The 69,346-nt window shown below is 45.0% G+C and overlaps 7 protein-coding genes and 1 long non-coding RNA gene across 10 annotated transcripts in view; 4 read left to right on the forward strand and 4 right to left on the reverse strand.

The window, feature by feature from the left end:
- Positions 1-1,245, reverse strand: part of idh3a (isocitrate dehydrogenase (NAD(+)) 3 catalytic subunit alpha) — a 4,321-nt gene extending 3,076 nt beyond the window's left edge. Inside the window, exons 1-3 of the mRNA XM_060062001.1 lie at positions 1,111-1,245; positions 550-609; positions 128-175 (exon numbers count right to left, since the gene is read on the reverse strand). Coding sequence (XP_059917984.1) covers positions 128-175; positions 550-609; positions 1,111-1,137 — 135 coding nt within the window. The 5' untranslated portion in view covers positions 1,138-1,245. The remainder of the gene's footprint in view (positions 1-127; positions 176-549; positions 610-1,110) is intronic.
- A 175-nt stretch (positions 1,246-1,420) lies between these two features.
- Positions 1,421-5,538, reverse strand: lrrc61 (leucine rich repeat containing 61). The gene is given in 9 exon segments (XM_060062032.1): positions 1,421-2,064; positions 2,224-2,349; positions 2,665-2,733; positions 2,807-2,872; positions 2,977-3,062; positions 3,183-3,243; positions 3,766-3,912; positions 3,993-4,088; positions 5,238-5,538. Coding segments are annotated over 9 exon segments (789 nt in total). The 5' UTR covers positions 5,269-5,538; the 3' UTR covers positions 1,421-1,957.
- Positions 5,539-5,827: 289 nt separating this feature from the next.
- On the forward strand, positions 5,828-11,846 carry cib2 (calcium and integrin binding family member 2). The gene is made up of 6 exons (XM_060062049.1): positions 5,828-6,321; positions 7,904-7,938; positions 9,491-9,602; positions 10,301-10,448; positions 10,650-10,845; positions 11,173-11,846. Exons 1-6 carry the CDS (start codon positions 6,271-6,273, stop codon positions 11,192-11,194), a joined length of 564 nt encoding a protein of 187 aa, XP_059918032.1. The 5' UTR covers positions 5,828-6,270; the 3' UTR covers positions 11,195-11,846.
- Positions 11,847-16,854: 5,008 nt separating this feature from the next.
- On the reverse strand, positions 16,855-21,239 carry sh2d7 (SH2 domain containing 7). Of its 2 annotated transcripts, none has more exons than XM_060061956.1 (8): positions 21,125-21,239; positions 20,781-20,890; positions 20,048-20,214; positions 18,957-19,046; positions 18,698-18,863; positions 18,267-18,383; positions 17,291-18,142; positions 16,855-17,127 (listed from the first exon to the last, which is right to left on the reverse strand). In XM_060061956.1, the coding sequence occupies exons 1-8, from the start codon at positions 21,198-21,200 to the stop codon at positions 17,086-17,088; spliced, it is 1,620 nt and encodes a 539-aa protein (XP_059917939.1). In that variant the 5' UTR covers positions 21,201-21,239; the 3' UTR covers positions 16,855-17,085. The 2 variants fall into 2 exon arrangements, with proteins under 2 accessions (XP_059917939.1, XP_059917940.1); XM_060061957.1 differs by lacking the exon at positions 21,125-21,239 and adding an exon at positions 20,983-21,119.
- Positions 21,240-23,044: 1,805 nt separating this feature from the next.
- Positions 23,045-35,156, forward strand: tbc1d2b (TBC1 domain family, member 2B). Its single transcript, XM_060061874.1, has 13 exons — positions 23,045-23,460; positions 24,296-24,446; positions 25,569-25,755; positions 26,454-26,623; positions 26,908-27,131; positions 28,559-29,032; positions 29,193-29,303; positions 30,712-30,908; positions 31,021-31,515; positions 32,020-32,137; positions 32,223-32,408; positions 32,847-32,968; positions 33,257-35,156. The coding sequence occupies exons 1-13, from the start codon at positions 23,083-23,085 to the stop codon at positions 33,450-33,452; spliced, it is 3,009 nt and encodes a 1,002-aa protein (XP_059917857.1). The 5' UTR covers positions 23,045-23,082; the 3' UTR covers positions 33,453-35,156.
- Positions 35,157-35,344: 188 nt separating this feature from the next.
- Positions 35,345-51,732, forward strand: dapk2b (death-associated protein kinase 2b). Its single transcript, XM_060062011.1, has 12 exons — positions 35,345-35,504; positions 36,047-36,236; positions 43,217-43,438; positions 45,187-45,325; positions 46,249-46,378; positions 46,514-46,562; positions 46,647-46,673; positions 46,918-47,070; positions 47,894-47,939; positions 50,434-50,523; positions 50,651-50,734; positions 50,900-51,732. The coding sequence occupies exons 2-12, from the start codon at positions 36,160-36,162 to the stop codon at positions 50,975-50,977; spliced, it is 1,095 nt and encodes a 364-aa protein (XP_059917994.1). The 5' UTR covers positions 35,345-35,504; positions 36,047-36,159; the 3' UTR covers positions 50,978-51,732.
- Positions 51,733-60,495: 8,763 nt separating this feature from the next.
- Positions 60,496-65,692, reverse strand: LOC132465189 (circadian-associated transcriptional repressor). 2 transcript variants are annotated; one of them, XM_060062000.1, is made up of 5 exons: positions 65,369-65,692; positions 64,733-64,808; positions 63,781-63,859; positions 62,677-62,803; positions 60,496-61,445 (listed from the first exon to the last, which is right to left on the reverse strand). In XM_060062000.1, the coding sequence occupies exons 1-5, from the start codon at positions 65,690-65,692 to the stop codon at positions 60,969-60,971; spliced, it is 1,083 nt and encodes a 360-aa protein (XP_059917983.1). In that variant the 3' UTR covers positions 60,496-60,968. The 2 variants fall into 2 exon arrangements, with proteins under 2 accessions (XP_059917983.1, XP_059917982.1); XM_060061999.1 differs by having other exon boundaries at positions 63,781-63,922.
- Positions 65,693-65,732: 40 nt separating this feature from the next.
- LOC132465236 (uncharacterized) overlaps positions 65,733-69,346 on the forward strand; it is a 6,825-nt gene continuing 3,211 nt past the window's right edge. The window contains exon 1 of the long non-coding RNA XR_009527479.1: positions 65,733-66,853. This is a non-coding gene — a long non-coding RNA (uncharacterized LOC132465236). The remainder of the gene's footprint in view (positions 66,854-69,346) is intronic.

Below are 69,346 nucleotides of genomic sequence, written 5' to 3' on the forward strand. Positions count from 1 at the left end.
AAATAAAAAGTATGCCTTGTGTTCTTTCTTAGATAAGAACTATGACGACTCATAGAAAACATGACAAATGTATAATTTATATGCCAATCATAAAATAATGAAGCTCATTGGCTGATGCCAGACGTACTCCATAGTCGCTGGCCCGAGGACGCTGCTGTCTAGGGGCTTGTGGCACCTGTAGGGTTAATAGGAGGGAAGTATGATAGGATGCATACATAATATGTACGCTCAGATGCTTTCTACGAAACAAGTCGCATAAGAACTAATGATAAAGTTGTCTAAACGTCAAAATAGTGAAGTGGTGGTCCAATAACTAATACGATTTGTATAAAGCAAGCTGAAATACCGCACAAAGAGCATTCATGATGAAATGTTTTTGGTATATTAATCAGTTGTATCAAATACACATAGTGAAGACCCCCATTTAAAGTAGTTGGTTTCAATGAGTATTATAGGGGAATCTATAGAATCAGAAAACAATTGCAAAAAAAATAACGATTTCTGATTTAGCATAAAAAAAATACCAATGTGTGTGATGTGTGTGTTTACTTGGTCAGCAGTGAAAGCCTTGGTGTCCTTCAGGCCCCACCTCCTCAGAAGGTTGAAGACCTGCAGATGAAATAAGTAAACCACCTGCTTACACCTTTTTAAGTCACTATTAAAATATACATCGTTAAATAATGTAAGGCTAACTAGTAAGTCAAATATCTATACAGTAATGGGACGTACGCTACCTAGCAGCACATACCTTAGGCTAGCATGATATCGATGTGACATTGACAAAGGTTATAACAACGCCTTGATAAAAACATGATCACAGTAATTAAACAATCATTGGTGATTAAATGTTAATTTGTGACTAATGCTCTGCGCTACAGCTGTCATATCAAAGTGAAGCTACTCAGAAGAAGGCAGGGATCACCAAACTGGTGATGAGCGAGCAATGAGCATCCAGGTAACCGGGTTGCTATAGCTACAGCAAACAGGTAGCCTGCTTCGCGACCCCAACATGGAGGACACCGCAGCCTCTTCGACCTTACAGATAATCGACATTACCACTACTACATTACGTTATAACACAACGATACACATGTCAGTGCAGAGACTCACTGCAGTCCTCCAGGTGCTTCCTGCCATGGCAGCAGTTGGTATAGCTACTAGCGTGATAAGAGGCAGACGTCAACCACGGTTCAGTTCATTTCAATGGAAGGACCCCACGTGATCCAACCATGTACTATGCAGTGTGCCCGACCACCACTAAATGGCGCTAGATATATTGGTTTTAGATTTTTTGGTATCTCCCGTTTATGAACAAGTAACTTTCTGTCTATAAATATTGGTTACATGATCTACCTATAACGATATTAAGACCTGTTTAGCTCATGTGGGAAATTAACAAGCAGGTTGTACACAGGAAAAGTAAGGGATAACGTTTTAATCATTACAGAAAGACGGGAGCATTGTAGAAATGATTAGGACCAGTTGACGGCAAATGTATTGTTACATTGTCAATGTAACATGGGTAAACATAGAAAATACAAAACAAGTAAAAAAGCTAAAACAATCTTTCAGTCGCTCTTTGCAAAAGTTAGTTTCAAAGCAAGCACAATAGGACACTATCCCAAAATGATCTAGCGATGTAAAATCAAGCAGCTTTACCAAAAAACTACAAGTTTTAAAGCAGCCTTCCCTTGCCAAAGTTAGCGTTAATGCAAGGTGCATGAACGAACATTATGCTAGTAAACAAATATTCACAGAAGCCTGAGGGTATTAAATATGACTTTAGTTTAAACCTCTCAACTGCATCTCTTAAAACACACATTTTCCGAATAACATTAATTGCAATAGTATGTAGGCAACAATGCTGTATGCATTAGGATAATAGTTTTTAGGAAAAATACAGTACAAGTCATGAACACTTCATATGAATACAACCAATGGTAGGATAACAGCATGTTTATACAGTATACTGCTTTGGCTGCTTCTTCAGGCTCATTGATCGTTCAGTTTGTGAAATCATGTGCGTGGCTCTGCTGTTCAGGAGTCTGCATTCATGAAGCACATCTGGTGAGGTCACACAGAAAAATATCATATTATATTATATCCTATTATACATAGAGAAACCGTTTTGGATGAAATCATACTCAAAGGACAATATTGACACAAATGTAAACACTGACAACATATCACCAGAGCGGTATTGTCCTTAAATACAAACTTTACCGTTGAACTGCTTGTAGGCTTCTTCAACGATGGCATTGTTCGATCTCTTTATTTCCCAATAGTTATCTTCCACCCATGGTTTGTAATCCAGATGTTCGGACAGTTGTCCGTTTTTGTATGTTCCAGCTAGACGTTGGCAGAGAAAAACAGCACAGTAAACCCACCACTTACCCATCTTTATTCTGTTGAGCTAAAAGAAAGATTAATTTCTTGTAAGGTAAGTCCTATCGTGTTTATTATTGATTCTCATGCTCCCCCTGACCAATCTCCTGCTTGGTCGTTTTTCTTTATTCCATATAATCCTTTGTTTAACTTTGAAACCCAGCATCTGTGCTGTTTGAGTCCTGTTTATTTGACCCCCTCTATACCCTAGGCCAGGGGGTCGTAACCAACTCTTATGAGATGATTACAATGAAATGGAATGAGTGATTAATGAATGACCTTTTATGGTGTCATCAATGTCTTTGCATAGTTGATACAGGTCACTTCCACGTCCCACAACTCGTTCACCTACAAAGCAAGACACACTTTACAACCCAATACACACACGGCTAGTTGAAGGGTCACACATTATTAATCTTACCATCTAGGACCTTGATGTTGGCAAACATCTCAAGAAGAATGGTTCGCTACAATGAGTTCCTGCATACTAAAAGAAACGAAGGTTTACATTATATTGCACATTATATCACAGCTTTCATTCATTCATGGGATCATTTCATTTGGCTGACCATGACTTTTCATTTAACTCACCCGGGTTGGTATAATTATAAGTGTTGTCTTTTAGTCGTATACTTTCAAGCTTTCTCAAAGACTGAAGGCATTGGAGTGTCTCGATGCTGACAGAAGAAAGGTTTCATGGTAATTACAATAATAAGCTATTTCACATGAGTCACGTATCAATTACATAACTGAATAATCGTTTTTGAATAATTTAGCCAAACAACAATCATTATTACCTTGATATGACATTACCAGCCACATTCAAACTCTGTAAACTGTCGCAACTAGAAAGGGGTTCTGGAAAGGATGGAAGCAATACAAGACAAATGGTCAGAAGTGCATCGCTACTTCAGCATCGGAAATCCCACGTAATTTAAAGATGCAGTGTTTAGGACTTTGTGGCATCGAGCAGTAAGGTTGAAGATTGAAACCACCTGAATGTCCGGTGATTACTTCCCTTGATAGATTAATAACTTGTAGTTATTTAGTCTGTACAACTATAGGTCATTGCTTACAAGAAGGATAGTGATTATGATCGTCAAATTCAAAACTTGTCATCTCTAGAGCCGTCTGTCAGTTCTGGGCTACTGTGGTAACACTGTGGGGCATCATGGCAGGCTCCATGTAAGAGATACGCTATATAGGTATAAAGGGATAATACCAACCGAAACAAAAGACCATTCTCATTTTCATGGGATTATCCGTAACATATTTAAAAAAAAATATTTAGGATGATTATTTTCCAATACTGCCAAGTCTGTTCCGCTAGACAACGCTGAATACTACACACTGCACCTTTAAGCATGAACTCATTCTTACCCAAATTGGAAATGCGGTTGGCTGAGACGTTAAGTACGACCAAAATCCTCAGGGAGGCGAGAGGAGCTAGATTGGTTATGTTATTTCCAGAAAGGTCCAATCTCTCCAAGCTTGTGCACTCCCCAATACATCCGAGATCGTGTATTCCTGCAGCACCAACACATAGTCAATGCACGAAATACAACACATAAGACATAGATCTGTTAATCTTATTGGAATTGTCTTACCAAGTCCTCTGAACTTGAGAAACAAAATCGATTCAAGATCGAATTCGCCTGTGCGGGACTTCAGCAGCACTGCAGTTATTTTCTCAAATTCTGCATCTGAAAGAGTGACGGAAGACTGCGGTAGAGACAAGGCGAACACACACTGTACATAGCATTATATAAACACAACAAGCAAACACTCGTGGGCGTGAGTCATTTGGCTGCAGGACATGAGTGGGAGAGACTAGGGTTGTCTGTTCTGTGTCCTAAAGGAAGAGACAGACAACAGCTTCTATAAATAGAAGCTTAACATACAAACCACACAGCCCACAGATTTGGCGGTCTAGAGACAGTGATTAAGATGTAGGTTGAAATGTGTTCCTTTCCTCTTTGCTTGTAGGGTTTGAGTTCACTATTTTCATCCCACTTTTCAGAATATCTGACTTAAACAGTACCCTACACAGAAATAATAATGTGATAAATTATTTGGATAATCATTGGTCATTGATATAGGGGTATGAAAATGTAGGAGGGTTAATAAAATAAATTAAAATAAAATAATTTATTTATAATTTTCAGCAACAATTGTCCTGGGTTCGCTCCCAAACGTATGCAGTCTACCTCCAGGCATCCTAGAGCAAAACATAACCCCTGACTACTCATGGACTCTTAACAGTCAGTGCTGTTGTTAAGATTATTCTGTTCCAATAGGTGGGGATGAGTGCAATCTGACAGTTGATGGGGTGAACATAATTAATGCAATGGCTAAACCTGAAATGGGATCAGCGGACATATAGCATAGGCTAGGAGAGACCAGCTGCAGGGGGACGTCAGGCTAGGAGAGACAAACTGCAGGGGGATGTTAGGCTCTGAGAGACAAGCTTGCAGGGGGGTGTTAGTAGAGACAAGCTGCAAGGGAATCTAAAGCCAGGAGAGACGAGCTGCAGGGGGACTTCAGGATAGGAGAGACAAGCTGCAGGGGGACGTCAGGATAGGTGAGACGAGCTGCAGGGGGACGCTAGCCCGTATGGCTATAAGCCAGTAGCAGGATGCTCGGCTAACGATGGGACTTGGCCATGATGATGGTTCGATTAACCGGATTGGTGGTTAAGTTTATGAGGTGAAATTGTTGTGGTTTCTCGGTACTTGCAGCAGTGAATTAACCGCACGTTGTTTAACTGTTAAACGGCAGGCTAGCCTGTTCAGGGTACGCCGTTTGTTTGCTAGCAACAGCGTCATAGCAACAAGCTATCCACCACAACTTACCTCCATGGTCTTTTTCCCGCTTCGAGTCCATCCTTAAAACGTTCGCTACCTCCTCTTTGCTTTTGAACTATAATTCAACAGTGTGTCCTGTGGGGAAGTGCAGTCGTGTGGAAGTGTGGAGTCGTCATTGGTGCGGACTCTGAGTACACTGACAGCGGCGCGCAGGTGGCATCACCTCAGCAGCCCAGCAGGATGCACCGCGACGTCATCACCTCAGCAGCCCAGCAGGGTGCACCGTTACGTCATCACCTCAGCAGTCAAGCAGGGTGCACCGTTACGTCATCACCTCAGCAGCCCAGCAGGGTGCACCGTGACGTCATCACCTCAGCAGCCCAGCAGGGTGCACCGTGACGTCACGTTCAGTGTTGAGCGCATCCTATCAACCCAGAGAGCCTATTCGCCGCAGAGCAACAGGTCACCTATGTTAATTAAATTAGAACAATATAATACCAAAAAACAACCACAATTTGAATGACCATAAACTATATGATTTGCCAACCAAAATAACTGAAAGAATGCGTGTTTGTCTGGGAGTGCATTTCAAGTCCAGAGGAACACGTTCTACTTTCTTTCTATAATCCTGAATACCGTCTTGTGCACTGAGGTAGAATTAAGCAAATTATCCATCCCTTAAATAATTAATAATGTCTAAACGGACGTTAACCACAGACCACCCTGACATCGCGCACCGCCCTCCCATATAACGTCCCTAGCGGCGTGCAGCTCTGCCTGCAGGGTAGTTGTTTCTTCCCGCCGCTCAGTGGACAGCAGCCGGTGCTGGAAAACAGCAGGAGCGTTTCCACGGAGCTTCGATGGAACTTCCCTATCCTTGTCGTTTTTGGTGCTCTCGGTCGTGTCTATGATTGATTTTGAATCGATACTGGAATTTACTCCCAAAAATAACAACTTGCAGGGGTTTTGTAGAGGACATGTATTTGGAGTCCTTCACTTCTACCTAAATGCCTGTGTTTGAGCAAACACATGAGACTTTCAATGTTATGAATGTGACCCAGAAAAGTATTACTCGATTAAGATGGGTAATAAGCAAACAATATTTACCGATGAACAACTCGATGCATATCAGGTAAGCGTGCATTAATGTTTACATGTTTGTCTCATCTCATTTTCGTCCGCTTATCCGGGGTCGGGTCGCGGGGGGAGCAGCTCAAGCATGTTTGTGTCAGTCTTAAATACTGTTACTTGAGTGAGGCTGACTAGTTTGCAATATAACTTTGCTGTTTAACGATACTACTCAATGGAATTGTGTTGGTTATTTATCCATCATATTAACATTATAGCCTATTCATAGGACTATTATAATACTGAGTATTTTAAGTGGCACAGAGATAATCTATCATGACTGTATATTTTGATAAACATTTATAGCATCTTAGTCCCTAAGGTTTTAAGTGATCTGACCCAATGCTGAACGCTTGGTTCAAAAAGGTAAAATAGGAGAGCCTTTTGATTGGTTGGCTAATGGGCTTTGTTGCTCCTACGTCCCAATACTGAGGTCCTCTCTATTGCAACATAAAACACATATCGTCTAAAAAATAAGCATGTTCAAACACAAAACATGTGAAACTTGTTTTAAACATAAAGCCTCATCGTTCATTCACACGGGATTCATGTGTGCCGCTGCGTGGTTTAATAATGTATGTAAAGACCCGGGGATAACGTGTCTTGAAATTCTACTCCCCGGAGATCACTCAGTGCTGGGCAGCTCCTATGGTTTTTCCTTGCTCATCGCAGACCTCGTGAGACGCGCGCTGATATCTATTTCTCCGCCGAAGGATTTGTGACACTGGAGAAACTATTGTTTGGCTGAAGGAATGTCGTCAAATATGCGATCACTTTACATGTTAATTAATTAAACAACTCGTTTGAGAATATTTCTGTTTAGAAATAGAATCTATGTCCAAGACGTTATACTCCACAGATTGTTTTTTAATGCTTGAACTTCAAAACATGATGAATTTAGTTAATATCAGAATTATATAATTTTATTACACGGCTCTTCTCAATAACGTGGAACGCTCCATTCACTTGCATGGGCCCTTCACAACTTCCGGCGGTGAATTATATTTGATAATAATTCAAGTATAATTGACCGCTGTCAAGGAAAATTGATTTTTTTGCCGTCTTTCGTAGTACTCCGCAAGTAGTCCGATAACTTATCAACCCCAGCGTACTCAGGAAAATAAGCCCCTTCAGGGCGAAGCAAACAACTCCTCTTGCATCTGTTCTTATTTACCCGATAATGATCGGTGTTCTATCCATCCCTTAGGCCTACATATTAAATTCATCCATCAGCTATTAGCAGAAAGGATAATTGATCACTTATTTGATATGTATGTTGTCGATGTTTCCTCTGTTGTTTACATCACAACAAATAAGAATATCCTACATTTTAATGAAACACTATTCATAGCAATGTAGAGGGTGTACAGTGATTATATAATGTGAATTGTGAAGACAGCTTCAGCTAACAGACTGACAATTTCCCTTTCTCAGCATCTCTTCGCTTGGTGAAGTTAGAGACCCCTAATTATTCTATATGATGATCTGAGGGTCCCTCTGTGTCTCTTCTTTCTTCAGGGAGGTGTTACATAAGATGTGTAAAGAATAATCATTCTTCAAACTTGATGTCTCTTTTCTCTTCACAGGACTGCACATTTTTCACTCGCAAGGAAATTCTTCGGTAAGTAAATGTTTTTTTTATTAATCCCGACCCAAAGCTCTGAACGAAGTTTGGAAGCTTGGAAGGGAAAGCAAATCATCTACAAACAATGATGGAACATTTACTTTTATGATGCAAAATCATATCCTTTTAGTCTTTGAACAGAGGTTCAAGTCTACTTTAACCATTGTCACTCTATTACCTTGTGCATTCGAATAACTTCTTTCTCATCAGTGTCATCTTCCACTTATTCTGACCAAAAATGTATCATTCAGTGCAGTGCCAAGAGACGGTCCGCATTATGACGGTAAAGCGGGTGTAAAATGATATCAGGGAGGGCTAAGATCCCCTCTTTCTGCCACCTTCTCCATCAAATCCTCATCAATTAAACACATTTCTTGCCTCCTTATCTAATTGGATTGATGCAGCGGTCTCATGTTTCAGGTCTGCCGTTAACGTGGTTGAGGTTCGAAGATTGAATGACTGCTTTAGGAAATTAAAAGCAGTTACTGGCAAAATGTTGCCCTCTTCTAGAATATCACCCCACAGAGTAACTTAGTGAAGGCATCTGGGTCCCTTAAGGAAGGGATTTGATTTGAAATCTCATTACTCTGCAGTGATGGAATGTATTGTGTTTTTCATAACTTCCATTTTTAGGGTGAAATATAGTCGGTCTATAATATGAACAAAGCCTTCACAGTGAGACAGTAACGTTAACCTTTGAATTACTTACTTGTTTAAAAAAAACAAAAAGCTGCCTGGTATGTTGATACAGTAGAACAAGAAAAGCATTCGAATGGGCATGCCAATATGCATTTTGCAGAATATTCCACATCTATGTAAGGATTGTTTAATGCTTTAGTGGTGGTATACCTATCCCACACTAAGTGTTTGAATTATTCAATTGTATGGACTTAATAGAATTGTATGATTCAATAACACCCATATCTACCCAATTCCCAGTTCTTTAGCGTTAGCCTTATCCATTGAGCTATTTCCCCTGGAGAACATTGAAGGGGCTCTGATTGCAAGGCCAGCACAACGGCGGAGGCTGAATCAAGTGTCAGCAGGAGCATAATGGAGTGCTGCACTTTATGACCTTCATAAACCACTTCTAGCTTCTGTCTCCTGCTGCACACATTATGACATAATTATGCCCGGTCCACCGTAAAGATAGTCATGGCTGACTGTGGGCCCACGCACTGAGCTTCAGAGGTCTCCATCTGCAGGAGTGGTTGACGTAGATAATATACTAGTGACATAGATAGATGATGCATCAAAATGATTTACTATTTCTTACGTCTCTAGTGTGGATATTGAGCACAAAAATAAAAAACAAATGTCATTTAATTGTATATTTTTAATGCTGGGTTTCTAAGGTAGACATGCACCTGCATAGAAAGTGACAAAGTCACTTTCTATGCAGGCATTTATGTATGCCTCTGTTTTTATTGCTATTGATGGCATTATTTATTTTTGAACAGGTTGTCATTGCAGCAGAATTAAAAGGGGATATTACAGTTGATGATGGGTTGTCGTTGTGGGTGCTGACCTACCTCTCTTCTGTGCTCAGGTTGCATGGCAGGTATCATGAGCTGGCACCACATCTCGTGCCTATGGACTACACCAAAGAGCCGGACTGTAAACTGCCCTTAGCGCTAATAGTGGCCATGCCAGAACTCAACGTAAGATGAACACACTGGTCGAGGCTGTTATTCTATTATTTTACAATGTCGATAATGACATGTTGTTAGCTAATGTGTAAAGGGGGAATGTAAGTCTCTCAGTCTCACACAAGGCCTACGATGTGTTTGGCTCTCATATTTCAGCAAAAGTGGTTTGCATTATAATGTTTTCACCACTGGTGGGGGGGAAATAACCAGTATGGCTGGGCATGGATCACTGGTGGTTTGGTTCCTGTTTGGAATCCAACATTCAATTGATTCCACCAGCCAACACACCCACTCAAAAACTATTTTTCTTTCATGGTATTTTCTTAGTCATCTGACATTTAATGAGATGGTTCACTCTGTTGACATCATTGGCTGTTTTTCTGAGATAGGACATATCCAGCAGAAGTTACCGGGGACATTTAATGGGATAAGAACCAACCCCTCAGACCAGACAATAGAAAGAGTCAGCGATCATGTACACCCTGGTCAGCAGAACACATGTTTATTAGCCCGCTGTTTATCTGTGTAGCAGACCAGTGCCTGTGTACACAGTGTGGCTTTGATGAAACTGTAAAGGCTCATTCAACCTCTGTCTAAATATTTTATTTATTTATACATGCATTCAGGATGTTTGTATACTTATATAAGCTCACCATGGAGCCCTTTATCAAGTGACACATGGATTTGAATATTGGTCCTTTTTTGTGCAGGAAAACCCGTTCCGGAACAGGATAGTGGAGTCCTTCTCAGAAGACGGCTTGGGGAACCAAAGCTTCAATGACTTTGTGGACATGTTTTCTGTCCTCAGTGAAATGGCCCCCAGAGAGCTGAAGGCCATCTTTGCCTTCAAGATATATGGTAAACAAAAGAAATGACACACTCAAGTGCGTTGACATTTCTAAGATGACGTGAACAATTATATCTATTCTTTGTGTGTGTGTGTGTGTGTGTGTGTGTGTGTGTGTGTGTGTGTGTGTGTGTGTGTGTGTGTGTGTGTGTGTGTGTGTGTGTGTGTGTGTGTGTGTGTGTGTGTGTGTGTGTGTGTGTGTGTGTTGCCAGATTTCAATGTGGATAATTTCCTTTGTAAGGAGGACTTAGAGCAGACCCTGAACCGGCTGACCAAGGAGGAGCTGACGGAGGAGGAGGTGCAGCTGGTGTGTGAGAAGGCCATCGAGGAGGCCGACCTGGACGGGGACCACAAGCTGTCCTTCGCTGACTTTGAGAACATGATCACCAGGGCTCCGGACTTTCTCAGGTATTCTGACGCTCACACACGCCGCTTTTGTCTCGTCGTTATACACGGTTGAAGAGTAGACATAGTGGTGATTACAAATGAACTACTAGTCAGGATCGTTAGCTAACACTGTGTCCTTTTAATACCATTATGAGCCATAACCTGGTTTATTCATTTATATCTAAACCAGCTTTGCTGCTGGCTATCCAATAGGAATCCTCCATGCATTGTTGATATATTTTATAAAGGTACAGATTTATGTAGACCTTAATCTTAATGCACAATAACTTTTTTAATGCTGGTCTCTAAAATTGCTTATTTGTGATGTTTTCGTTTGTGTGGATCCAGCACCTTCCACATACGAATCTAGGAGGGCTCAATGGAAGACAAGACAGCTGGTTGACGGAGACCCACTCCATGTCCTGAGCAGAGTGCAGAACCTCCCTCACCCTGCCTGGGAAGTCAACCCAGAACTCCTGGTCTTCCAGTCTTCTGAGTTATCGTGAAACACACATGTTTCCTCACATTTAAAGGGTCTCATGTAACAGGGCTCAACCAATCTCGGTCACATGTTGAAGAATCTTTTTCTAGGTATTTGATTGAAAGGCAGAATAATTGCTGCCAAATAATCCTGTTTACTGTCATTTTATCGAACTAAAGTCTGGAGTGAAAGACCATTTTCACAGGTATGGCAAGTGGAGTTATTGTATACGTTACAGCCCCATTGAACCCCACCTTAACAACAACATAAATTCAATGATTAAAACATTTTAAGAATTGAAAGTAACTAAAGCACAAAACTCAAATAGACACCATAGAAGGGATTTCCACTCATGTATAATCTATGCAAATTTAATTTTCTGCGATTTTTGGAGGATTTTGTATATCTAGGTTTGGTCCTAGGAGCATGATGACAATCATATCGTGGTGTATTCTCTGTTGAATGAAGGGCTCTGTATGGTCTCCATTACCTCTGCCATTTGTGGAATTTGCTGAACTTAAATAAAGTAGAAATAACAACATTTCCTTTGGGTCCTGATATTAATTATCTATATGAAATTTGTTTCATTGTGACATATTTAGTATGTAACATATAAGATACATTTGCGATTATTAGTGACAGATATATATATATATAATTATTATATAAAATATATAATCGTTATTCTGTGCCTCTCAACCAATGATTTCAATAGGTTGCATGGGTGGTTGTAAGATCCGTTCAGTGCAGGGATGTATGTGCAAACCACATCCATAATGAGGAACCTGCAGGAGCCCATTAGGCATTAGCCTGCACAGCACCCCCCACTACATCACATCCTGCCCTCCTGCCCACTCACAGCTGGCCTCACTGGCCCAGCCCTCCTTCAGGAACACAAGGGATGCCTTTAGGTTATACAGGTTATATATATATGTTATGTATATGTTTTATATAAATACAAAACATTTTTACGTAACCACATCATATATAAATATTTATATTTATATATGTAAAATATGTTATATACATACATTTATAATACATTTATATTGCCCCTTCAGGGCTTGTTTTCCCGATAATAACCGGAGTTCTACATTCTCCCTTACATAGATATAACACTTATACCATACATACCAAATACAATACATAAATATATCCGCAAGCGGTGATTAACGTGGTCCGAGCAAAATGAAAAGTCAAGAACACACTAATGGAAGATATATAAATATAACATATAATTATGAAGGAAAGAGGTTGATGTTCCCCTAAATGCCATACTGCCTTTGCTTTCAGGTGAATGGGCTGCAGTGCAACGGCTGAATGGCATGTTCAGCATGTTCCTAAATGTCTAAACTATGGATCACCAGTACAAGGCATTATCCAATTGAGCCACAGACAAACCTGAAATGTAGCCTCATTCACATGCTCAAAATGTCTATTGATGAGCACACAACATCCAGAAAAATCCAAGCAAACATTTCTCAAATGAATTAAGGGCTTTCTTAAAAGAAAATACCTGAACAATCTTTGAAATTCTGGGGAAATTAAACATTGGTTGTCAAGAACACTAACAGAAGAAATATTCATTATGACGTAAAAATGGTTTACGAAGAAGTTCCCCTTAATGCCATCCTACGTCTTGGTAGTCAGACTCAGATTCTTGGAAAGTAATGAGCCGGAATGTTGATTGCCTGATGAATTTCAAATACTGTTCAATGTTGTTTCTTAATTGAGTGGCAATGACAGAATGTCATGTTCAGCTGGAACATAATGCACTATTCGGGATTCAAACACTCAACCAATGGATCACCAGTACACGGCATTATCCCATTGTGCCACTGACATTCCTGAACCGCAAGAAGCCTCATTCACATTGTGAAAATGTCTATTGATAAGCACACAACATCAAGAAAAACTCCAGCACACATTTCACAAGAGAATTAAGGTTTTTCTTAAAAGAGTATAGATCTGGAAATTTGCAATGTTAATGGTATCCACCTAATGATAGCCGTATACAGTAACAAAATGGTCATATAGGCAAAATGGGTTGAGACTGTGGACTTTAGGCCTTTCTATGAAATCGTGGGAAAAGTAAATAAAAATTGGAGCAGAAGACCAGGGTGAAAAAGATGCATCTGATTTTAGAGATTAATATGTAATTTTGAGTCCAGGACAATCTGGTGAGGAGAAATAAGGCAAGTTCATATTTTTTTTAAATAGCACCACCTTTGGGTGCAGTACCACAATTTGGGTTTGAGGGTAGTGGGGGGTATTGGTATCCACCTAATAATAGTCATATATTTTTTAATACAATAACAAAATGGTCATAAGAAAAATGGGCTAACTGCTCCAATTTTATTGGCCAATATTTCTCAAATGGAACTAAATAAAACAAAATTCTGTTTGACTTTTGTGAGGCTTGGTCTAAAGATTTTATGTGGCGATTTTGTTGAATTTTTTGATTATTTTTGTAGCTTGTGAATCTTTTTATCATGTTTGGCTCTAATATGAAATTGTGGGAAAAGTAAACATTTTTAGGGTTTTATAGATGCATCTTATTCTAGAGATTAATATTATGAAAGAATTTTGAGTCCAGGTCAATCTGGTGAAGAGAAATAAGCCTAATTCATGATTTTTTACAATAGCGCCACCTTTGGGTGCAGTTCCACAAATTTGGGTTAATGGGTAGTGGGGGTTATTGGTAACCATACCTGAACATTTCAAGAGTTTTCGACTTACAGAATAGGCTGCAGTATGACTTTTACAGACAATAGGGGACCAACCAGCTTCGCTGCTCGGACCCCCTAATATGTATATATCTCTATATATATATATATATATATGCGTGTATATATTATGTAGATTTATTATAACCCTAACCCTATATATGACGGGTCCTACAGTATGATGGTGGCCTGATGAATACATGACAATAAACATTACTTGATGTCATTCCATGTCTCAGAGATTGGATGGTTGAGGTTGGACTTCACCCAGAGACCCAAAGGCCCTGAGGCTGAGTTAATACTACATGGACATGTCGACTTCCACAGGCAGATTAGACTATATTTTGAGAAATAGAAGTATTCTGTGCGTGGAAGTATTGTAAGATTGGTAGGTATGGTAAAATGGGATTGGGATGCCTTTGAAAAATGGTGTACCAGAAGTAAGCATATCAAAACATTCACCAACCATGTTTCTAAAGGATACCTCTGTCAAAACCCACTGTCAAAAGAGACACTTGTAGAGAAAAAATAACGAAATTACTTGTGTACCGCTTTAAGGCCCAGCCTGCGTTGGAGAGAGGCCGCGGTTCAGAAAGGTCACTACAATCCAATGCATACTTTTTTTTTCAGCCATATTTTTCAGCCAGTAGCCATATGTGGCAGCAGAGGCTACATTATACCCGTTATATTACATATAGGCCTACCTGTAATGTACGCATCGGAGATGTGCATATATTTCATTTTAAAATGTATATCTCTGCCTTTGGTCTTGTTGCTATGAATTGCAAGAAGTCTTATATTAATGTTAATGCAATATTTTGGGGGGAATTCACTTGAACTTAGTCATTTCATTTTACATAATGTAGGATACCCACCTCCGTTCAGTAGGACGCCCTCTTCACTTCTCCAGAAAGGAACGTATCCCGCGCAAAGAGTATGGCAGGCGTATGGAGGTAGATTTGTATCTTTATTATGCAATCAAACAGAATAGGTTTCAGAGCAAAACTTTCCATACTGAAATCAAAAAATATATTTGAGAGCAAAACTATCGAGACTGCAATCAAAAAATGTTTTATTGCAAGTAAAATAAATGTGATAAAAAAATTATTAATGGGAATCCAAAGGTTTTGTTTGCAAATCCAAGTTTTGTTTGCGAATCCAAAAGTTTTGTTTGCGAATCCAAAAGTTTTGCTTGCGAATCCAAAAGTTTTGCTTGCTGTTGAGCTGAATCTCGTGGGTGGGACCTACGCCGAAAGATGTAAGACACGTCTCTATTGGCCAGTCTCGATCGGAGTGACAGCTTGGCAACATCCACAGTTAGTAACGAGAGAGGGAGTTTTGAAGTCCATGATGAGACAGAGCGGGACTCGGGAGCTGAGACGACAGAAAATCAATGCGCAGGTATGTCTTCCGTCATAGTAATAGCAAGAACGTCATGTTTGAACTGGGATGGAACACAAAGCGGCCTCACACAAAACCTAACATTATCAAACTTCTTCGCAAATTATTTTAGTTTTCTTTGCAAAAAAAATGATCATTTAAATCCACAAACAACATATGTGTAATCCAGGCCATATAAAGACTGGGACCAGAAAATAATGACTTTCACTCCATTGAAACCCATTCATATTTTTCGATCTCATAGGTCCCATGGGCTCTACCGGAAGGGGCGTGACTTCGCCACTCTTTCAAGACCAAATGGTCTGAACCTTGAAAGTTGTTCATGAAGAATGGTGCTGCATATTCCAAGTTTGCTTTCCTAGAGGAAATGACAGCCTGTTGAGTATGTCGCACTTCATCCCAAGCTCATTCTACGTGCCTGTCAATTCATACAACTTTAGAAGGTCAGGAAAAAAAACTTTCAGCTGAATAAAGCAAAACATGAAGATCAATAAAAAAAATATATTTTATTGAATAACTCTTTCCTCCTCCCCCCTCTCAGAAAGACTGCATCTCACAAAAACACTGCTGTAAAACTTGTTCCCAACATGGCCGCTAATGATATTATGCCACTCCTGTCCCCATTTCCCAGCAGGCCCCTTGCTGGTCTCCAGGTACTGATGCTTGGGAGCTCTGCTCAGTGTCGTTGGGGGAGGGCTGCATCTGCTTCTCCTCAAAAGGCCTTTAGGGATACTTATATCCACAGTATTGGTTTTCCTTCCAGTTATCGCTGCCGCGCTCAACACTACTTCTGGAGTGAACGTAGGTTCCGGGAGGGTACTGTCCTGTGATAAACATATAGTTGTAAGGGTAGACGTTGCCATAAGAGCTGCTGGGCATGGAGGCTTCTGGTTCAGGTGGGCTGTTGATGACCTCAGCGACCTCATCGCCATAAGGTTGACGTAATACCACAACACTACAAGTACATGTAGACAGCCGAGGCTACGTGGTTTTGAACAAATCTTATACCTGTTTAAACATCAGAGATATGTTTATATTTCCCTTCAAAATGTACAGTGTAACTCTGCCGTCTTTGGCCTTATTGCTATACATTTTGTAAAGTTGTTCTTCAAGACGTATTGTGCATGTGTAACAAGTTTCATGCATATTGCACTTACCTAGTGGTAATAGATAGATAGATAGAGAGATAAATACTTTAATAATCCCAGAGGGAAATTATTTAAATACTTTAATAATCCCAGAGGGAAATTATTTATACATGTATTGATGCAATGCGACTTGTTGAAATGTTGAACTTCAATGCCTTATTATAGCGCCACCTATGGGTTATTCTATCCCATCCTTTGATTCTCTTTCTCATTTTACCAGTTCTACAAGCCTGCCGATTTTTGCCTGCCAAAAAAGTCACGATAAAACAATAAATACAAAAGGGTTCCTACGTTTTTCGTAGGACCCCTAAATATTTATTGAAATGTACATGGAAGAGAAAATACAATGCAATCAACTTTTATCATAATAATGACTTGAAAAAATAACATGCTGCGTTTGACACTTTTATCAAATCATTTAAAGTATGTATCAAAAGTTGCATCAAAAGGAGTGGATGATGAGCCATAGTGTTGGACTGCAGCAGAAGCTGTGGGCGTCTCTGCGTCACTTCCGCTTCAACTCTGGAAACCATTTCCACCTTTCATCCTGAATGCAATTAAAAAAATAAGTCATTCATTAAAATATCATTTCAATAGATTGCTGTCCACGCATTGTGAAATGTAACCAAAACGTGTGTAGGCACCAGCATGAGGATATGGCTCATGCTCATATTGCTTCAGTAGTCATCGTTGGAACAGAGATGACTCACCTTGGCGCCAGCCGACGGGCCCACAGGTTTCACTCGGATGTCCTCCAGGGACTCATAGGTGTGGGAGTCCCGTCTGGGCTCCCCCCGTGCCAACGGCCGGCCGTCTGCACCGGGTAACATCTCGTACGCGTCGTCGTCAAACAAGCCGGAAGCATAGTCCTTGTTTGGTGGCGTTGACCTCTGCTCGCCGTCGACCGGCCCCTGGCCTGCCATGGCCAGGTGGTACACAGGGCTGGAGCTGAGGTAGTCCAAACTGTGGCTGCTGACCGGTCTGCTGTGGCCTCCACCTCTGGCCCCACCACCACCTCTAGCCCCACCAGCACCACCAGCACCACCAGCACCACCGTGCTTCTTCCCCCTCTGCTGGCCCCGGGCCCCAGCGCCTGCGCCCCCCGTGGGGGAGGACCTGGGGGAGGACCGGGGGGAGGACCGGGGGGAGGGTCTAGGGGGGGGTGGGCTGAGCCGGGGCGGCGCCTCTCTCTCGGAGGGGGCGTCCAGCAGCAGGGGGAGGGACGCGCTCTTGGCCTCCAGCGGTTGGAGCAGGGAGTAGACGGTGCGCGGCGGCTCGGAGGTGGAGGTGATGGTGGGGGGGCCGGCCAGGAGGAGCTGGTGAGGAGGAGGAGGACGAGGGGGTCTGCTCCTGGGGATCTCGGGCTCCAGCCAGGCGGCCCTCCCTGGGGTGCTCTCGGCCAGGACTCTGCCCCCCTCCCGGCTGCTGCTGCTGCTGCTGCTGCTGCTGCTGGGCTTCCCCGGCCGGGCCAGTGACGCCTCCCCGCCACAGGGGGAGCCCCGCCCGTCGCTCACACAGCCGTCCACCTGCGCTCTCCTCCGCCTGGGCAGCGGTGGCATTTCCTGTGGTGGACGACGATAACAAAAACATTTAATCACCCAGGTCACAAATATTAATTCATATAAATGTATAGATAATAGGATCTGATGAGGTCTTGAACGCGATGCGTATGACGACTGTGCTTGCCTCGGGTTTCTGATGGCTCTGTGGTGCCACGGTAACGGGCATCCTGGCTCTGGTGTTAACTGGAGGCTTTTCATGATGGCTGACCTGGATCATGTCATACAGCTCCTCAGCACACTCCTGCAAACAACCAAACACCTGTTATACCTGTGCTTAGACAACATTATTTCATAGTGTATATATAAACACACATATGCACACACACACACACATACACACACACACACACACACACACACACATGGACACACACACACACGCACGCACGCACGCACACACACACACACACACACACACACACACACACACACACACACACACACACACACACACACACACACACACACACACACACACACACACACACACACACACACACACACACACACACACACACACACACACACACACACGTGTTGACAGTGTGGTCTTACCTCTAAGCAGGAGTAGGTCAGATATTCCCCAAAGGGCTCAATAGGGCTCTTCTTGTAGTACTCGATGAGTTCCGTGAGGGAGGGGTGTTCTCGCGTGTCCCCGGCGACGATGAACTGACCCGTTTTGCTCTGGCTCATCATGAAGTGGCGACAGCGCCCGTTGCCTCTGTGACCAAGAGAAAAGCACGAGGTGTGAGTGCCTCACCGAGCATGCCTCCTGGCCTGGTGTACAGTTTGCGTTGAGCACAGCATGACTCACTTGTAGGAGAGGATGTAGCCAGTGGCCTTGTCACTGAGACGAATCAGGAAGCTGCCCAGCTCTTTCTCATGAAGGATCTTTTCTGCATCCCTGTGAATAGATATCAATTAACATTATGGATTAAAGGATTACAAAGAATAGGTAACACTTCACAATAAGGGGTACATTTATTGACCAATAATTAACATTGGTAGATAGCATTAAGAAGAAGTTGATAAACAGTTAGCTAATGTTCTAATAATCAAATTTACTAATGGTGCTCAGGTTAACTACAGGGTTAGCCTTAACTCTAACAAATTTAACCCTAAACCCTATGCTAATGACATGTAATAATACTTTTAACTGCAACAACTATTTTGATTGAATGTTTAATAAATGTACCCTTATTGTAATGTGTTATATACCAAAGTATATATATATATATATATATATATATATATATATATATATATATATATATATATATATTTTTTTTTTTTTTAATATATATGAATATACATTTTTATTATTATTATTTTATTATATGATATATATATATATGTTCCACAGCAAAGACAGACAAGGGAACATATCTTAAAAGAACATACACTCATTATATAATTCTCCTTGGTTAATAACAATAACCCCCCATTGGATGCTGCTTTCCCTTGAGATGTTGAACCCAAAACTAGGTCAGATACAGGAGATAAGGCTGAGCAAGTTAGTCTCATCAGAGTCACAAATAATGTTAACATGTTTATTCATAAACCTATACGGCTGAACAATAATTAAATTAAATGAATTATTGAGCAGAGGGGGAAAAAGGATAAACGTATTGCCATAACTCTACGTGATTTAGGAATTAATTAAATATTTAGGGCTATGCCCTTAAAATTATAAATGAGGGAGGTTTGTTTAAGCCTGATTTAATCAATTTATTATACATAAAAATATGTACTATTAAACATTACAACATATATTTTCCTTTGATTACTCTGATGATACATTTTTCCATGCATCAGGATTTTATGTAGGCTATCTCCAGCCTTGATATTGTTAACTCTGTCCACGGAACTGACAACTGCTCTAGCCCTGGAACACAGAACACTCACTTTCTGGTGATGAAACCCTGGAACCAACTGGGGAATATTCCGTTCCGCAGGATGAGCGGGGCCTGGGTGTCCATGAACCACCTGACAGACAGCTCCCTGAGCCGGCCCTCTCGGTCCTCAGCCCCGGTGGCAGTGAATTTATCCATGGGCTCCGTAGCTGTGCGCTCCTGCGGCCCGAATAAATACAGAAGTCAGCCCAGCTGCGTACGAACAGCTTTCACTTCCCGGCGCGGAGGCACATGCTCTGCTGGGGTCATTTGCCTATCCCAGTGCGTTAAGCACAGCTCGGTACCGAGTTTGTTCTGCACAGAACTCTACAGATATGTTAGATGGAGATGTGCGCATTTGTTGTCAACCTGCAGGTTATATATATTTTTGAATAATAGTCTGTTCTAATATTCTCTTTTTTTTTTTAAATGTCATGATTCATGACGAAAATGTGAAGTTGCGGTCTGATGGTTTCACTGTTCTGCTTCGTTGGCTTCCCAGAGACGAGGTGTTTCCAGCTCACATTATGACGATAGGGCTGATATCTGAAGAATAAATATCTCCGATATTTATTCTTCAGATATCAGCACACTTTATATCTGATATCTTAAAAAACTATAGTAAGCTATTTTATCCAATATTAGCTCTTTATATACAAGTGTCAATGTTATGATGTTTCACTAAATGGAGATTGAAAATACAAAGTGAAACAAAATCAAATGTCTCATCATAACAGGTCGTTTACCTTCTGCCGAAACAGCCAGCAGGTCGTGAATGCGTTGCCCTTGTGATGTTCCTGGTGCATCTTCTTGTCAGACAGTGGTTTTACCTGCCTGGTCTGTCCCCTGGACGACTCTGCAACGAAACCCCCAAATTAGAATGAATTCTTGACACCGATTTTCGGTTCAGGGTCAGAGTGTGTGTGACTTAAGGTTAAGCACACATACCAGCTGCCAAGGAGATAGGCATAGTTGGGTTTGACTTTACTCTCACTCTAGCAACCATTATGATGTTCTGATCAGCCACTTCTAAACCAAGAGATGCACAGTGAAGCCAAGATAAAGATAGATGGCATTTAAAGTTACACACCTCTTTTTCCAAGGGTCGGGTGAATCCTAAGATCTGTGTGTGTAATGGCACAAAGGCTCATAGAGCTCATTTGCATTGAAGACACAGACAGGGGTGTTTTCAGCGAGCATGCGTTTCCTGGGGAGCTATGGAAAGCATGATACAAAATGTGTGGTTTTGTTGCACAAGCTGATTGGCTGCAGAGTGTTTACTCAGACACAGTCTGATTCCGTCAGACAAGGGAAACCAACTGCATCAACCGTTGTGTTTACTCTGAGTTTTGATGGCCATTTGGGCATGTAAAGTCAATCGACTGTCAGCAGCTACAATGAAAAATACGTAGAGATCTATACAATCATAAATATACAATTTAAATACATTTTGTGTTTTCGGTTCTGGAATCTGAAAAGCACATTTTGGATTCTAATTCCTCTTATTGCAGGGGCACATGACACCGATAAGCTTTGGTAATTCAGACTCTAGTCATCATCAGCAGCTGTCTGCTTTTCCTGTGTGGGTAGGCTCATGCATGTTGCTTTAAAGTTTACAGGATGGGATGATGTCATTGCAGATATCATTTTGCTCAATCAACAAATTATATCTGAATCACAGTCTAATGTTAGTTATGTTATTATTATATATGTTTGTATGTGTGTGTGTGTGTGTGTGTGTGTGTGTGTGTGTGTGTGTGTGTGTGTGTGTGTGTGTGTGTGTGTGTGTGTGTGTGTGTGTATTCAAATTAATATGTGTGTTTGTCTGTGTGAGTGTCAGAGAGAGAGAGAGAGAGAGAGAGAGAGAGAGAGAGAGAGAGAGAGAGAGAGAGAGAGAGAGAGAGAGAGCCAGAGACAGAGAGACAGAGAGGGACAGAGAGAGAGAGACAGAGAGACAGAGACAGAGAGACAGAGAGAGACAGAGAGAGAGAGAGAGAGAGAGAGAGAGAGAGAGAGAGAGAGAGAGAGTGCGTGTGGCCGTGGTGTGCCGAGCTCAATGAAAGGTGTGTGTGTGTGTGTGTGTGTGTGTGTGTGTGTGTGTGTGTGTGTGTGTGTGTGTGTGTGTGTGTGTGTGTGTGTGCGTATCTGTGTGTGTAAGTGTGTCTGAGTGTGTGCATGTTTGTGAATTCAAACAAATATGTGCGTGTGTGAGAGAGAGAGAGAGAGCGTGCGAGCGAGAGAGAGAGAGAGAGAGAGGGAGAGAGAGAGAGAGAGAGAGAGAGAGAGAGTGCAATGGAGAGTGTGTGTTTGTGTGTGTCTGTGTGTGTGTGTGTGTGTGTGTGTGTTTAAACCTTTGTTTAAAAGTATCATCTATTTGAATAAATAAGCTGTACGTAAGCGATACATATCTTTCTGTTGTGACTCAACCTTGCTCCTCCGGATAATCTGAGCACTTTTTGTCACAGCGATGTTGTCACAATTTCCATAGGCCCACTAACAGATGGATTTCCTAACAGTAACTTGCCAGGCTTTTTAATCTCAGCCCTTGGTTACACAATTAAATGTTTGAGTTATAGGAAACAAAATTATAAAAAGATATGGGGGCTGTTGGTGATGTGTTGGATGCTGGGAAGTTAAAAAGATTGTCATCGGAATCTGAAGATCAGCGGCTGAATATGTTTGCATCTTGAATCTTCATCTGAATATGCATCATCTTGAGGCAGCTAGGTCTCTTAAATAATGTTTCTTATTTGTATGTAGGCCCCTAAATCATGTCATCATTAGACGTCTCTTTTTTTGTCTGTTAAAGTAAGGTGTTGCCTCTTAAAAAAAAAATGTAGTCACTCACACTCAATGAAAATATACAAGGCCGTTGATATGACATTCAAAATGCTGTGAGTATTTATGGTTACTAAAACGCGACCAGAATCTTGTCCCATGTCGCCCCCTAGCGGTACAAACGCATCAACCCTAGTGTCGATTTGGAAACTACAATGACCACAATGCATTTTCACGAAAGCCAGCAGTCATGCGGATGGAAACAGTCGTATGCATCCGCTGTGGTGCAAGAAGAAAGTTCGAGGAAAGATGCACGAAGAGGATGGCAGCGAAGCAAATTCCCCAACAGCTTCGCGAATTGTGGCATCCAAATCCCTGGACGTGGCCGAAGTCGAGGGACCCAAGGACCAGCCCGCAAAACTATGCGGCCACTTGACCAAACTGGCTGGCAAGGGGCCACTGAGGGGCTACAAGCCGAGGTGGTTTGTTTATGATCCGAGGAAATGTTACTTGTATTACTTCAAGACTCCTCAGGACGCTCTGCCGCTGGGCTACATGGAGATAGGCGATGCGTGCTTCAGCTATGATGTGGAAGGAGACGAGGGCCTGTTCGAGATCCACACCACAGGGAAGGAGTTCCTTCTGAAGGTAGAAGAATCACAGGCATGGCTGTGATTCACTCCTCGTCCATGTGTTTCCTTATTTAGAGATATTGAGCTGTTGTACCATTTTCTGGAAAAGGAGTCACACCCATTCTCACAGGCCTTTACTGTAAAACTTGTATCAGAACATTCTGTGACTCCCAACCTTCTATCAGGGGACATCTGATATTAAAGGATACAATTATAATTTGACTTATAACAGTTCACCGGCTGTCAGTTGATACATAGATTGGATAATTAAGTCATAATTTCTTTTTATATTTTTTAGGCAGTTGATTTAAACAGATGTAATTGTCAGTTGGTCCGTTTTTTTTTTTAGGATTGGTGCAATCTGTTAAACGAAAGTGTACTTCTGCAAACTTTGTAAACAAATCGCTCAAAGCACCTTGCTGCCATATGTCCACAGCATTCGGCCAAAGACGACTCCGAAACAGTTTCATAACCTCTCTTACCCTTACAACTCGTCGTTTCCTAACACCTATTGGACCAGATGGTGTTAGGTCCGCTGTTTTGACAGACATGCGTGGTGGCCTAGGCATGGAACTGAGATTGAAACAAGCATTTCGATTGTTCTTATTATTGAAATTCTTATTTATAGATGTTAACATGTGTACTGATATGGCTCAAGATATCAAAGGATCAAGAATGTATTCTGTGTGTATTACTACAGAGATGTAACACCTACGCAACCATATTTGACATATCCGCTTTTTAAGGTGTTTTATTTTGAAGTTGAGCTGTTGTTGTTCTACTGAAATTGTGAATAATGAGATGTGTGTGTTCACATAGCATATGCTCAGTGTGTCTGTGTCTTCCTATAGGCCCCAAACAGACAGATCATGCATTACTGGCTGCAGCAGCTCCAGCAGAAGCGCTGGGAGTACAGCAACACGCGCGGCTCCGGGCAGAGAGACAGCTGGAGCTCGCCAACACAGGCTTTCCCTCACACCGGTCTCGTTGCCGGAGACAACGGTCAGCAAAGCCCACGCACACTGTGTGAAATTGTCATAAATCTTAGAGTCATAAAACAAAGCTACTGTAGATTAACCTGTGCTGCAATTCCTTATATTGTTATATTTCTCTTATAGTGGGGTAACAATGTAACATCAAGATTACTAATCAGAACACCTAAATACCTCTGTTACAGTTCATCACATTATTATCTACATTCCGTCCCAATCTCTTTTGTTCGTAGAAGGGTCAATATTTACATTTGTTTCGAATAATGAAATAATCTGTTTATAAGAGTAGGGCTCGACCAAACTAGGGATGTGGCTCACAACTTTTGGTTTGTTAACTTTTGTGAAAGACTACTCTAGAGAGATAAAGTCTAGAAGTCAAAATGTAGCACATTACAACGAAGGCTAAACATGGTTGAAATAAGCTTATGTGTGTATTCTAATTGCGCATCCACCTGACCTGATCACAGTTACTGGGCAGGGAGATCACGGCTGACAATTGGGAACCAGATTAAAATTCCAAATTCAATTATTTGATTGATGATTGAGAAACTACACATTGTTTTACTTGAAATAATTATATTATCAAAAGCATAGTTTAATTCTCTATGCATACTTCTGTCAACACTTCCTGACCTGCTAAGTGATTCATAACTCGGCAGAAATGCCGAGTTATGAATAAAAACTACCGTTGTTTTGGGCAAAATGAGGAATTATGTATCAGCGGACCCCAGTCTAAGAGTAAATTAAAACATAGAATGACAGAGGCTGTCAGAGGCTAATAAAGACAATTGATCAACTGAGACATTTATAGCTGTCTATCATGACCTTTCAACTCCTTCTGGCGTCACAGTCACCAGAGATCTGGACTGTTCCCCTCTCTACTGAACTGTAGAAGTGTGCCCCTCTCTCTGTTGAACATTAGAAGTGTTCCCCTCTCTCTGCTGAACATTAGAAGTGTTCCCCTCTCTCTGCTGAACTATAGAAGTGTTCCCCTCTCTCTGCTGAACTGTAGAAGTGTTCCCCTCTCTCTTTTGAACTGTAAAAGTGTTCCCCTCTCTCTGCTGAACTGTAGAAGTGTTCCCCTCTCTCTTTTGAACTGTAAAAGTGTTCCCCTCTCTCTGCTGAACTGTAGAAGTGTTCTCCATTGAGAAGTCAAACGAGAACATGGAGAAGGTGCGCAGCGACTTCGCCCTGGAGACCGAGACCCACTGCGGCAGCATCGGAGACCCGCCGGGCCTCACGTCCGCCAGGGGGCCCGGCGGCGGATCCTCCACCAACCACCTCAACTTCTCCCTACGCAACTGGGGCACCGAAATCAGGTACAGGCTCCCAGGGGCGTCCAGTGGAGTTCCATTGAAGTGATGGATGGACAGTTGAGAAGACCACGGGCATGTATCGAAAGTGACGCCTCTACTTTGTGATCGTTACTTTTTAGGACTGCTAATGCTGCTTATCTTGTGATACAACTGTTGGTACTCTTTGTCTTTAGGGAACTCTGCACCCCCGCTAATAGGAAGTGATTTCAGCTGAATGTGTTGCTAGTCATTAAGGCAGCGCTGCTTAAAGTATGCTAGCACTTACAATGACCCTCGTCCCTCTGGAGCCCCTGAGCAGCTAAAGACAGGCAGAACAGTGGGGTGGAGCAGAAACGTAGTGGTATCCACGGCGACACAATGGGACGGTTGTGAGTTGAATGGCCTCTATGGTGGGGCCCCTGCTGACTCATGGGAAGGAGAAGACAGGCAGCCTACAGATAATAGCATGTCAGACTTGCTATTTGCAGCGTGTCGCTGCTCCATGGACTAACCACATGGTCACACAGTTATTCATATTTGACTTTGCACGGCGTGTCGCGACTCACAAGACTGACCCCTAGCACCGATGACTCTGATTCACAAGGCCGCTACTCGCCTGGCCTTCATCCGCGGCGTCGGTTGAGCAGCGCTTGAGTCCCATCGTTGAATCCAGGGTGATGAAGGGTCCGCTGCCGTGTTGTTCCCCCCCCCCCCCCCCCCAGGAACTCCATGTCTCACCTGCGGGTCGGGAGAGGAGGGGAGCACCGCCGCAGCGTCCTCAACGCCCCCGGCGCCGCCAACGCCTCCGCGGCCGCGTCGGAGGACTGGGAGCTGGTGGAGCCCCCGCCCAAAGAGGGCCCCGAGCAGAGGGGCGCTCCCCCGGCACACAGACGTAGGTCCCCCGTCCCCCAAACCGCTCTGGGACCCTGTATAATAATTAGGCCCCTCATTGCACGTTAATATCATGGATGTTTCTCCAGGAAATACCTGTGCTCTATAAGTTGCTTAAACGTCTGCATTGTGAGGCCTGTCACTCGTGTGTTTTTGATGAACTTGTGAAATGACTTTTATAGGATTATGTTATAATAATAGAAAGAGGGTGTCGGAGGTGAGAACCCGAAGCGAGGGCTCAAGTACACGGCTCTGAGGACGGAGCTCTGTCTCGTCCCTCCTCAGACTCCATCGCCTTGCCCTTCGAGTTCGGGCGGAGTTCCCTGCGTCCCAGGAGGCCCTTCCTCCGAGACATTAAGGGCTCCGTGAAGTCCGGGCGCAGCGCCGACAGTGCGTCCCCCGTGGAGCCCCCCGTGGAGACCCAGCTGCGCCTGCAGACCCAGCAGGAGGAGCTGGGCCGCCTGCAGCAGGAGCAGGAGAAGCTCCGCGAGGAGCTGGCCAGCCAGAAGGTAGAGCAGCGCCTAGCCTCGCAGTTTGTTGTCCAGAGAAGGTGGTGTATTTGTTGTGTATTTATTGTCCAGAGGAGTTGGTGTATCTGTTGTGTATTTGTTGTCCAGAGAAGGTGGTGTTTTTATTGTCCAGAGGACCTGGTGTAATTGTTGTCCAGAGAAGGTGGCGTATTTGTTGTCCAGAGAAGGAGGTGTATTTTTTTATCCAGAGAAGGTGATGTTTTTGTTGTGTATTTGTTGTCCAGAGAAGGTGGTGTTTCTGTTGTCGAGAGAAGGTGGCGTATTTGTTCTCCAGAGAAGGTGGTTAATTTGTTGTCCAGAGAATGTAGTGTATTTGTTGTCCAGAGAAGGTGGTGTATTTGTTTGCAGAATTTTTGCAGTGTCTTGAATCAGTAGTCGTTTCTACACCGTTAAATATGCCCGTCTTATACCCGCCTTTTTCCCGGCAGGGTCTGAACGTTTCCACTGAAAGAGGTAATATACAGGCTTGATTTCGTACCCCAATTTCCCCCCTCGAACCCCGCACATATTGGAGGCATCCTTTTCAAGTAAATGCGATTAGACAGATTTGCGGCACCAGGGGCGGGACTTGTAGAGGTGTCGCTGCATTGTCTCTGCAACAGAGACAACGCAGCGACATAGACAAGAGTAGTTCTAAATGGAGAGACGGTAAAATCCGCAACCTGCTGGCCATCATGGGAAAGAAGATGATGCAGTAGCATTTAAGAAAGATGCGGAAAGATTGTGTGATTTACGTGAAAGACGCGGAGGAAAGATGCTTAAGAGGCTTTTGTTAGGATAAAAAACATGTGGACAGCATAATAAAGAATATGTTGGCGTTTTTGAACTTTTAAATAGTTAATCACGTTTGTAGCCTACACTCAGATGTCTTCTACTCATTCTTGCATGCAAGTGGCTTGAATAAAATAAAAAAGAAACATTAAGAGTATGCAAATTATAATAGAATTTTGATTACCATTATACTTTTTACATAATCACAGTTTAGGTTCCATGTCCGCCTCGTTTTCACTTGGTCTCATTGATTTACGCTGAGGGGGGAGTGCGAGGACGTGCAGGCAGTTTTGCCAGATTGGGCGATTCTTCCCGCCCATATTGAGTACTTTTAATCATGTTAGGCTGGGAAAAATTACATTTTCTAGTTCCAAATAGTTAACTTTGTTTACCTTTATCTGGAATACACTGCTGTGCTGCCCATTGTTTCCACTGATCGGTACTTCACACCTTAACCTAAATAGTTTTTTATAATCATCTTGAAACAGACAAGCGACACCTCTACAGACGACCAAAGAAAACCACAAATCATTTTCAACCTCTGAAGTGATTCCCTTACAGACGGATGGGTTTGTAGTGTGTTCAGTAAGACAAGACCTCCATTCATTCCCTCTGGTCTCTTTCCCTTTCACCAGGAGCTGGTGAGACTCTTACAGCAGACTCTCAGGACGTCCCAACGTGGCTGGTCACCGGCCGGCCCCCACTCCCCGCTCCTCGCCCCGGTCCTGATCCCGGAGTCACTTTCAGCCCCGGGCCCGAGCCCAGCTCCCGAGGAGGCCCTCCACGCGGAGACGGCGCTCCAGGAGAGGGACGGGCAGCTGCAGGAGAGGGACGGGCAGCTGCAGGAGAGGGACAGACAGCTGCAGGAGCTGTGCGGCCACATGGAGCGCCTGGCGCTGGAGAAGGAGAGCCTGCAGCACGAGCTGAAGGGCCTGAAGATCAAGGTGGGCGACATGAACGAGCAGCTGGGCATGATGATGGAGACCATCCAGGCCAAGGACGAGATCATCATGAATTTGTCCCAGCAGAGCGCCGAGGCCGGTGGCCACGGCAACTGTGGCAGTCCACCGCCCTACAGCAAGGACCTGCAGGAGATGGACAACCTCAAGGTAGCGAAAACTAGTCGTGAATAATTGTTTCATTCAAAAATATGCTTCGTATGTTTCTCAAAGTGGGAAGAGAATATATGGATAACAAGTGAAACATATTGCCGGCAGGCTAGTTGAATCAATGAAGGACTTGATATGAAACATTTTATTTTCATTCCAGGAAACACTTCAGGGCTACAAAACTCAGAACAAGTTCCTGAACAAAGAGATCCTGGAGCTAACCGTGTTACGAAGAAATGCGGAAAGCAGAGAGAAGGCTGTTGATGCAAAGGTAACGTGTTTGCTTTTACTCAGAAACAGGAAGTGTGTGTGTGTGTGTGTGTGTGTGTGTGTGTGTGTGTGTGTGTGTGTGTGTGTGTGTGTGTGTGTGTGTGTGTGTGTGTGTGTGTGTGTGTGTGTGTGTGTGTGTGTGTGTGTGTGTGTGTGTGTGTGAGAACCCTGAGAATCGCCTGCTCCAGCTTCACCCAGTCATAAGTAGTTTCAAAGTCTTTGCCGTAGCTGCATTTCCTTTTTATTTGAGCTTTCATAATTTTCCAACTAAATCTGCATCATCTTTGACTTTGTGGTGACTTGCAATTTCCCAGGCAGCAGTGTGCAATTTGCAATTTGTTAACCGGTTAACCAGAGCTTGACCCGCATGTTTGTAGTATGACGGCCATCAAACACAGACCTGTGATGACAGCCTTACCTGCTTGTTTCACAGGATATGTATAAGCGCCGGATTTGAGCTTAATATCCGTCGTGCGGTGGTTTGACTTTGGAACTCGACAGCCAATCAAAATGCAGGATATTGCCTCAATAAGTGGGAGGCAGGATATTGGATTATAATGTTGTGCATTGTGAATAGAGTGGGCCACTTGATCACAGTACATATGTTGTATGATGAAGCTTTGGTACAGAAAAAGGAAGTGAAGCAGTCAAGCGGGCAACACAGACAGCTTGTGTAAGTGTGAGGGCGTGGCCGTGGCTGAGATGACATGGGTTAAATATAGCAGTTTACATCTGACCACGAGCCACCTGCCTGTCTTCAGTCAGGCAGGAAGCTGTGTCCTTCTGATCCCTCAGAAGGACAGGGAGGCAAAGGGTCGTCGCACTCTAATGAGAAGCACATCTAACTCATTTGAGGACCACCATTCCCTCCTGGTTGTCTTCTGTGTTCTGAGTCCCCTGCAGCTCATAACACGGTTGCCTGGGTTCAAACCTGCCACGCAGGGAGGGGCAGTTTCTGTTTTGCTATGTTCAACTATGGGGCTTATAATATGCACCACATGTATCTAACATACTCCAAAAACTTGAGGTATTCGGGAAATTTGGCTTGGCCTTTTAAATGCTTTTTATTACAGATATAGTTCTGCACTGGTTTATTTATTATTTTATCCTTCCTATACTTGTTTTAATGACTAGCCTTTGATTGGTTGTTCCTTTTAAGTGTTTTGAAACATCCTGCCAATAAGACGAGTTGTTTGGTTGTCTGAATGACCGAGCGTTTCCTCCCTCCTCCCTCCCTCCTCCTCCCTCCACCCTCCTCCACCCTATTCCTCCACCCTCCTCCTCCACCCTCCTCCCTCCTCCTCCACCCTCCTCCCTCCACCCTCCTCCTCCCCCCTCCTCCCTCCATCCTTCTTCCTCCTCCCTCCACCCTCCTCCTCCACCCTCCTCTTCCACCCTCCTCCCTCCAGTGCACCTCCCTGGAGGCCAAGCTGTGCCAGGTGGAGAGCAAGTACCTGGTGCTGCTGCAGGAGGTGAAGACCCCCGTCTGCTCGTCCTCGGAGCAGAGCGCCACCCGCGACGTCATCTCCCAGCTGCTGGAGGACGCGCTGCAGGTGGAGTCCTCGGACCCCCAGGACCACCCCGTCTTCAGGCCCAGCACCGTCAGGTAGGTGGCTCTTTAAGGTCCATCTTCCATCGTCCATCAATCGCGTGTATAGAAACGCAACACAACCCTCCGCCGTGCATACCCTGACCTCTGACCCCCCCCCTGCCCCCAGCGAGTACGACGCGTACGGCTTCAAGACGGTGCCTGAGGAGGAGGAGGAGGAGGAGAAGCTGGACGCCAAGATGCGCGCGCTGGAGCTCAAGTCCCTGTCCATGACGGACCAGGAGGTGTCGGTGGGCGTCAAGTGGGAGAACTTCCTGGCGGGCACCATGAACCGCGACCTGGTCCCCTCGCCCGAGCTGAAGGCGCTGGTGCGCAGCGGCGTGCCGCACACGCACCGCCACAAGGTGTGGCGCTGGTGCGTCAACCTCCACGTGCGCAAGCTGCGCGAGCACCTGCCGCCGGACTACTACGAGACGCTGCTGAGCGCGGCGCGGGACATGCCCAACCCGGCCTCCAAGCAGATCGAGCTGGACCTGCTGCGCACGCTGCCCAACAACAAGCACTACGCGTCGCCCGGCGCCCCCGGGGTCCCCGCGCTGCGCAACGTGCTGATGGCCTTCAGCTGGAGGAACCCCGACATCGGCTACTGCCAGGGGCTCAACAGGTAGGCACGCACGCACACACAAGGAGACACACACACACACACACACACACACACGTTTGTCCGTTTTTTTTTGTTTGCATATAGAATAAGGTGTTATTGTTGATGAAGTTTAAGTTGAGACTACTGTTTTTTCATGAATAAAGCTGTATTTTTCTATAGCCCAAAGACAGTAACTTAGTAAGTAACTGAGTTGGTTACGTTTTTAGTCAGTTACGATGTGATGCCAAAGTTGATTTTGTTTTATGAGGTTATTGTTTACTCGCAAGCCTCGAATGTAAATGAACATATGGGCTTTAAACCGTGACGGCCTAAGGAAGTTCATGTCACTCGAAGAGCATCACTGAAAACCTCACAGATGACCTTCTTTGAAGCTTGTGTGTTCATCGACCTGTAACCGCTCCGCAAAATAAGCCTCAGCGACAGCTCCGGTTTGTAACATCGGGAATAATACGGTTATCCCTGAGGTCATCTTCTCATCCCCCCCCCCCCCCCCCCCCCCCCAAGGCTGGTGGCCATCGCCTTGCTCTACCTGGACCAGGAGGAGGCCTTCTGGTGCCTCATAGCCATAGTGGAGGTCTTCATGCCCAGAGACTACTACACCAAGACTCTGCTCGGATCACAGGTACACAAGCACAACTGTGATGTGTGACATTCGGGACTTGCCAAACAACCCCTTCTTTTTTAAACGTACCTTGACCCCATTGCAGGTGGACCAGCGTGTCTTCAAGGACCTGATGAGTGAGAAGCTGCCCCGTCTCCACGCCCACTTTGAGCAGCACAAGGTGGACTTCTCCCTCATCACCTTCAACTGGTTCCTGGTGGTCTTCGTCGACAGCGTGGTCAGCGAGATCCTCCTCAAAATCTGGGACGCATTCCTGTACGAGGGCCCCAAGGTAAGGCAGAGAGGGAACACGGGGAGGAATCGGATTCTAGCCCCTGTCTGTCACAGGCCTGTACCAAACGACAGTCCGTTGGCGAGCTCTGGTGTGCAGAGATGAGGGCCGCCGGCCCTGGGAAACAATCTAAGTGAACCAATATTGGAGATAAGCTCCAGCTTTGAGTGTAAACATGAGCCACGGCCCACGCAGCGGTGCAGCTATCTGCCAGGGCCGCATTATGGATTGTCCCCGGCGCTCTAATTGCTCTCCAGTACAGGGATTAATGAACTGCATTTAAATATCATTTCCTTTGTTTTTAAATGGCCTGGGATTTCTGCAAGGATATTTCTCCCCTTGACTTCGAACCAGTCAAAGAAAATGTGCCGTTGATATGATGGTTAGGTCTTGATTCATGTATTGATGATTCAGTTCTGTGTTTTATATTTTCTGCAGATCATATTCCGCTTCGCCCTCGCCCTCTTCAAGTACAAAGAGGAGGAGTTCCTCAAGCTGCAGGACTCCACCGCCATCTTCAAGTACCTCAGACACTTCACACGCACCATTCTGGACTCCAGGTTCGGCCTGTTACTTTTTCTTTGTCCTGTTACTCAATGACCATTTGTTTATGTCCTAAGCAGCATTTTGTCCTTCTAAAGGAGGGTAGTTCTTCAGTGAGTACAATGCCAGTATTGACCTTCACTACCGTCCTTAGTTCTATTAATATTTTTTTCTTACAGTGCCTTAAGTTTCATGCCTTTTGTGAGCACAATTGTAATCCATCATTTTGCTCACTGAGACCTCGGACCGCCCGCCATGTCGTGACACTAACTCTGTGTTTGTAACCCCGCCGACGTGGCCCTCAGGAAGCTGTCGAGCGTGGCCTTCGTGGACATGAACCCGTTCCCCATGCGGCTGATCCAGAACCGGCGAGCGTTCCACCTGGAGAAGGTGAGGCTGGAGCTGACGGAGCTGGAGGCCATCCGCCAGACCTTCCTCCGGGAGCGGGAGGACCGCCAGGACCGCCACACCTTCGTCAGCGACGACGAGGAGGACAACTGAGCCCCGGGGTGTTGGTTGGGGTGGAGGGGGGGGCGTGTTGGGGGCTCACCACCGCTGGATCAGAGGAGACGCGGTCCCCGCTGGATCGTCTGCGGCCCAGCGGTGGAAACCAGTCCCCCCCCCCCCCTTGGCTGTTACGTTTCCACAGACCCAAACTCCAGTGGCTCAAAGGCTGTCCTATCAGTATTCTTGCCATTCTTTGTTTGGTTGACGTTGGTTTTTTGTTTGAATGACTTTTTGCTGTGAGCAGATGTGTCGTATCAAACAGTGTTTTAAAATGAATGCAATTTAGTTGTATTGCTGTATTGAATGATTGACAAGTGATTTCGTTTTTGGGATATTAGTGCTTTTGTCTTACAATCATTTGCTTAAACCACTTTTCTTAACATTTGTAAGATGTACAATTATTCTCACATCTTACAAAAGTGGCCCAGTGATGATCAATATCAGGCTGATTTAGCCTTCCATCCGTTTGATGTATGCAAAATCTTCCATGGTGTTTCGAGCATTGTATTTGCATCAAAGTAACGCCTTACAAGGTGTGTTGTATTAGTGAAGACCGTTGGTTCTTCTTGGGGCATTGTTGTATACGGCTGGAAGGATTTAATCCCAAGCCTCTTCTGTGGCTCTATTTCTATGTTCAAAATGTCCTATCCTGTGTACCCCGTCCTCTCCTGTACAGCTGTCCTCCACAAGGGGGCTGTATAACTTTTCATGGTGGTATTCCCGCAACACGTACAGCTGTTGACATTTATGTAACATGATATATGATTTTTTTTATGTCATGTCACCAAAAATGTATGTTATTTTTATTTATTTTTTTACACATGCAGTAAGTCACACTTTGTGATCGTAAAATCACGCAATTAGTTTAACCTGTGGTCAAACACCACCTAAATGCACACATACACAGAGAACACACGCACAATGTAACTTAAGGCCAAATGTGGGACAACAGAAAGAATATACCCGTAGCCCAACGAATGTCCTAGCAAACTAAATGTACATGTTTACGTAATGATCTTAACCAGAGACACAAACATCACTGAGCTGTTGTTTCACCCTGCCTTCCACAGCTCAACCCTTTCACATTATTTCACTTCAGCACACAGTGTTTACAAAGGTATATATTGTTTGGTACTGAAATAATGGACAACTTATTTCCTTCCCTATGTTTATGTATCTGTGATACTTATGGAAGCATGCGTTGTGACCTATCAAACGTGGACGATAGTAGGATGTGAGGGCACAGCCCTGGCATGCAGACAGAGTCTAGTCCCACACCTCAAGGTCTTGTATTTGGAGAGCGGGTCTCTCCAAAGATAAATTCCTCTTCCCCATGACATGCTGAAATCATATTATTCTTTCCTGTACAATTATATTTGCTCAGAAACTTTCAGGAATGATATTATATACTGCCATTCTATTGTGTAAGTATTTATTATTACTTGCATATTACTAAGTATTTCATTTTTCTTAAATATTTTCTGTATGTACCTGCTATTTCTCTTTATGACAGCTAGTCTTTATCATTTAAATACGTAATTTGCCTTTCAAAGCAACATCTTGCACATTTAGTGAAGTGTTCACCTCTGAGACAACTTATGTTCCCTCTAAATTCAGTCCAATGCTTACAGGATCAATGATCCGGAGGTATACAAATATCACTTACAGTAAATACAATAAAAGTTTTTACTGCTGTAACATTTTGTGTTTATATGAGTGTGTTTGTGGGTGTGTACGTGTGTGCGTGTGGCATTTATAAGTCCGTCCGAAGCAGACCTAGTTGTCAAAGTCCATCCGAGAAGAAGGATATTAGAATGTTAGTCATCTGTATTGATAGCGTTCCTGTCACTGCCTGCTGTTCCTCAGGCTGCCTGCAGGGGGCCGGCCCTTTAGTTTGAACGCAACAAAAGCAGCAGGGCGCAGCCGTGATGTTAAATAAGACTGAAGACACACCGCAGGCACCACGCAGAGGATGAGACTGGATGACAAGCTACAGTAGTAGAGACAGCATGGCAGTTTGCACATCGACCTGCCTTTAACAACAAGGTAAGCCACTGGTCAACCTTAAACTATACTACTATACTACTCTATCCTAATTTTATAGCGTGTGGTTGGGTCTACAAACTTGAGAATGAATGTGGAATAGCTCTTCTGTATGAACGTCATCTACAGCAGGAGCAGCATGTCTTTCCTGAGAATAACTCTTCATAATAACTTGGCTTTCCAATGATCAACTGTGCCAGTAAACGCAGATACTGAAACCAAATTATGTGTTTGTTTGATATCGTGTTATCACCCGAAGATAAAAAAAAACAACCAGCTGGGTTCACTTTCTGACTGCTAAGCCAAAATGAAGTCCCATGTACCCTTATCTGCACTAACTTATTTTGATATAATTTCATATAAGTTAGTTGTTTAACTACTATATGGATGACTGTTATTACTATTGAATAGATATTGGTCCATATGCCTGTAGTTCGATGCTTTATCCTCCCATGAGAGCATAATTGTGCTGCAGCTCTGAGGTGGAATGCTATTAAACAAGCTTCAACACGTAATCACATCTATCACTGCTTTGTGTACTACAGCCGACCCGCCACATCTCTGAGCTGTCGTCTGTTCACGCAACGGATCATACTGCAAATCACTGGGACCTGAACAAAGACAATTCTGTTGAGTATTTCATGTATGAACTATCCCGATGAGGACATCGGGCATGGCGGTATTCAAACAGCAGAAAGTGGACGATTTATATGAGATTGGAGAAGCCCTGGGAAGGTAAGTGCCCTACAACGATAGGTGAATTTAATTTCGGTTCATGTATCATTTTGTGATCAAGTTCCCTGTTCCCTGTTATTCTAGGAGTATTGGAGAAAAGGATTGAGGCTTTAAGGAGCTATGAGCAACAAGTGCCCATATGTTTGATAACAGTGTGGAAAGAAGCCGAGTTAAGGGGGGCCTGTTCTAAGGGATTCCCTCTGTCATTCATAGGATAAGGAGCCCCTTATTATTTGGATTAGATCAGACATAACTAGGGTGACCGGCGACCACTGAGACAGTTCTCCCTTTGTGGTCAATTAAGCATAAAGTATATAGGTAAGTATATAAGATAAATATTGATACAAAAAAGCTAAACGATAAACAATGCATTAATATCACCTGGTCCCCTTGAAGAAAAGATGAGACAAAGGACATCCTGAGGGACATAGACACATTTCTCCCGTTCTCACCACCAACTCAGGTTATGCTGTTATTTAATGCAAGTGAAAATAAGGCCTTAATCTTTCAAACCTAGTCATTCTCGTATACTCTCACATTTTGTGTGAGAGTATGGGGTTTTATCCACTACAGTATCAGACTATATCGGCCCTTGGTCGTTGCCCCTGAGCTCAGTGCGATGAACATATGGAAACAGCTGGCCCGCCGTGCGTGTTTTCCTCTTGGGAGGGGCACACCGATTAAAACTGGTTGACTTTTGCAGCACGAGATGACCCTTCTGTCCATAAAGGTGTGTCAGGTTTCTCTTTGCATTTCTACAGTAAATTCAAAGGCGTTTATGTATGTACGTCTATCATGAGAGACAGAGCAGGCCTGGGGGAAGTTGAGTTGACTTTTTCTATTCACGCAGTACACTAGAAAAAGGAAGCTGGGCTTTTTCACAATAATGAGTTCCACCTCCATGTGCGCCAATTACTGACTGACTGGAAGGAGGTTCGGTAGAACTTTGTGCTTTGTCACCAAAGTCATCAAAACACAGAAAAAACACACATTATGCAACGTTGATGTGTCACTTGACTAACTCAAACCTGTACAGCCTTCTACATCCTTATTAATAAGGAGGGTGGGCGAACCCCTGCTGTTGTTTTCTAAACGGGTCCGCTCAGCTTGGGTTTACATGTGTGTAAGTAGTAAGTTCAAGATTATATCTCCAGCATCCACACCTCCGCAGACACTCCCACGGGTGGTGTGTGTCTCCCAATCCCAAAGCTTGGTATTAACGGCTGTGGGGACGTTGCTCTGTGAGGTAGAACGTGAGCTCTAGTTAGCCTAGCATGTAGAAAGTGAGCTCTAGATGGAGATAGTGATCTCTTGTGAGCTTTATATGTAGAAAGGGAGCTCTAGATGGAGATAGTGAGCTCTTGTGAGCTTTACATGTAAAAGTAATCTTTGGGAGCTCTAGATGTAGATAGTGAGCTCTAGATGTAGATAGTGGGCTCTAAATGTATATAGTGAGCTCTAGATGTAGGAAGTGAGCTCTAGATGTACATAGTGAACTCTAGATGTAGATAGTGAGCTCTAGATGTAGATAGTGAGCTCTAGATGTAGATAGTGGGCTCTAGATGTAGATAGTGGGCTCTAAATGTATATAGTGAGCTCTAGATGTAGGAAGTGAGCTGTAGATGTACATAGTGAACTCTAGATGTAGATAGTGAGCTTTAGATCTAAGAAGTGAGCTCTAGATGTAGATAGTGAGCTCTAGATGAAGGAAGTGAGCTCTAGATGTAGATAGTGAGCTCTAGATGTAAGAAGTGAGCTCTAGATGTAGGAAGTGAAGTCTAGATTTAGGAAGTGAGCTCTAGTGAGCTTTATTGAGCTCTAGATTTAGAAAATTAGCTTTGGTCAGCTTTTGATCAATGAGTTGTAAACTGGTACGCTATAGAGGCAGGACATTGCGTCCAAACCTTTTTCTCTAAACTAAGCTGGATGTGGTCAGAGTTTTAGATGTGGATGCATCGCTGTCACTCATCTGCACATCGATGAGCGACAGCGATGTGACACTGTGTGATTGAAAGCCACAGCCTCTGACACATGTCTGCCACACTACGACAGCTGCCTTCCTTTGTCTTATGTTGATTATCCTCCGCTCGTTGGCCCATCGCAGCCAACTTGCAGTCCGAGTGGCCCGGGGCCTCACACGGCTGAGTCACAGCACGCTGTGCTATGTGTGTGCGTGTTTACACAGGTGTGTGTGTGTTGTGTTCTGCCTGGGTTGAACTTGATGAACAGGTTCAGACCCTCGCCTACGACCGTCCATTGTCAAAACTGTTAGCCAAGGAGATAATTGATTCATGCTGTTTTAATTGGATCGTAAAAAGCGAAGGGAAGAACATGACATGTGGCGGACGCAATTCCACCTCCCAGCCCATTTCCTCCACGTCACAGCGTTGTGTAGACCGTGGCGTTATGGAGGAAATCAGCTTCCTAGTTCACGTAGTCATCATTGGGTCAAGGTTCCAGCCTGTGGTCTTTGGCTACATGTCAGTCCCTCTCAAACCCACATTCCTGGCCATCTCCACTCTCCTGTCCTGGAAGGCAAAACAGTACTTCAATATCGCCCAAAAAACCTGATAGCTGACAGAGACCTGTAGAAGGGCCCGGAGGTTTGAACCCAGGTCCTTCCAGCACCCTAACCCCTACTAGACTCTCTGGTCTGTCTCTATCTAGCCGCAGTTTAACGGAGCGAGGTGATGACATTGGAAGTGTCATGGAGGGCTGTGGTCGGCAGCTGCTCCCCTCTTGCATCACCCAGCGTGTAATAGCCGTGGGTGACAACATCATCGCCACGGAAACACCGGAAATTTTGTCAGTGTGACACCTTGCATTAAACGAGAATAGCCGAGCTGTTTCACACCTTGGGTTTGAACACCAGTTGCTGTTAGTTTTTTTTTTGTTTGTGTCTCCGTTGTTAAACGGTGGGAAAAGTCTACTGGAACAGAGCTATGGCCCGAGTCGCCCACCAAGGTCATACTTGTGTTTGCATGTGTTTATTGTATTGGTTCAGTACAGTAGTTAACTGACCACTGGACCGAAGCAGAGTAGAGGGACTTTTATTCTATTCTTCACACGTGAGTTCGTGAATCACGCGTGTTCAGTGGAGGACATGTAAAGTGTTTTTATTTGATAAACTCTTAATGTATACATGAATATTCTGTGCTGTATCAGCAGATAAGTATAGACTTGAGTTTATTGGAAAACTTTGACGCTGGAGACCTTCGCCATTCCATGCCATAAACACCAAGTTTGCCGTTCAAGTTTGTCTTTTGTTGAAGTGTTGTAAGGCACACTCACTGATCCTTCAATGCATTGTACTAGAGAGCAATGGGTGTTGTCTGGGTTCCCAGGCTGCAGCACAGAGAACATGTGGGATGCTTTCACTGCAACACGCTCAGAGTTCAGCCTTCAGCCCCGGGCAGCCGCCCCCTCCCTCGCTCTGCTGGCGTGATGAAAGAGGGGTCCGTATAGAAGAGGGAACTCCCTCGCTGACCTGCCCCACATTCCAGGACTTCCCATCCCGATGGGGGTCACCCGGTTACTCAGGGAACTACGGCAGAACGGGACATAGCACCATGCTCCCACACCCTCATAGTCCAGCTCTGCTTTCATATCAAACCATTGCAATGCCAACAACTCCTGAACTCAATGTTCAACTTGCCCAATCGTCTTAGATTGATCAAAAATGTATCAAAAATGATCGAGCAAAATAATATATATATATATATTCTTTATACTTTTATAATTATTTTTGTACCATTTTCTTAGTAAAATAGTGAGGACATAAATCATATTGACAGCGTGTTACTCTCTGAGGTGACGGAAGGATGTTGCTTCACTCGCCTCTTACGCACTTCCAGATGTTTAACCCACACCCCGGTATGAGCACTCCCTGTGAGGAGTGCTGTGAGGAGTGCCTTGAGGAGTGCCTTGAGGAGTGCTGTGAGGAGTGCCTTGAGGAGTGCTGTGAGGAGTGCCTTGAGGAGTGCTGTGAGGAGTGCTGTGAGGAGTGCCTTGAGGAGTGCTGTGAGGAGTGCCTTGAGGAGTGCTGTGAGGAGTGCCTTGAGGAGTGCCTTGAGGAGTGCTGTGAGGAGTGCTGTGAGGAGTGCTGTGAGGAGTGCTGTGAGGAGTGCCTTGAGGAGTGCCTTGAGGAGTGCTGTGAGGAGTGCCTTGAGGAGTGCCTTGAGGAGTGCCTTGAGGAGTGCTGTGAGGAGTGCTGTGAGGAGTGCTGTGAGGAGTGCTGTGAGGAGTGCCTTGAGGAGTGCTGTGAGGAGTGCTGTGAGGAGTGCCTTGAGGAGTGCTGTGAGGAGTGCCTTGAGGAGTGCTGTGAGGAGTGCCTTGAGGAGTGCCTTGAGGAGTGCTGTGAGGAGTGCCTTGAGGAGTGCCTTGAGGAGTGCCTTGAGGAGTGCTGTGAGGAGTGCTGTGAGGAGTGCCTTGAGGAGTGCTGTGAGGAGTGCCCTGAGGAGTGCCGTGAGGAGTGCCTTGAGGAGTGCTGTGAGGAGTGCCTTGAGGAGTGCCGTGAGGAGTGCCTTGAGGAGTGCCTTGAGGAGTGCTGTGAGGAGTGCTGTGAGGAGTGCCTTGAGGAGTGCTGTGAGGAGTGCTGTGAGGAGTGCCCTGAGGAGTGCTGTGAGGAGTGCCCTGAGGAGTGCCTTGAGGAGTGCCCTGAGGAGTGCCGTGAGGAGTGCTGTGAGGAGTGCTCAGAGACCGAGCTGTCAGCGGAGGAGCCGTTGGTCCCCGCGGTGGCTCTGTTCCCCGATGTCTTTAAATACCGGGCCTGGCGCCGCACTGCTCCATGAATGCCTGCGACCTTGTTTAATAACCTTCAGCTGTCCAGGCGGGGGCCTCCTCGGAGACACGGCGCTCTCCGTTCCCCGACGGCTTAGCGTTAATGCGGCCGGCACGCGTAGCTTTGTCGTGGGATGCCCCCCTCCCAGCATCCCTCTGACCGCAGGTCTCAGCTAGCACACTGTGTCGGCCGCCATGTGACCGACCGTTATATAAGGAAACTGGATAGCCTTCAAGAGATGAACGTGTGCATTCATTCACTGAGCATGTGTAGACGTTGTACCATGTTGTGGCACATTGACACTATATAAGTCTACTGTATGATCCGTAATGATTAAATGTATCCCATGTTGACTGTTGTAGCTAGTTAACCATTTCCTTGTTATTGTTGCTTCCTGTGAAGTTTGATTGGCGGCTGTCATTGTTACCAAAAGCCTAAGAATTTGACTAGCCTAAACGCTGAAGGTAGGCTTGAGGGCTCATCCCTACCCATGCAGGTGGTTCTTTGATGTTGCCGTAGGCCCGCACGACTCCACACGCAACTGCTGGGTGATCTGAATCTCTGATTGTGTAGCTTTGTATTCCCCAAATGGCCGTGCTTTTAGAAAACCTATTCCCAGTGCTTCCCTGGTGTGTCTTCAGCACGCGTTGTCAGCCCCGTCCCAGCGGCGGAGGTCTTTCTGTTGGGCCTACAGCAGGGCGCTGCTGCACCAGCTCACACGTCTTCAGACGCCTGGCCCTGGGTCAATATTAATATGTGTGTAAATAGAGAACACACCCACATCTATACTTGCCTGTGTCTCCCCCAGGTATAGCCAGGCCACAATGAGCATCGCTTAACATTGTGTTAACGCTATAAGATAGGTGTTAGATAACACAGTGTAACCTTAACACCAGAGCTTTGAAGTTTGAACTTATACCGTGGGTGTGTGTGTGTTCGTGTTCATGGGTGTGAGCGTGGGTGTGTGTCTGGCCATTGGTGTGTGGATGGGCGTGTGTTTGTGTGTTTGTGTGTTTGTGTGTGTGTGTGTGTGTGTGTGTGTGTGTGTGTGTGTGTGTGTGTGTGTGTGTGTGTGTGTGTGTGTGTGTGTGTGTGTGTGTGTGCGCGCGCGCGCCGTGTTCTTGTGTGAGTGATGAAGGACCCTGCAGGCCCTCTGTCTCTCTGCGCCTCTTGTTGTCCTCTCCCCCCTCTCGGCTGACTCTCTCTCCATCCCACAGTGGGTCGGATACAGCAGGCTGAGGGTGACGACTGAGGGGCTATTTGAGGCTGATTGTATGTCGTTGGTGTTTCGCTTTTATGCCATTTTTAGTTCAATTACGTTCTCGTTCTTACACATACACGCACACCAAGATCTATGCAAGAAGATGAGGATTTTTTTATTAAAATCAATGGTACAGTTCTAGATTTGATTACTGTGTTGGAATTACTCAATGGAAGTTATGAGTGTGAGTCAATCACAGCATTGGCTGTCCACAATTGTCTTGATTTACCACATGACAGTGTCGTCACGGTGTGTGGCGGGTTTGAGAGCAAACTGGATGCACATGACAGAAGCCGGACATGTGCATCCAGGGTCTTATTACCCCGCTGCTTTCACGTGACACCAGGGAGACGGAGTTATTTACTTACCTCAAGTCACAAAATCCTGAATGAATTTACATTTGAATCCAAAGAATTTTAATGGGCTACAATAACCCTCACCCAGAGCTCAGTGTCACCATGACAACGGCTATCCTCCACACACAATGAGGACAGTAGATTGGTCTGTATGCCGCACCTTCTTGGCCAAATATTTGGGATTGTTGAGGCGGGGAGCGGTTGAAGATGGCCCGGGCGTCTTGGCAGGAAGCTGACGAGGGGGCCGCTCTGCTCACTGCTGCGCTTTGTCAGCCTCCCCTCCCCCCAGGCTGGGAAACAGGAAGTCCAGAATCTGTTGTCACGGCGTTGCATGCTGTGGCCGTGGTAGATGAGTTCCCATCCCTGCGCAGGAGAATATCTTAGACATAGAATAATGTCTAAGATTCACGCCTTAATGCCTGAAGACATTACCTTATTCCGTTCAAACCTCCCATCAACTATGTCTCTCTTTGATTCATCACTACCACGTTCATCATTGGATATTCCTCCTTTTAAAACAGGTGAATATGTGAGCGCGCCAATTAAAAATGTCCCTCTCTCTGTCCCTCTGTCTCCTGTCCAGCGGGCAGTTTGCCATCGTGAAGCGGTGCCGGGAGAAGAGCACAGGTCTGGACTTTGCGGCAAAGTTCATCAAGAAGCGCGTGAGCCGGGGGAGCCGGCGTGGGGTGCGGCGGGAGGCCATCGAGAGGGAGGTGCACCTCCTGCAGAGCCTGCAGCACGCCAACATCGTGACCCTGCACGACGTGTTCGAGAGCCGCACCGACGTGGTGCTGGTCCTGGAGCTGTGAGTCCCCTCCCTCAGCCAGGAGATACCTTGTGTTAACGGGTTAATACATATGGATATAGTCTCACAAGTCAGTCTTAATTATGTAAAACTCTGACTGGAGCAAAGTCCACGCTACACGCCGTCTAGGTGGTTTTTATTGGGGTCCCCCAGGCAAAGGATGCAGGGCGGTGGGGTTGGAAATCCGGTTTACTGTAGTTCTGTAGATAATGATACATGACGCTGGTGGTCCATGTTGCCATGCAGGAGATCTCTCCCTGGGTGTGTGTGGTGAAGGCTGGTTTAACCTGTTGCACACTGATTGCTCAATGTGCAACAGGTGTTCAGCTTTAACATAGTAGGATGGCTGGATCCAAGATGGATATAGATTTAACGTCCTTTGCCTATTAGGTTGAAACAGCGTTGATTATTTGGGTACATCTCACATGGTATAACACTATGCGATTTAAAAAAGGTGCTCTAGAAAAAAGGGGGGCTTGTTATCCCCATGGTTACGACCCACGCCAACTTTATGATACTTTTTTATACCGTCGTTTTATACCGTCGTTTTATACCGTCGCGCCGTACCGTTGTTTAACTTGTTATGAGCATTATAATGAGCGATGTTGTGTACGAATTGCGCTTAACTTTAACTCGGACGCACAGAAACATCAGACAAATTGCAGACGGAGCGTCGGCGTCCACACACACCGCCGCCGGGGCCCCGTGGTCGTGACATCAGACTACCTCGGAAAAGGTCGTCTGACATCACGGAAGGAACGCCATCGGGAAGAGCGTGTTCACGCAGTTTTCGGGGAGAAAAAAAAACAACGAAGGATTTCACCCCTTTTTTCCAAATCAGGGACTTATTTCAGTAACAGTGATACACTGGCATAGATTACCATGTTGACGATCATATAAGACAAATCACCACGTTTAAAAAGGGGGTTTTGGGTTCATTGGCTCGTTAAGAACACCTGCTATATTTCATTAGAATTACGACCCCGTTTTGCATTCGTCTAGCTCTGCCTCACGACAGCGTGAGGTTGTCTTTATAGATATCCGCTTTTCGCTCAAAAGGGATGTGCAGCCAAACCACAAGTCCACACACACACACACACACACACACACACACACACACACACACACACACACACACACACACACACACACACACACACACACACACACACACACACACACACAGTCACACACACAGTCACACACCCGCACAGTATTCAAAGTGCTCAGGAATGTAAAGTCCTAATTAGAACAAATTAAAAGCTAAATCCAATCAAATGGGGGGGGGGGGGGGGGGGGGGGGGTCGTGGGGTAGGCCGACCAACTGGCTGAATCCATTGTGTGTGTACGTCACACTACATGCTCACAGGACGCACACGGAGCTATGGAGTGTTCAAAGTGAACTTGGTTCCAAACATGCTTTGTGTATCCTGTATTATAGAGGAGAGCTGCATTATAGTGACGTAATATATGGCACTGTTTAATTTAAACTTTAGTTAATGACCCTTTATGTGCAACAGATCTTCCATATGTGTTACAGAGTGTCTCTATGTGTTACTTAGTCTTCATGTGCTAAATAGTGTATACATTTGCTACATATATTCCATGTGTTGTTAAGTGTCTCTATGCCCTGCATAGGGTCTATGTGTTTAACAGAGTGTCTCTATGTGTTTTACATTGGGTGTTACCTAGTGTCTTTAGACCACGTAGTGTAAATGTGTGCTACATATCTTCCATATGTGTTTCAGAGTCTCTGGCGGGGAGCTGTTTGACTTCCTGGCTCAAAAGGATTCCCTCTGTGAAGAGGAGGCTACTCAGTTCTTAAAGCAGATTCTGGAAGGCGTGCGGTATCTCCACTCTAAAAGAATCGCTCACTTTGATCTCAAGGTACGACCAGCCTTCCCCTTTTGTTTGAATGATGCTTCCCCCACGCTCATCTTCACACAAACACCCACATTCACCTCCCATCTGGGGTCACTGCGGAAGCTGCATGTTTCAGCAGCGACCCCGCGTGCTATGTATAGGTACGTCTCCGATGTGTTCTGTTATGGGCTTCCTGTTTTCTGAAGCGTCAGTGGGAGGATGTCAGCTCGCAGGCTGAATGATCATTACATCCTGTTTGGGACGTTCTCGTCGAGACCTTTAAGATCCAGATGCCTGAACACTGTTTGACCTGCGATGCCCGACATGAATTCACTTGTCGTCACTTGTTGTTTTCCTGTAATGCTGAGTGAGTCAGTCCAGCATAGGATCCATCCACCCTGTTAATGCCGCTTGACTTAGCTTTTGACTTTTGAACCTTTCAGGTGTCTGAGCAAAAAGCTATTTAGCGCGACTGACACCCAATTACGTAATCCATATCATCATCATCCATCATCCATCCATCGTAGCTCTTTCAGTATTAATACATTGACAGTAATATCACCCTGTGATAATTGCATATTTCTCCTTTAATGCCTACACTGTTAGATGACTCTAAACAGGTAACTCGGACTCTATGCTAAATGATGCCAAATGTATTCTTAATATAAGTAGGAATCGTTTGTCTAACCTGGGCCGTTTGTGTGTGTGTGTGTGTGTGTGTGTGTGTGTGTGTGTGTGTGTGTGTGTGTGTGTGTGTGTGTGTGTGTGTGTGTGTGTGTGTGTGTGTGTGTGTGTGTGTGTGTGTGTGTGTGTGTGTGTGTCTGTATGTGTGACTGTGTGTGTGTGTGTGTCTGTATGTGTGACTGTGTGTGTGTGTGTGTGTGTGTGTGTGTGTGTGTCTGTATGTGTGACTGTGTGTGTGTGTGTGTTTTGTTTTGGTGTTTCAGCCTGAGAACATAATACTGCTGGATAAGAATGTTCCAGTGCCTCGCATCAAAATCATAGACTTTGGCCTCGCACATAAAATAGAAGCCGGCACGGAGTTTAAAGAAATTTTTGGAACCGCTGAATTTGTGGGTACGTAACAAGCTGAGCTCCATTGTTCTGCGTCTCCCGTTTGAAACACTAAGACCTCTCCAGATTTGGAGTGAGGCTTGTTGTTTTGGCCCCGGGGTGTCTGTGATGTTCAAGTGTTTGTCCTTCTATTTGCAGCTCCAGAGATAGTGAACTACGAGCAGCTGGGCCTGGAGGCAGACATGTGGTAAGAGAGCCCTGATGACTGCTGCGCTGAAGCCCTGCTGATGGGCTCTGTCCGGACTCACAGTGTTGTTGTTCTCATTCACAGGAGCGTCGGAGTCATCACTTATATCCTGTAAGTAGCACTCCACTTCCAACTGTCCAAATGATCCACCCAAAGGGGAGGTGTGTGTGTGTGTGTGTGTGTGTGTGTGTGTGTGTGTGTGTGTGTGTGTGTGTGTGTGTGTGTGTGTGTGTGTGTGTGTGTGTGTGTGTGTGTGTGTGCGCGTGCGTGCGTGCGTGCGTGCGTGCGTGCACGCACCTCCGTGCGTGTGCAAACACGTGCGGTAGTTAACATGTCCCTGTCGCCGTGGCTACAGTTTGAGCGGGGCGTCGCCCTTCCTGGGAGACACCAAGCAGGAGACGCTGGGGAACGTGTCGGCCATGAACTACGACTTTGACCCCGAGTTCTTCGGCACCACCAGCGAGCTGGCCAAGAACTTCATCAGGGGGCTCCTGGAGAAGGACACCAGGTAGGGGGCCCTCCTCTCTCTCTCTCTCTCTCTCTCTCTCTCTCTCTCTCTCCCCGTAACAGGCTCAGCGGCCTGGGGGGCCGGGAGGGCCAAGTCCCCCGATCCCGGCACAGAGCCTCCGCGCTGGATCCTGTGCTGCAACAAATCCTGTGGGATTACCGGGGCTTCAGAGGCCTGGGGAGAGCGCTGCTTTCCAATCCCCGTAAAGACCAGACTTTCTCTCTCTGTTGTTACGGCACGACGAGCGCTTAAAGGTGCAGTGTGTTGAATTCAGAGGCATCGGGAGCATCTCGACTATATTGTGGAAGATTGGAAGATTCATAAGTAGGTTTTAATTAGTGTATAGTCCAATTAAAAATAGGAATTTATTGAACCCTTTATTTCTACATAGACACACATTATTTCTTCCGAGGAGCCGACAATTTTGCTCCGCCATGTTTTACAGTAGCTATGGTTTTACTGACTAAATTACCAAACACATTAGGAAACCTGATCTTTGACAGTTGGCTAATAATACTGTCCGAGACGATGACATAATCTTGAAAGTACCTAATGGCTTCTTAAAGGCCACCGTAGCCTCTCCTATAAGGATATCCCCGCTCGTTGCCACTAAATCCTAAAACTTGCACCTTTTAAAGGAAAAACGTCCAACTGTAAATTGAAAGCTAACGAAGCCACTATAAATCATTGATTTTAGATGCTGCATTTTGGAATTTATCTAGAAAGGAACATGCCTTACACTTGATGCTAGATTGGTTTGGCAAAGTCAGGGTTTATTGATTGACTGGATCATTTATTCATCAATTATCAAATTTCCTTTCAGAAAACGGATGACCATAGAAGATGCTCTTGACCACCCGTGGATCAAGGTAAGCACGAGGTTTCTGCTGTTAAAGAGCATGTTTTGTGTACTCAAATTCACCACTGATTAATACTCGTGAGATCTCACACAACAGTATCTCACGCAACACAAACTCGTATCTCTGCTGACGGTCAATAGCAGGTTTCACTTAGTTTGTGGTCGTGGAAAGTTACACTTCAGTACATTTTCTCACAGTCACACCACTGAACAGTGGTGTGAGAACACACCACTGCTGACGATGCACTTCCTATATCGCCGTTTTACCTCAAAACACTTTTGAAGATCACAGTCACAAAGACGTCACGTAACCTAAATCGTTCAAACTGTACGTTTTGGATTTTTTTCTTCGTGGACGTTTAACCAACGCTTTTCGGAGCTGAAGACGTTTCCTACAAAGATCTCTGACCTGCATGTGAACGGTGTGACATCCTTGCATCCTCCCGAGCAGCACAAGCTACGACACAAGGAGTCTAACACAACTCACCACCGAGTCACCAACGTCCCCAACGTTGATTCCCCCTCAAGTGTCAGTGTTCTGTTCGCACCCTGAACGACCACCGCTCTCACACCGTCTCCCTGCACCCCCCCTCATGTCTCAAGACCCACGACCTCGAGGACATGAGTGCCGCCCCGCAGGTCCCAGAGACCCCCCAGGCCCAAGGGGCCCAGGGGGTCGAAGTGATCCCGGAGGCCCCCCAGGGCCCAGAGACCCCTGCGGCCCAGCGGAGGGTGGGCCTCAGGGGCCACAGCCTGCAGGGCCTGCAGGGCCTGCAGGGCCACAGCCTCCAGTCCCAGCGCGGCACACCCCGGAGCCATACCTCCGCCGACGCGGAGCTGCTGGCCCGCGTGGCGGAGGAAGCGGGCCTGATGGAGGCGCAGGCGCTGCTGCGCGCCTGCGACCGGCAGGAGGCCGGCCGCGGGGCGGAGAGCGAGGGCCCCAGGAAGCAGCTGTCCCTGGACCGCTTCGAGGTGCGCAAGGAGGAGGCGTCCCGGCGGCGGCTGCAGGGCGACGCGCGGCGGGCGGACGCCGCGGCCCGGCCGGCAAGGGCCTGTACGACAGGGAGGTGACGCTGGCGCTGAGAGAGCTGCTGCAGAGGGGCGGGGAGCTCTGCGCCGCGGCCCGGCAGCCAATCACAGAGTCCGGCTAGCCGAAGGGGACGGGTGACTTGAGGATTGGGTCTTCTGATCTAATATGTTGTATTTATTTAAGGTTGAGTTATTTATGGTTCACTTCATTATTTTATTCCAAACGTTTTGGAATGTTTCTTTCTTATATACTTTGTAACTTTTTATAAAGGTAAAGCGTTTTTGGAAGTATTTGTTACAGCAAATAAAAAGGTGCAATATGCAAGATTTGCGTGTTCAAACAAGCTCCAGAGTTAACGTGTAAATGAAACGTTCTGCTGCGCCCCCCTCCCCCGCTCTCTCCAAGCCCCGCCCACCCTCAAAAAGCGCTTCTTGAGATGATATTGTTCTACGCTTGTGTAGAGCCTGAGCATTTTACCCAGATCCATGTTGCCTTAAAGTCTACATGACAGAACGTGTTAAATTTAAAACATGAAAATGTTGCATATTATACTTCCTAGAATGTACGTTTCTGTCCAGTTTTAGAGCAGTCATTACTTATTTTCTTTCTTGGAAAGTCGATTTGTTTGTTATTTATTTATTTTTTCTCATTCCATTCTGTTCTAATCTTTTATTGAAAATGTTACTGAAAATTAATTTGTTGTGCTTAAGTCCTTTATTTGCCTTTTTCATGATGGAAAAGGGAGCACCTTTTACTTTATTTGTTACATTTATTTCTAAGGATGTTCAATGGATGACTATATATATCAAAGATTAAATTACGCTCTGTATTATATAGTTCTTCCAAATGTCAGAATCTACCTGTATTTTGTACGTTCACTAACTTGAAATTGAATATGTGCATATTTGGTTTATCCTTGATTTACACAATGTTCCTGAACTTATATTTTTGCACTACTGTCATTTGTTTCAACTGTTAAAGTTTTGTCTCTTTCAACACAAAGATTGCAAAGACACATCGCTGGCCTTGGACTTTATTCCCCCACAAACATTTCCCACAGCCATTTTTTTTCCCCCTACTTTGTTTACTCGGAAATAAATGTCCCCAGCTAAACCCAATCCCTGTATCTTGCATCACGATTTATCAATCTTGGTCCAGTCCGGGGATAAGATAGTCTGGCCGTCTAGTGGTCAGATTGTTTGTGTCACAGACCAAAGGTTCTGAGTTTGAACTCCCATAACAACAGTCTAGAATTACACACACACACACACACACACACACACACACACACACACACACACACACACACACACACACACACACACACACACACACACACACACACACACACACACACACACACACTATACAGAGCAACACACACACACACACACACACTATACAGAGCAACCAGGGATATATGAGGACCCTCAGGAAGATAACGTTTTGCCCTTTGCTTCCTGTCTCTCTCAAGCCCTCGAACCCCAGGCAAGCGCTGGTGAAGAGGCTGTCCGTGGTCAACCTGGAGAACTTCCGGAGACAGTACATCAGACGCAGGTGGCAGGTAAAACATAGAACACACCCTGAACACAAGTCTGTATGAATCCCTTCCACCCATCAGCCCCTGAATGTGATCCCATTCAGTCTGGGGTTCCTTTGTGACTCTTTCTTTGGGCCTTTCTTTTTCACAGCTGTCCATCAGAATCGTGTCCCTGTGCAATCACCTCACCAGAATGATGAGGAAAGGCCCACCCAAGCTGTCCGGCCGTCCTGAGGTAAAGGCACGTGACTCTATGTTGTTGATACCAAAATAGGATTCATGGTGTAAACAACAGTCAGTCATACAACAATGATAAGGATTATTAATAGATAACCGATACACACAGCGTTGTTGTGCAGCCCAGTAACAAGCACATCCTCTGTGTGGTTCCTTCCGTCAGAGGGACTGCGACAGCGACCAGGAAGATGAAGTCATGAGGTTCCGGCCCAGGGCGAGAAAAAGAAGCAGTACTTCCTGAGATTGGAGAACTCCCGCACCCTAATGTGTATTGTGGAACACACCCTTCTCCAACAAGAACCGGCACGCTTCTTCAGCTGAATCCGTACCTTTCTGAGGACTGGACTACCGTGTTATAGAGTAGCGTGTTACTCTCCACCACTTAAAACCCAATCCCTGCGATCTCGTCATGATTTCTTAAACGTTGTCCCCATGTTATAGTGGCAGAATAACGCACCGTTTTTAGCAATTTATTTCACGTTGTTTTTCACGTGTATCAACGAAAAAAGAACATTGTACGATATCCATTCCACAGTGAAACGTCCCTGCGTTATTCCTATGGCTTGTCTGTACACACAGATACTTAACTGTGAAGTATAGGCAGAATACGATTACTAGTGGTCTGTACTGCAGGGCTTCTCACTAACCCTTTTCTAAAGTCTTTATCAGCCAGTGTTTACATGGGATTCTTCTCAACTCAGTAATGTTTGTTAGCATTTGTTTCACTTTAAATCCTTCTGTTTGAGAAGAGCCCGCAGCTTGTTTCCTCTGATGTTCTACAGCAGAGCGTCAGAACATCCTCACTCAGTTTCACACCTGAAAACTAGTTTTCAGGTGTGAATGTGTTCATGTATTTATGATGTTAATATTAATATCCAATGATGTCCTGATTGGAATATGTCTCAAAAGACTACCAGTGTTAACCAGCCCACCGATGATGCCTAATTTGTATGTATTGTACATTTTCAAGTCATTGAATAAAACGTTATGACCTGCTATAGACTCAGTCTTCTTTGTCCTCTAGTTTGGAGACGGTTTAAGAGCGGGGATGTGCTCCTGCTCTCGTATAGAGCTCAGAATGTGTTTGTCGGTTTAACAGTTCATGTGCTATGGACTAAACCCAACCACAGTCCTTCTATGATGACCTCATCGTTCTTCAAAGTGAACCCACCTTCTATACTCTCCTTTGCTTTCGTTAATAATATCTATACGTACAAATTCTTATTTGCTTATAGAATGATGCATTGTTCATTACTTTTGAGGTTTATTCCATGAGGTTGGGTGGGAGACTGATTTTCTTGGTTAAATTGGCAGCGTTTGAAGAGGGAACTTGGCCTGAACTAACAGCATCACTGGCAGGAAGACAAAGTAGGACATTTCCCACCCATAGCGTCAGGGCCAGGAGGAATGAATTGGGTCACATTATAGTGTACATCTTTGTGAACACTGCTGAGAAACACGTTCTTTGTCATGTTTTTTATTGATATGATATAAACTATATAAAAAAAAAACTTGACGTAAAATGATGCCTTTTTAATTTGCCATAAGCGAAAATGTGAATGTGCTTCATCATTAACATCAACAGCAAAGGTTGTTTATCTACTTTTACATTCAACTAAACTTTAACTAAACTTTTTTTTAAAATATTTATAAATTATATAAAAGTATATTTCTCACTGTGTTTGCAGCATCTCAGAGAGGCCAAATCTAATCAAGTGACTGCAAACCTATGCTACCTCAAAATCTTAATTGGAGCTGGTATAAAAACAATCCTTTCACAAACCTCAGAACCACCAAAAACCACCTAAATGAAACGTTGTGTGGAGGTTACAGTGCAACCACACGAGAACGTTTTGGTTCCCTCAACGTTAGGTTAGGTTAGGTTTCTTCATAACCCTGAGGGAACGTTCTTGTTCTTGGTTTGGTTCTTGCTTACCTTTAGATAACCAACGTTAGCTATACGTTCTGTGTTACTATGTCTATTTTTGAATAGGCTATTCATCAGATTTAAGAGATCTTAAAACAAAGGCTTTAGAGTTAAATCCCGTCTCCATGTCAAACCAATGTTACCCCCCCCCCCCCCCCCCCCCCCCCCATCATACCATTAACTATTATTTATAATGCATTCGATCCTTACTGCTTTTCAATAGTTCACGTCAAATTTCTACTGCATTACCTTGAAATTTGGCTTTGTAGGCCTAATGTAGGCCTGGCCCTATTCCCATATAGAATTGGCTGCTACTCAAATAATGAATGCTAGGCGTACACTTAGGCTACCAATGTATGACTCAGATTGAGAAGATTATTCTGTGGATGATTGATTTACTTTCGGATGAAAAGATAAGAGGGAACACACACACACGCTCATCCGTGAATGACTCACTTTCTTGCCAGCTTGACAATGAGGAAATATTTTGGCCGTGCATCACTGCAACTTGATCTGCGTCTATCTCCGTGCGCTATGTGTGTGAAATGGACAGCCGTTGCAGTCATCTGTTACAGTTACAGTAAGTTATCAGATCGCAGATCATGTATCCACTGTTCAAAGCCCATCGCTATCCGACGGTTCAGTGCTCATTCCAGGGGCTTAAAGATGGGATGTTTATTGATGACACAATGTCCCATGGACCAACAAGGCATCTGAAGCGACGTGTCATTATCTAAAAAAGTAAATAACCGACGGGTCCACATCAAGGCCCTCCTCTGCGGGAACAGATCAACTTTGTCGTTGGACAATAACTAACTAGTAGTCAAACACTGACAACACAGCTGTCACATGCCTTAATGATCACACACAGAAAGAGAAAGTAGGCCTACTGGGAGGGTGAAGTATGTGTGTGTGTGTGTGTGTGTGTGTGTGTGTGTGTGTGTGTGTGTGTGTGTGTGTGTGTGTGTGTGTGTGTGTGTGTGTGTGTGTGTGTGTGTGTGTGTGCGTGCGTGCGTGCATGTGCGTGCGTGTGCGCGTGCGCGTGCGCGCGTGTGTGTGTGTGTGTGTCATTTCAAAATTCATGCTGTACAAAATATGCCATTATGAAAAGTGTGAAATCCGCTCAGCACTCTGAGCGCAGACGGTTTGACTGGCTTTAGTCGTGAACATGGCGCCCTCTAGTGGATCATGGAACGCATTCGTCTATATATGACGTATAGAAATACTAACATGTTTATGCAGACCATGTCAAACACCTCTTATCAAGAGGTAAATAAATATTTATATTTATATGTTCGTTCATTTAATATGTTTATGAAAACATTTGGATAAGGCCTTCATCTCAGTCCATCAAGTAATATAAGTCACTGCAGTCAACAGTCACTTGGCCAACTGCCTTAGCTAAGTGACCCCAGCTACAACTACAAGGGCCACTGTGGTCAGACCAAGGTGTGTGTCTGTGTCTGTGAGAGACCGTGCATGTACATGCACAGTCTTTGTTGCACGTGTCTTGGGGCCCGTGCATCTGTGCACGAGACCTCCATAAGGCTGCAAACAATGGTAAAGCTCAGGGGAGCAGCCTTTCGGGACAGACACACACACACCTTTGTGTGTGTGATCATTAGGGCTTGCTTTAGCTCCATGATCCCTCGGTTGGATTGAGCTGCCTGCATTATTCATACCTGCAGCCGCGTAGCCTCTCCTATTCTTAGCAGGGAGACTTTAATGAAGCCTGGTCATATTGAGGTCCCCGTGTTCTTAATCTGTCACTTCCTCACCACCTCTGTAGCCCACGCCATGAGCCCAGCGCTCTAACGCTCCCTCGGCCCACCCAGCCCACCTCACCAAGCCTCCCCCTGTTCTTCTTCTGCGCCGTGCATACAATTAGACCCCCAAAAGAGTTTCTTTCTAAATTACTCATACAGTGGTGAGTCATTACAATGAAATGCACAGTTGATGACTTGCAATAATTTGTTTGAATAGATTTATTACAATGAGAAAACATCCCAGTGCCAAATTAGTATTACAACAAACAAGCCTTGAAACTGTTTTATGTTTTTATATATAAACGCTGTATACACCATTTCACCATACAATGTAAGGACCTTGTTTTGCATAAACTTCTTCGCATTGTTATTGTATCCTAATGAAACATTTCCTTTTGGATGTATGATATTGTGATATCTATTTCCATAAGGCCCAGCTCAGTATGTGAGAGCTGCTCTGAGGCAGGCAGTGTGCCTGTTTAGGGAAGGGAGACCCCGGGCATTGGTCCACTGCCGCAGCAGTCTGGAGGTAATGAGAGCCAGCGGGCAGGCTGCTCAGAGAACACTTTCCTCTCATAATGGGTCTCGCAGGAATCAACCTACAGCTTTAAGTGGCTCTGAATACAACCAATACAACCAAACTCCTACATGTTGTTGTGCCTTGTTATTGTGACTACTTATCCTAAATACTTATGAAACAAGTATCGTTGAATGAAATTGTTCAACGATCTTTCTTTAATTCATATTATTGGATAGCTATTGTGTTAATCCATGCATATGTTGGCGATGTTTACTTCATCTTGTGTTATGACCCGTGACATTTCTACTCTGAGAGAAGCTCATAATCCCGTCAGTACGCACTGTACGTGATTCACCAGTACATTTAACACAGAACATTGTACAACCAGGTTTTATTATTTTTCATACAGTATTCAAGGCCTCATCAGGAATGATCAACTCACAGTTTCCAGGCATATTGAGCTCCATCGTGTGCAGAACTATTCTAAATCAAAATGGAACCAAATGCACATTGCACAGCGTTCTCCTGCCTCAGAGCACTCAGGATAACCTATTTGACATTGTAAAGTCAATACCGCCAGACCGGGTAGCAGATATTGAATGAGCCATATTACCCTGGAATCATTTCAGAAAAAACGTACAAATCTACTGGAGCCGCCCCATACCGATGATGAATGGTCTTGGCCTAGTCTTCCATTAAAGCCCCAGCTCTGAACACATATATCTCAACACAACTTCCAGAAGGGAAATTGTCTGGCCTGTATTTTGTATGGAAGCACAGTTCTTTGGTAACATGGAGGCTTACTACTGCTCTGAAGAGTTCACCTGCTGTGAACGGGGATTATTTCAGAAGATGACTTGCTAGGTAATTGGACAGCGGCTATTTTTGGTTCCCCAGGATCCTCAATTACACCATCACGCTCCCTTCTGACTAATGGGGGTATTATCTCTCTGTATGATGGGGAATATATGAATAAACGGTTGAATTCTCAACCACATAATAAGCAGATCTTTGTGGGAGGACTCAGAGCAAAAGGGAAACCAAGAGCCTCATTGTCTAGATGATAGGAAACTGATCCTCCTAAAACCATTAAACTATATTGTCCCTTCTGCCACCACCCTTTTCATCTATATGATCTATTTATCTATCTTGAGATCCACAACTTTGCTTTGTGAGCAATAATACAGTTGTTTTATTACTTAGCTTGTTCACCCAATAATATCCTTAAAAATAACTGCCATATCTGCAGAAAATAAGAAAGCAGTTAAAAAATAACGCGAGGGAACCTTTCAGTTATTCAGACATCTCTCTCTCTCTCTCTCTCTCTCTCTCTCTCTCTCTCTCTCTCTCTCTCTCTCTCTCTCTCTCTCTCTCTCTCTCTCTCTCTCTCTCTCTCTCTCTCTCTCTCTCTCTCTCTCTCTCTCTCTCTCTCAGTGCCAGCCTGTTTCCTATTCAGCCCTTGTCACTTCAGGCTCAGCTGGGGATCAAATCAAGGACAATTAGAGGTAGAGGGAATGAGGCTCTATTTGTTATTCCTGCATCCTCCCTTTCACCGTAGATGTGGTACCCTCCCGTCTCCCTCCCCTATACCATCACCACTGTTATTGCTTTGACTGCTGCCAACTCCCACTCATGGTCTTCCAGGAGTGATTCATCTTCGTATTCTTCTCCACATAAAGAGCCCAGACATCGGGCCTTTGTGTGAGGCATAAGCTCCAATGAACAACCATTAACCTTCTCAAATGGAAATGGAACGGGCCTTTTCGGCCCCACTTGGTCCTGAGGCCTTTGTCTGCTCTACCTGTTGTCTGAGATAGGAGTTAAACTCTCTTATCTTATCTTTCCAAATGTAGTTGACGTTCCAATAAGGGAAGGGGAAAATGTGCATGCATGAATTTGTGCACATTGTGTCTGGTCCTACAACTGCACTTTAATTTAACATTATTATGTATTTGACAATAATAATACCATCTGCAATTCGAAGATGGTATTATTAGGTATTTGACAATAATAATACCAACTGCAATTCGAAGATGGTAATCAGGTGTGCTTTCATTGCATGATAAGAGCCGTAATCTTCGATGTTCGATGCTAATGCTTTATAGTTGGACGTTTATTGAAGGACAACGGCTTTGCTGTAGAATGGACCATCTTTTTTTGTGACAGGGTCTGAAGAACACAATCATTCAAATAAGTGCTTCATCGCCTGCTTTCACATCCCACTGGCCAGTTCTCTTCTACAAAAGGCCAGTTACCATTCGATGCAGGCCCACAGAGCTTTCATCAGACCTCCATGGCTAAGTGCAGTTAGCAGCTGGGAGTGGCAGGACATTACCCCACAGGAAATGGATTGTGTTGAAAGGAGGCAGGTCATTGTAATGTAATGCCTTGGCTGAAGACTATTCCTCTGTTCTGTAAAGTGGACAGCATAAATATGACTGCGGTGTCGGGGCAATTCTGAAGCAATGGTGATGAAACATAATTTGAATCTTCTGTGGTATCGTTGTTACAGGCTAGGTATGGACTCGGTGGCAAATGTTCAACACGTGGTTGATTCTGAGAAATAAGATAAACGAGCTGGCAGTCTGGAGGCGGTTCATGAAGCATCTCTCAAAAGGTTAGATTCAGTTTATGTTTGAACTGGGCGGAATGGTAAATAAGCCCCGCCTAGAGGTTCTCATTTACCCAGGTAACCTTCAGCCTCCCTTGGCCTGGGCGGAATGGCAAAGAGGCCATGTTTGTAGGGTCTGACTTATCTCCACCCAGACTGTATATGGTGCAGTGTTGCCCACTCTGTGTGTAGGAGGAGAAGCTATTCAGAACTGGTGTTAGAGCTACATATATGTGGTCCAATGGTACTGATGTTAGCTTCAATAATAGGTGGTCTAAATAAAGCATGAAGAAATGTACTCACTTCAATAGTCAACTAATTAAAGTGTAAATTAAGTCCCAAACTGCAGCCTAACAAAAAAAAACTGTAGCCCACGTTGGCTACGGCCAATACACCCAATATGGATTATTTCTGAATGTTATAAGATAATATAATGATTTCACCTAAAACAAACTCTCTAAGAAACATTTACTCTCACAGATTGATACAATTAATGGGTGAAATTGATTATTATTGTTTTCTAATTACTTAATCATTTTGTGTGTCCCGGTAGGAGCGTGGTCACCTATAGATGGCAGTATTCTCTTTTGAATCGGTGCTGTATGCTTGATAGTTGCCAGTTTTAAATGTATTTGCATGTCATACTTCTAACATCAATGTAGCAGTCATATCTAGGGTCATAGACACGTGGCACTCTCTAGACTACAATCTCCTAAATGCCTCAAACTTCATGCATCCATGCTCTTTCATGCAAACTCCACGGAGAACCATTCAGTCGGGTACATAAGTTGGCATGGAGACCGAAATCCACCATGCATGCACTACTAGAGTGACATGTAACGGATGTGCCATTGAAGAGTGATTGTCTCTTCTAAAGCCGGCCATGTGATCATGGACGATGGAGTAGTAACCTTTAAGTGATCTGCTGTGAGAGCCACTGTGGAGCGGTCTTCTTTCTGGGTTAACAGAGGAGCTGATCGATCTCAGAGATGTACAAGATGCCTTCTGTGAAGGTTGAGTTTTCAAGTTCCGCTGACATATATATTTGTATGCATTAGGCTACTTACAATGCTAATAAAGATGTGGGCATTATGTTCAGTTGAACAAAGTGAATCAGCAGGTGAACAACGGCCAGTGTTTGAACGGATGTGTGGTGATTCAGTTTGTGTGCCAAAGTTATTGCAAAAACAGACAGAGAAAGTAATTTTGCACCAAACAAATAACCACATTTATTTCGAAAGTATAAAATATCACACGATCAAGGCCACTTTTCAGGGTAAATCAACCATCTTTTAGAAACATTTATACAGAGAAAAAGCTTGTCACTCTGTGCTGGTCTAACACACACTATCCAGTTATGTGGCTATGAAATGAGCATCCATCTTCCCCCACATGTAGTGGTTGGCAAGGCTTGAATAATTTAAATGATTGAAACGGCAGGAGTTAAAGACATCCATCAAGAGAATCCGGTGTTTTGAATGTTGTTTTCGTCATTTTGTTATTTTCTGTTTCCATGTTAAACCAGCTTGCAGGCACAGCTCGACTTTACAGGCACGTTTTACCTTCTACTGAGAGAGAGAGAGAGAGAGAGAGAGAGAGAGAGAGAGGAGAGAGAGAGAGAGAGAGGAGAGAGAGAGAGAGAGAGAGAGAGGAGAGAGAGAGAGAGAGAGAGAGAGAGAGAGAGAGAGGAGAGAGAGAGAGAGAGAGTGAGAGAGAGAGAGAGAGAGAGAGAGAGAGAGAGAGAGAGAGAGAGAGAGAGAGAGAGAGAGAGAGAGAGAGAGAGAGAGAGAGAGAGAGAGAGAGAGAGAGAGAGAGAGAGAGAGAGAGAGAGAGAGAGAGAGAGAGAGAGAGAGAGAGAGAGCTGTAGTTCACATTCTTAACAATGGCACCAGTGAGGTCAAACGAGTATCCCCACGGAGAGAGCGAAAGAAGAGAGAGAGAGAGAGAGCATCTGCCGTTGGAACGAGCTGAAGAAACGCGCCATCTAGACCTCACCCCCTCAACGGCCTGGATGGTCACTGCAGATCTAGCAAGGGGGGGCGGTGCGTGGGGGGGTCTGGTCCAGTAGAATGTAGTGTTTACAGTCCCCACAAACATGGATGTGGTTCCCCGTTGAGGTAGAACAGTTGTACAAGAACAACTTTGATTCTAAAGCTGTGTTCGAAATCGTTCCCTATACACTCGTTCCCTATTCCCTATATAGTGTACATGATATAGTGCACTATATAGGGAATAGGGAACGAGAATTCGGACACTACGCTGAACATTTCTAAACGTCATTTGCGTCAGTAAATGCGCCGGGTATTTGTGTGACGCAGACAGATGCGCCCACATCATGTAAACAAACCGGGCACTCACGAGGAAAGCTGGAGGTTGTATTGATGTTGAATGTTACATTTCCTTGTTCAAGTTTTTTTTTAACTAATTTTGAATGTTACATTTTCTATGTTAAATCCCCCCAAAAAAAATGACATTTCTATACGAAAGCCGGAGACTCCATCATTAAATGTATTCGTTTTCGCGGTTATTCAGCTTCTTCTTCTCCGGAAAATGACGACCGCATTGCATTGTGGTATACGGGAGTAACATGCAGGGTACATCGTATGTACCCTATTTTAAATCCACTATATAGTGCCCTATATCGTGGACCACTGAGAATTCGAACACCCTACAAAATGGCGTGCACCCTATTTAGTGCACTACATCCATGATAGGGAACGATTTCGAACACAGCTTAAGTATACAAATGTCACATGTCAACAGTCACATGGAGAAAACAAAAAAAACAGGAGTGGAGACATGAGAGTGAGATAGTGAGAGTGATAGAGAGAGGGAGAGAGAGAGTGATAGAGAGGGGGAGAGCGAGAGAGAGAGAGAGAGACTTGAATTGAGTACAGTTACGTTTCTATAGAACTTCAAGGTTCCCTCTCGTTACTTTTTAACCAGATTCCCTTTTTACGAGCATGGTGGCAGACATTTTGAAGGGATATTATTGCATCTACGAGCTCAGAAATACAACAATTCTACAATTGCTGACAAAGCAAAGCTGTGGATCTCAGTCATTACATTTTCATCCTCCTCCCACACACACACACACACACACACACACACACACACACACACACACACACACACACACTTCTGACAGTGCAAACAAAATAAAAAAAGAGTTCACCCAACGGATCTAAACTGAAGCGGCGTCGGCTGAGGGAGGGCGCGTTCCCGTGTAGAGGACACAGTTCACTCAACACGCTGCTCATGCTCTTCAAACACGGTCCACGGTGTGCTCTGTGAACCCTCTCTCTTCTCTTGAAGGCTGGAATGGACTAAGTGAGCTGTCTGGCTCCCAGTAGGGCATGCAAGGCTAGGCAAGGCTAGGCTAGGCGTACCCGCCTCCCTGGGCTAGGCCTAACTGTCGCCCACGACGCGCCCCGACGCCTTGTGGCCGATGATGCTCTCGGTGGACTTGAGGAGCCTCTCCAGACAGGGCGCGTTGATCTTTTTGCCCAGCGGGGGCGGTTTCAGGGGAGCGGCAGCGTCTGTTTTCGCGTAGCGGTCCGTGCTGGAGGACACCGCGCTGTCCTGCGTTAGCGCTTTGTCTCTGGGGGCCGGAGGCTGGGGCCCGGGGCCATCCAGGGCCCGGGGCGGAGGCGCCTGCTGCGGAGGGGGTGGGGGCGGCGGCGGCGGTGGGGGCTGTCCCGCGCTGGGCGAGCAGATGGGGGAGGCGTGGAGCCACGTCGGTCTGCTGCCGGCCGACTTGGCCCCCGGCGGTCTGTGGTCCGGGACGCGCGGGACCGTGGGGCTGTGTGCCGCGGGAACGCCAGGAGCGCCGGCACTGGCGAGGGACGGGGCGCTGGTCAGGTCCGTGCTCACCGGGGAGGAGGGCTACAGGGAGAACAGAAACGTGTGCTTAACGCCCGACACCAAAACAACAACAACAACATGGTTTGTTTACCGACGGTTCGGTTGACTCAGGACAGAAGGCTACTAGGGGTGGGGACAACACAGGGTGTTGAAGCGATCTCTAGGGTGTGTCTGGATTACAGAGGGGAGGGAACCCTTACTGATTTAAGGCAGGGGAATCAAACGCTCAACAGATCTTTCATTTCTCTGCACCCATTCTGGCTCACCTCTTTTCTCTGCTGTTTTTGTTCTCAGTGACCATGAATACTGTAATCCTATGAGATGTCTATATATAAGTCTGTATTGAATATTGTCCCTAACTGTTAAATTCAATTGAATTGGGTGTGGTTATCCCACCGATCAGACCGAAGCAACAGCACCAGAACAGTACTGAATAACTGGATAGACAGCAGAATCTTCACGGCAAGGTGCGTACTACTCATACCAGTATGAGTAGTGCATGAGTAGTGCATGAGTAGTATAAACCGTCTAGCCTACTGTCCATTTGTGAGGTCTGTGATGAATATTTGTATAAAAGCTTCCGAATCTATTGGCAGCTCTCTAATGAACGGTGCAGTTATTTTTCACTGAAAAAAAGTTGAAAGCACTGTTTCAAGCCCTTGTGTTGCATGTTTAGATAGAATGACTTTTTGCTCTGCTAAGTAAGTAGTAAAGCAGCAGCCTAAGCTATTTAAAATTACAAGGAAGGACAAGTTTGTGATGGATGATTGTCAACATTTGAATCCAGATAGGCAAGTCAGACCCGATAATTTAAATCCGGTTTGAAAAATATCTTTGCCCTCCCCTGCTCTACTGAGAGTCTTGAGAACCCCACCCCACACGACAATCAGTGCACCCCACCTCTCGATCAAAAATCCCCTGAAGTAATAAAAGTGGTCAATTTCTTATCAAAAAAATGATTTAGTCAATGAACTATTTATGAAATTAATCATTGCTAATAATTGCTTATTTATTTCAGGATTTTATTCATAGCAATAATTCATTCAATACATAGCCAGGTTTATTTAATTCTTTAGTGTTCAGTTAAATGTATAGTATTACGTTGCAGTCCTCCCCTCCCAATCTCGTTCTTCGTCGTTATGTGATTAAAGCACAAGACTGATTTGATGGATTTTAGTTTATTTAAGAACGATACAGATCCTGTGATCCTTTACCTGCTTACTCATATAACTGTACATGTTGAATATGTTACCTTGAGTTTCTTAGGGGGAGCTTCATGCTCCGTCTGAGTGCCTGTTGGTTGGTCTTGGGGTTTTACATCGGGAAACCAACTCTTTAGCATGTCCTCCATTTTGAGAATGATGTTGACGTACTTCTCACTGAAAAACACACAAAAAAAGGGTTCAACAGTTAGCATGTATATATAAATACACACACACACACACACATACAAATGTGCACATGTATACATACTGGGCCTCCACAACCCTCCCTACCTCTAAACATAATCTCATAAAGCGACAGAAGACACAAACGACTCAGCAACAAAAAAGCACCAGAAGTGACCCAGCATCCTTAAGAGGTGGGCAGACCGGGACCCCCCCTCCTTCCAAACCAGATGGTTGATGGGGATTATGCACGTCATGTGATCAGGACCTCCCTCTGCCTTTTCTTTCAATGTAAAAAGGCACCATAGAGGGCATTTCAGTCCCGAATGCTCTGCATTTTAACGATGACTATAAAAAACTTAAATTGAATTGGGTAATTGAACATGGCCGGGACCAGGCTGCGTCTCTGAAGGGGTAAGCTCATTACCCGGACTGGCCAAGGGACAGCTAATTAATGAAGTACAAGTGAGCTGCTGCAAGTGTTAAGGTTGATGGTATTATCTTTAACAAGCATAGAGTGAGTAAGTGGACTGGGCAGTACGTAGGGTAAGGGGGGGTGGTGGCCTGGCCCTCCGCACCACGCTGTGAGCCATGTGTCTGGGATAAACGTCCAACCCATGCAGACTGCGCACACTGCACCATGTATAGCAGCTGTAACAGAGCATGTAGACTGCACCATGCATAGCAGCTGTAACAAAGCATATACCCCATACAGAGCGCACTGTCTAGCAGTTATAACAGAGCTTTGACCTGAACATCACCCTGGACCACTCTAAGGGATGACTTTGAAGAATACAGTTTTGCAACTATAAATTCAATCTGCATTTTTTTTAATAAATGCACCAATAAAGTGTGTATCTACCTCAGTCCATATTATAGTATTTAATAGTATAGAAAAACAGTGAACTTTTACAAACAAATTCCCTAATGACGGTGGAGGGGCGATAAAGTGCGATTAAGAGACATACCCCATGCAGGGATTCTGCAACACCCCCATGATCCTCTGGATCCTGTCAATGGCAACGCTCTCCTGGAAACTGCTGAGTCCTGTACACAGAGGAAGCGGGGAGGTCCGTCGTGAGTCACGTTGTCTCTGCAGAGGGGCTGAAGCTGCGCAGCAGATGGGCTGTTTGGTGAATGTGCATGCAGTGAGGGAGGAGATGGTCTGTCTCTATGGGCAGGAAGTGTGGGGGTCAATCAAGGCCTTTGGTTTGACGGGTTTCCCAACCCCAGTACTTACAGGGCCTAGCATGAATGCAGCGTGGCGAGCCCTAACCAGCCATGTGAATCGCTCTACACTGGTCTGGCTGCAGCTTCCCGGCTCAGATAAAATTAGAGCTTCATAAATGATTGATGTTAGGATTAATGTGACACGGGTTCCTCTGCCAATTTGTGTGAAATAACTGAATAATTAAAAAAAGGTGCTGAATTTAATTTGGAAACGTTGTGACCTGTTGTGAAATATAAAACTCCTACACTGCCAGAAATGGTCTATGGTCTCTCTCTTTATAAAACCAACCAAGAGTTCACACAAGGCAAATAGTTGTGGTTACGTGACATTCTTTGTGCAAACAATACAGTACATGTTTTAGACATCACTCTCTCAAATTCTCAAGCTATTCCTCCAAGAATTGTGCACCACATACCAGTCTTTTGTTTTTGTTTTGGAGAGAGAAAGAGAAAGAGGAAGAGAGGGGGATAGTAAGAAAGAGAGAGAGTAAGAACGAGAGACCGAAAGAAAGAAAGAAAGTAAGAAAGACAAGGCTAGAGTGAGAGGAAAACGAGAGAGAAGGAGAGTAGAAAGCTGCTTGGGAGATCTGGTTTCAATCCAAAAATGGCGGCATCTCAATCCTACACCAGACCCGATGTGAAAGGGCATATGAGGAGAACAGGAAGAAAAAAATGCAACCGCCGACTTACGTTCTCTGTATCTCCCCGAGCGAAGGCCATTCAGGATGGACGATAACGGATGAATGTAGCATTGTAATGCCATACACTGCGAAAAAAAGAAAGAATTTATTGTAACAGAGCACATATGCAGTAAAAACCTGTTCCTTCTTTGTAGTTAATGTTCCGTTTCTGTTTCTCTTTCCCAATCAGGCAGCTTGCATAACACGCTTCAGGTCACCCATAAAGTCACGTGGGAGGGCTGTGTTCTTTCCTGGAATATCCCTACATGTGCAACAGCTAGAAGCAGGGAGAGGCTGGGGTGCTTAGGTGGTCCTGCCACAGCTGTTCCCGGCGCTGTTGTGGAGCTTGCATTTACATTTACATTTAGGGGATTTGGCTGACGCTTTTCCAAAGCCACTTACAACAATTCATTCACACATTCACACACCGACAGCGGAGTCTACCCCTCAGGGCAACGGCCAGCTCGTCGGGAGCAGTTAGGGTGTGGCGCGTCTTGCTCCGGGGCACCTCGACAATAGGAGGAGCCCGGGGATCGAACCGGCAACCTTCCGGTCACCAGTCGACTCGCTCTACCTCCTGATCTACTGCCGCCCTGGTGCTCCAGTGGAAAACAGAACGAGCGCTCAGGCGCTGCCTGGGGCTCACCTTCCTGGTGAAGACCTGCTCCCGGCCCTCCTGGATGGAGAGGGGCTGCGGTGGCAGGCCCTCCACTAGGCCGTGGGGCCTCTTCAGCGGGTTCCTGGCGATCCTCGCCTCTCCCCCCGCTGTGGTCTGACCCGGTCTCCTGGCGGCGTCGCCGCTGCCGTCGCCGACCGCGCTCCAGACCCTCTTCACCGCGTCGGCCCGCCTGCCCGGGTGGAGCGCCTCCACCAGGGGCCTCCGCGGCGCGACGTCCGGCTCATTGTCCTCGTCCTCCTCGTTGTCGGTCGCCAGCCAATCGATGGAGCTCTCCGAGTCGGTAGCAGACATCCTCGGGAGGGAGCCGCTAAGCAGCACTGACCATCACTGACCTGCCGGGCCGGACAACAGACCGTTAGCCACCGCACTGACATCCCGTAACCACTCCACACACACCCTGCAGTAGCAGCTCTGCGCTGTGTCGACGAGGTACCGGGTCTGCTGGCAGAGGGCGAACCCCCCCCCCCCCCCCGCGAAACAGTCGGGTTGTGAGAAGCAGTCTTTACCGCGGGACCCCTGCTCTTATAGAACACTGAGCACCATCTGGACCGCGTGCTGGGGGAGCAGGTGGTGCCAGAGAAACCCAATTGTTGGGATAACCAATGACCTGCAGGCCTCCCAACCACAACAGAGGAGGGCCGGGGAGCCGGTGAGCACACACTGTGGGCCCCGTCGTCGAAGGCAAACACTCGGGACGCCCCTCCACACACACACGACGACAGCAATCCTCTGGGGTTGCCCCTGGTAACACGCTCCACAACACAACCTCAAGAATTCTGCTGCGCTACCTGGGTGAGGAACGCCGGACCGTCCTAACGTGTCGTCTGCAGGCGAAAATGCTACGGCGGTGAGGGGAAAGGGGCGTGTTTAGGTCTGCCTGCCATTCAGAACGGAATGGACCGTCCGACATTACGGCGTGCGCGTGTGCGTGTGCTGGGTCGGCTGCCTCCTTGTCCCGCCTCGTTTTAAATATGCCAGGGAGTCGTACCGTCATCTCCACTGACCTGTCGCCGCATGCTAAGGACAACGATCCAAGGAATCATTCAGAGGATTTTTTTTTCCTACAGTGGATCCCATGAATTGTTCTAAAATTAAATTAAGATAATGATTAATCATTGGCTCCAGATTGAATAGCTCTTGATTATGAAATCACACATTCGGTTAAGAAATTATTAGTAGCCCTACCCATTTCTTGGGTACACGTGTTTGCAGTGCAAAGAAGGAGTCTGTTTATAGTAGTAATAGAAGACGATGGAACCACGCGCTGTTCTTTGTCTACGAAATGCCGGCGTGGCTTAACATCACACAGGGAAGGGCATTGGATCGCAGGTTTTGACCTTAAAACAACAACATTACACATGGCCTGGTGTGTGTCCCTGTTGTGTTTGTGGATTATAACAGAGACATGCATTTAATAGGCTATTGAAGGGGTTTTAACTTAGCCTTCCAAAGGTAGGTCTAAATAATGTTTTACATTTTGTGAATCATTTCACCTTTTAAAGATGAACGCAAATCTTAATTCTGAGTGTTTAAAGGGAATTGTAAGCATATAAAGAAGATGAAACGACACACACACAAGCACACTACTAATATGATTTCAATATTGAATATTGTATAATTTAGAAGGTTAAACGCCCCGTATATTCTGATGTGATGAAGTAATATCAGAGGACATTTCAGATTCCAATCACACGACTGCTTTACAAATGAAAGTGTAGCCTGTACGTTCCTTAATTCTAGGAACGTGGTCTTCCCCTCAGAGATGAAGTAACGTCTCTGCTAGTCTTCTGGATCATAGTATTTATCGTTACGTTATCCAGCATAACGTCTGTGAACGGGGCAAACTATCCCATATCCCAGAAGCAGTTTCTAGTCCAAATGAAGATGGTTAATTGAAAACATCAACTTATTCGTTTTAGAATCACTAACACGTTGATTTTTTATTTTTTTATTTTTTACCAAAGGTTAGAGTAGCCTACATTGAAACATCACTCCATTACAATGTCCATATTCAGAAGTTGTGCTGCTTATCCACTCAATCCAACCCCATCTCTACAACTCAAAAGCCAACATAAAGGTGACATCCTCAACATGTAAAACAGACAGTGTGGACATCATGTACTGTCTAATAAACGGATGTACAGTTTGATGGCATGCCATCAAATCCGGCTTCCTGCTTCTAAACCGCACCTTACATCAAATCAATACAAATGGATTTCTCCAGAACACGAGCATTCATTCACATAAACACTGTTGCAACCTGCACTTAAGACAAACGCCACGCGCCAGATATGTAACATTAGGTCCAGGTACACACCTTAGCAGGATGGAGCAGAGAGCAGCCTCTTTGTTCAGCGCTGTATCCAGGGCGCCTGCACGGGGAGCAGCTGATGTGCGCTACGTGCGCGAGAGAAGCAGCACTGCGATTGAGGCGGCGCGTGTTGCTTCTCCCAGAGCAACGTGTCTGGGGGGTGGGCGGGCGCAGAGGCGACGGCGCTTCCCATTAGCTCTCCGGGCCGCGGTCCGACCAATAGAGCATGCGTTTCAAACTCGCGTCGGACGATAGGAGAGATATTCTTACGTATTTAAATGGCATGGAAATGACACAAACACGTGGACACGCGGATCGGTTTCTTTCCGACGGATGGATTTAGGACAGTTTTCGGTCAGTGTGAAGGCATTTTCTTTGTTCAGTCATCCGGATTATGGCGTGTTGTCTGCGTAATTCAAAAATCATTATTTTTTGTAAAGACGCAGTTATGGAGGATAGTGAGCCCATTAAAACAGTAAAACACAGTCTGAGTTTATAAAATGTACATGTCCTAAATGTCATGTTTCATGTGTTACGTTATAAATGGTGTACGCACACACACGCACACACACACGCACGCTATTCATTCAATATAAAGGAGGATCACAAATACACGTTGCTTTTTAGAAACGGTTTAAGGCAAAGTTCCGATAAGAAACGCCTAATATCACAGGGTGGATCAAATTATAGCATCACCAAACAGAAACACGCCATTACTCTCGGTCGGTTTAAGTCTGTATTGTAAAGGTATGACGCATGGGTCCGCAGCGCCTGGCAGCACGAGAGGTCGTGAGGCGCGAGAGACCCAGACGATACCGAGAGCCAGCAGTGAGTCACGAACCCTGTTCGCGGTGAACGGGATCACGTGCGTTTAGGAGACACCCACTCAAAAAACGTCAGCCTCTCCTCCCCTCCCTCCCTCCCTCCCTCCTCCCCTCCGTGAACAATTACAATTAAAAACAGAGCCATGTTTTTAAAACAGAAAACATGAAAACATGAAAACATGCTGCTGCTCAGGTCGTCAACATAACCTTTTATCCCCGCCTCCATCAGGTCTACTCTTATTGGATTTGTCTAAAAAAAAACAGGGTTTGACGTGAAAAGGGGTGACGAGCAGTTTAACAACGGGTTGCAATGCAAATATTTCTGGCTCTAAAGTTTAAACTCAGAGAGGCTTATTTTGAAGCGTCCTAAATTTCCGCCGTAACGACTACTTGTCAGTCATTCAACATATTGATGACGTAATGGCATGGTCGTTCTTCAATCGAGAGAGCCAACCGGGCCACCCCGAAACAAACTTGTTGAGCCTCTTCCATGAAGTCAACTGAGATGAGAGACCCAAGCAACACCCCTCCCAGAGCCACATCCTCTGTGAGTCCAGCTGACGACTCTCTGCACATCCTACTACAGCCTGGACTTCCTCATTCTCCTGTCTTATGTAGGCCTACTACAGCAGTAACCGTCACCATGGATGAGTAAATCACATCAAGGCCTGAGAAGGTTTCATTACGTTTAGTTCTATCAAGGACATACTTGCACAGCACCAACGATATTGGACAAAGCGCTTCATTATTTAACTGGGAAATAATTATAATTTTTAAAAGATATCAATAAAATATAGGCTATAATACATT

The sequence above is a fragment of the Gadus macrocephalus genome, chromosome 9, assembly GCF_031168955.1.
Source record: "Gadus macrocephalus chromosome 9, ASM3116895v1".
Lineage (NCBI taxonomy): Eukaryota > Metazoa > Chordata > Actinopteri > Gadiformes > Gadidae > Gadus > Gadus macrocephalus.

Excerpts from the sequence above, each read along its gene's own strand:
- cib2 (XM_060062049.1), top strand. The coding sequence starts at position 6,271 with ATGGGTAATAAGCAAACAATATTTACCGATGAACAACTCGATGCATAT. Across the intron at positions 6,322-7,903 it reads AACAACTCGATGCATATCAG|GACTGCACATTTTTCACTCG; the intron begins GTAAGCGTGCAT and ends TTCTCTTCACAG. Across the intron at positions 10,846-11,172 it reads AGGGCTCCGGACTTTCTCAG|CACCTTCCACATACGAATCT; the intron begins GTATTCTGACGC and ends GTGTGGATCCAG.
- tbc1d2b (XM_060061874.1), top strand. The coding sequence starts at position 23,083 with ATGCATCCGCTGTGGTGCAAGAAGAAAGTTCGAGGAAAGATGCACGAA. Across the intron at positions 29,033-29,192 it reads AGGAGATGGACAACCTCAAG|GAAACACTTCAGGGCTACAA; the intron begins GTAGCGAAAACT and ends TTTTCATTCCAG. Across the intron at positions 29,304-30,711 it reads AGAAGGCTGTTGATGCAAAG|TGCACCTCCCTGGAGGCCAA; the intron begins GTAACGTGTTTG and ends TCCTCCCTCCAG.
- sh2d7 (XM_060061956.1), bottom strand. The coding sequence starts at position 21,200 with ATGCAAATGAGCTCTATGAGCCTTTGTGCCATTACACACACAGATCTT. Across the intron at positions 18,864-18,956 it reads GGCTACATCCTCTCCTACAA|AGGCAACGGGCGCTGTCGCC; the intron begins GTGAGTCATGCT and ends TCTTGGTCACAG. Across the intron at positions 18,143-18,266 it reads AGAGCCATCAGAAACCCGAG|GAAATGCCACCGCTGCCCAG; the intron begins GCAAGCACAGTC and ends CGTCCACCACAG.
- LOC132465189 (XM_060061999.1), bottom strand. The coding sequence starts at position 65,692 with ATGTCTGCTACCGACTCGGAGAGCTCCATCGATTGGCTGGCGACCGAC. Across the intron at positions 63,923-64,732 it reads CTCGGGGAGATACAGAGAAC|CTTCAGCCCCTCTGCAGAGA; the intron begins GTAAGTCGGCGG and ends TCTGCTGCGCAG. Across the intron at positions 62,804-63,780 it reads TTGCAGAATCCCTGCATGGG|TGAGAAGTACGTCAACATCA; the intron begins GTATGTCTCTTA and ends TGTGTTTTTCAG.
- dapk2b (XM_060062011.1), top strand. The coding sequence starts at position 36,160 with ATGAGGACATCGGGCATGGCGGTATTCAAACAGCAGAAAGTGGACGAT. Across the intron at positions 43,439-45,186 it reads GTGGTGCTGGTCCTGGAGCT|AGTCTCTGGCGGGGAGCTGT; the intron begins GTGAGTCCCCTC and ends TATGTGTTTCAG. Across the intron at positions 47,071-47,893 it reads CTCCTGGAGAAGGACACCAG|AAAACGGATGACCATAGAAG; the intron begins GTAGGGGGCCCT and ends ATTTCCTTTCAG.